The sequence below is a fragment of the Tamandua tetradactyla genome, chromosome 2, assembly GCF_023851605.1.
Source record: "Tamandua tetradactyla isolate mTamTet1 chromosome 2, mTamTet1.pri, whole genome shotgun sequence".
NCBI lineage: Eukaryota > Metazoa > Chordata > Mammalia > Pilosa > Myrmecophagidae > Tamandua > Tamandua tetradactyla.
In genome coordinates this window covers 187,606,051-187,676,915 of record NC_135328.1, presented here as the reverse complement: position 1 = coordinate 187,676,915, position 70,865 = coordinate 187,606,051, and the positions used below count along the sequence as shown (strand labels likewise).

The window sequence follows — 70,865 nt, the reverse complement described above, 5'->3', positions numbered from 1 at the left end:
ATTTGGCTCTCTCTTCTCCTTCCCACTCTGGAGGTAGTTAATTTGCTTTCATAAATTCCCTTTCTGCTTAAACTACACAGAGTAGGTTCTATTATTTTGAGTAGTTCAATTTATACAACCTCCTGCTTACACTATAGTAACTCCTCTAAATTTCTACTCAGTAATACTATTTGTTTTCTCGTACTAGTATAAATGAATTTCACCTTTAACATCTTATGCAATGCAATTAATCAGTCATCTGGTTTCACGATCACTCAGTTTAGGAGGACGTTTAAACAGTAAGTATTTATTATCCTCAGCCATTGCCAAAAGACCTTATAACTTTGGGCTTTGTGGAATATCTCCACACCTTCCACCATGTTCAAAATAGTCAATTATCTTTGGTGGAGACCAGAAGTATAAGGTCAAAATACTCACTGGATTACTCTGTTTCTGCTCATTTTCAAAGGAGCAGGGCTGTGAATATAGTATTCACTCTTATCTCTTTCAACTCACTCCTCTACAGGGCCATTTACACCTTGTAAATATTCAATAAATATTAATAGAATTGAAAAGAATCTCACTTGAACTCAGTGATCAAAGAAAGATGGCTGGCAGTGACTTGAAGACCAAGTTAGAATAATGTGTGGCAGAGTGTTGGTGCGAGGGCCAGAGGGTTTTGATTCCCAGGATTGATGGATGTACCAAGTGTCATCTCTAAACAAATAAATACAGACAAAGGAAGTTCTGTCAGCAAACATGATTTCCTCCCATTTGCAGTGTATAAGGTTGTTTGACACCTTGTGAATCAGAAACGTTAGAGACAAAGCCTGAGATCTTCCCTTTCCTCATTTGGGAAATGATTAAATACTTAGCTGCCAATTTGTTAGCAAGTTGGTGTTGGTGTGTGTGTGTGTGTGTGTGTGTGCGCACATGTCTACTGGTTGGGAGGGGTAATCGGGTAAGGGGATGTTCTAGAGAAAAGAGCTTTCCCACAGATTTTGTCAGAGCTCTTTCTAGACAGTCTTTCAAATTTCCAAATTTGCTTCTAATTTTTAAATAGTTCACTTTTAAGCCACTATAATGCTTTAACATATTTCCATTTCGTTTCCTCAGTGCATACTTTGGCCTCTTTCTAGTCTTTTCTGCTTTTATGAGTTTCCCGTTGCTTTCTCCAATATTTTAAAAAGGGAAAGGAAGTGGTGATAGGGCAGAGGACAGCATGAGCAGCAAGTCAGTGGCCCAATAACATGGAGTCCGTGGGAGCAATTTCTGGCCTTGGGGGTGCAGGAAGCATCCTGGGGGCCAACTGCAAAGGCACGTGGCTGGCATCTGCTGGTCCTTGTTCTCGGTTCTGTTGCTTCCAGTTTCTGATGCCAGCGATTTCCACTCTAAGCATCTGTGGGCCTTCACTTGGCTCCTCCAGGACACAGCTCTGGGTTCTGGCTGGCTCAGCATCTCATGGGAAGGCACACGGCGACGTCTGCTGGGCTCTGCCCGTGTCTAGGCATCTGCTCTCTCTGTCAGCACTTCAAGCATCTCCAAACATCCATGTCTGTGTCAGCTCTGAAGCAACTGTTCAGAAGCATCTGCATCTCCATTTCCAAATGTCTGTGTCTGCGTCTGTATCTCTCGACTTCTTTTTGCATTGCTACTGCAAGTCCTTTAAAGACCCTTTGTTCATATTGCCAACATGCTCTCCAGCACCCAGTCCAGTACCCAGCACAAAGTTCGTGCCCAACAAACATTGAACTGATGAATGAAAAAAGGGAGCAGATACATTTCTTGAAGATGATTGTATAAGGATATAACTTTCACAGTGTGACTGTGTGATTGTGAAAACCTTGTGTCTGATACTCCTTTTATCTGCCTTGTCAACAGACAAGTAGAATATATGGAATAAAATAAATAATAGGGGGAACAAATGTTAAAATAAATTTAGTTTGAAATGCTAGTGATCAATGAAAGGGAGGGGTAAGGGGTATGGTGTGTATAATTATTTTTTCTGTTTTCATTTCATTTTTCTGTTGTCTTTTTATCTTTTTCTGAATTGATGCAAATGTTCTAAGAAATGATCATGATGAATATGTAACTATTTGATGATATTGTGAATTACTGATTATATATGTAGAATGGAATGATCATATGTTAAGAATGTTTGTATTTCTTTCTTGTAATATTTTTTAATTTAAAAATTAATAAAAAAAGAAAAAAAACAAAAAAGGGAGCAGAGTATGAAGTTACCTTTTTCACTATGATATCACCTATGTTCATCATTCTCATTAAAACAAAAACAATCTTTACTAATCTGACAGTCAAAAATGTATCACTGCTTTGCTTTTCATTTATTTGATTATTGATAAGAGGGAATGTCAATGAATGTCTGAGCATCTGAGCTATAGTTTTTTGTTTGTTTGTTTGTTTTGTTTTTTATATATATTTTTTGTATTTTTATTTTTATTTTTTCTCTATATTATCATTTTATTTCTTTTTCTGTTGTTTTGCTATTTCTTTTTCTAAAAAAAATGTATCACTGCTTTACTTTTCATTTATTTGATTATTCATAAGAGGGAATGTCAACAAATGTCTACCAGTAAACATTCATAATTTATTTCCCTTGAATTATGTATTTATATAATTTGCCCATTTGTCTACTGGGGTCCTAATGCATATGTGCTTTATATGGTAAGAATGCTAGTTACTTGCTTGGCTTATTCATTTTGCTCATCATATTCATTGCAATGGTTTCCCCTTTACCTCGGGGTACATTCTTTTGCCCCACAGGATTCCTGAGTAGGCACCCATCTCCTGGTTAGACCACAAGGCTCAAAAAAGCAGGCAGCAAAAGGACCTCAGAATTTTCCTATGTTTCTCAGATACTTGTCAGGAGCCTGAGCACCAGGTAGGTTTGTAATAAATTTTCCTTTGTGCTCACATGACATTTAATGTGTTTTGTGGACACTCTTACATCTGCTTTATTAAAGGCCAGCTCACAGGGAAGGTACTGCCATTTCTGTTTTGCTGATGAGGAAAACTAAGCTAAGAGAGGCTAAATGATTTGCCCACAAGCACACCAGTTGTAAGTGGCCAAGCCTGGATTTGAACCCAAACTCTCTGATTCTGTATCTTGTTCCTCCTTCAACGCCAAGCTGTTGGGGAGAAAACCCAGCTCAGTAGCTGCCACCCAATGTAGGCTCCAGATCTCTCTCTCGCTCTCGGTATCTCAGCGGTAATGGTTTAATTGTGGATTCAGAAATTGTCCATCTTGCTATCTCCTAGCCACAGTTTTCAAATCTTTGAGGAAATATATTAAATAAAAGTCATTTAAAACTCACCTCTCCCTCTGAATTCTCTGGCTTCAAAGTTCATATTCAGTGAGTTCAGTTCTGGTGCCAATAGGACCCAATATACTTTTTTTATTGGAAAATTCTCTCCTGTCACCTTATTCATACCCGGCCATACCTCTTTTAGCCGATCTTATTTTGATTTAACGGAGACAACAAGTCAAACCTTATGCCTTAAAAAGAATTTTATCTAGTTACATGGAAAACTTATTTTAACTTCCAGTGGTTCTCTCCCAAGGATGATTTTGCTACTCAGGAGACTTTAAGTAACGTCTGGTGGAATTTCTGGCTTCCAGAAACGCAGAAGGGGGAATGTTACTGGCTTCTAGTGGGTAGAAGCCAAGGTGGCTGTAAAACATCCTACAATGCTCAAGAGAGCTACCCTCCCCCTAAAAAAATATCTTCCATCCTTAAATGCCAAGGCTGCCAGGTTGAGAGTCCCTGCCTTAAGCTACGCCTAAAATGTGTGCATATGAGGATTGGGGATTCCTAGAGGGTTCTTTTAACAAATATTTAGGACTTAATATCTATCCATATAGATATAGTTGCTTATCCAACTGTCCAACCCCCTTTTAACTTTCTGGGTTGGACTTACAGCCTCTGCTGAGCTGTTGTTTCATCCAGTGGTCGGTGAGTGTGTGTGTGTGTGTGTCACATGTGATGAGGGAATCATTACATGGATTCAATTAATATTTATTAAGCACTCATACACCATGTTCTTAACTAATGCAAAACAAAAATTAGAAAACAATCATAAACAAGACAGACTTGGTTCCTGGCCCTGAGGTGCAGATGGTGGAGGAGAGGGGTGAGGGGTTTGGCAATTACAATTCAGAGAAATGATGCTCCTTTGGGGTGTATTAGAGACAGGGGGAGCCCAAGCAGAGGTGGATGAGCGGTAAAGGTTCTTGGAGACCCTGCCTCTCAGCTGAAGAGTGAACAGTGCAAGTTGGCTTAGGCCAAGAGTGGAGGGAAAGGCCTCGTGTAGACGGCAAGAGCCTGTCGGAAGTCCTGAAGGTGAAAGATCCATCAGCACCTGAGACTCAAAGGAAGTAGAGAAGGCAGAGCGGGCACTGTGAGGTGGGAGCCATAGGAGGGGATGCTGGGAATGCAGGCCAGAGGGGGAGGGCTAAACTCAAAGCTGTGCTAAGGAGTTGATTCTTTATCCTGAGGGCAACTAGGCCCCCTCTTTTTTTTCAGTGGGGGTGTTGCATGGTCAGATTTCCCTGACAGGTCACCCTCACTGCAATGTGGAAGACAGACAGGAGGGGGTCAGCATGCAGACAAGCAGGCCAGGGAGAGGCAGAGGCCACGGGAAGCAGGGAGGAGGCGCTTGGTCCTGGGGTTTTCTGGAGACAGAGCTGGGTCGCTGTTCTGGTCTGGTGTAGAGCTAGCTGGTTCAGAGACCAGAGGCCTGTGTACAGCAGCTTCTCCTTCTGTCAGCCTGCCCCAGGCAGGATTACACAGAGCAGGCTGGACAGCTAACTGGCTTCAGATGCTCCGGCCCCTGGACTCTGCAGGAGAGGGGTGGGCCATGAGGAGCCCCCTCTCCCTGCCCCCTGCAGGGTTAGCCCTCTGTTCAGCTTAGTTCAGGCCTCTAACTCACTTCAGGGCTGAGTTCCTTCCCCAGCCAAGGGTTATGGAAAGGGGGCATTGGCGGAGGGTGGATGGAGGGAGGAAGAGGAGTGGGACAGGAGCTCCCATGCTGAGGCTGAATCTGGTTTTGTGACATGTGTGTCCTTGGATCTGTGTGTGTTTGTCAATTGTCACCTGCTGTCACTCCTATGAGTCTGTCCCCTGTGGAGAGAGCCTGCACGTGTGTGCCCAGGCACGTCGGTATGTATGAATCCATGTGTGTCTGTGTGTGCGAACTAATGGTCGTGGGTGTGTGCTCACATCAATGCGTGTTCACATGCCTGTGTGTATCTGAGTGTGCCTGTGATCTCACTTAACTGCTAGGGCTGATCACGGCACACACCCCCTCCTCTGGGAAGGGGAGAGGAAGATTGGGATGTGCTAACCAAGAACCCCAGCATTATTCCCACCCACACCCCAGGGATCACCAAACTTATTCCCACTCCCAGCGCCCCCCTCTGCGATGCATTCCCACCCAGCTGCACCAGGCTGAAAGCTGACTCCTTCCAGCTTCTCTGTCCAGCCTTCCCGGGACCCTGCTGTGTCTGTGAACAGTCAGGCCCTGAGGTGGGGCAGGCCTTGGTCCCTGAGGCAGAAGCAACTCAGGCTCACATGCATAAACACGCACCCCTCACACGCACATGCACAAACACGTGTGCACACACGTGCATACCCCACATGAGTGCAGATATGCAAACACACATTCAAGTCTTCTGGGCTCTGGCCCCAGAGAGACAGAAAGAGCCAATTCGGGCACAGTGCGCCCCAAACAGGCCTGGGGGCCTTGTCCCATGTCCTGCGTCCTGCAGCCCATCTTCTGACAATATGCAGTGGGTGTCTAGCGAGGCAGGTTTCTGTATGCAGAGTGTACAAGGCTTCTCTTCTGGGTGTACTGGGGCACAAGAACATATAAGAACTTTTCTGTGTGTCCATGTGACTATGCGGGCAAAGCACCCCATCATCTGACACTCCCATGCCAGGCATTTCCCCACACACCCAGAGCAGCTGTGGTCATCCAGTTCTTCTCAGGAGTGCAGTGGACAGAGCAAGTGCTTTACAGCCAGACAGGCTAAGCTCTGCCACTTACATGGCTGTACAGCCTTGAGGAAGTCACTTAACCTCTCTGAACTTCAGGTAAAGATCATGTATCACAAACATAATAATTGTACTCACCTCATGGAATTATGATGAGAACTACACATATTTATTGAGTCCTTATCATGCGCCAGGCACTGGGGATTCAACAATGAACAAAACAGAGAAAACTCTCTGCCCTCATGGAGTCGATGTTCTGCTACGTAGATACTAACATGTCTGTTGTTCTGATGCAATGTCTGGCACATGATAAACAGAAACTTCTTATACTCTCCTCCTACCTGATATTATTTCCTGGGGGAAGGGCACAGCAAGGAGCCTGTCTCCTCTCCCCATCTCCTTTCTTTGCAGGTCAGGACTTCAGCCCAAACAACTTGCAGAGAAGCCTCCGGGTCTTCCTTCAATGGTAAAAACAGGGTGGATGCCTAGCTACAAACATGTGCAATAATTAAAAGCATAGGAATATCAAGTACTGTCCTTGGCCTTGGGATGGGGAGGGGAAGAAATAGGACCTGATTGCCTACCTTGTGGTTGGGAGAAGATCCCCATCTGAGGGCACTGGGTAGCTCTTAGCATCGCCACCATCACCAACTGCACTCAGCGGCCCCTCACACTCCCCATCAAGGGCCCTGGGGTCTTTTAGGATGGAGGGGGTTTGATGGGAAAACTGCAGGAGCTGGGAAAGGCAAGAAGAGGGAGCCTGATCTGGGGGGAATGCTGCCCCTCCTCACCCAGTTAGGACCCCTTCCACTGAAGCTGAGGCCCAAAGGGAGGTCTTTTGCTAAAGGGTAATTCCCAAGGGCTATGGCCTACCCCAGAGTGGGGACAGGCCACCTGGCTCCAGGATTGAGTCAACAAAGTTTCATCTACCATGCATCAGGCTCTTTGGTGGCTACAGCTTCAGTGAGGCCTCACTACAAAGCCTATATCCTGTCTGTTTTTCACGGGAGGAAGCCAAGGTTCAGAGAGGTTAAATACTTTGTGCTGAGTCACACAGCAAATCAACGGCTGAGAGGGATCTGAACTCAGTTCTGTTTTGTCTGACTCCAACAATAAAAAAGAGAGGAAGGAGGAGACCCCAGTTGCCTAAAAGCCAAAAGGAGAATGTAGGGAAGCTGGGAAAGTGGGGAGACTCTAAAAAGTGGGGATTCTGACTTAGGCCCCCCCACATATGTACAGAGCTGGCTGGCAGGGAAGGCAGTTCCCCAGCTGCTCCAGGACTTATCTCTGGGCAGATTAAGTTCAAGGAAAAACCCTTCACCCAGCTGCTTCGGAGGGCCCAGGGCAGAGGGAGTGGGGGCTATGAAGCTAAACGGTCAGTTGTCCCTGGTGCCTAGGGGAAGCAGAGAGAGGTGAAGTACCAGAAGGTCTCTGGTTCTCAGGCATGTCTCAGCTCCTACAGCAGTCCCCCTCTATGGCCGTCCTCCTGGGGGCTCAGGGGCCTGGCAGAGAGGTCATCTGAACTTCCTGGACTGCCCCAGGCAGGAGGGGTCCCAGACTGGTCTGACAGAGCCAGGATGGAAGCCACCTGTGGTTTGCGGGAACTGGGAGAGGTGAGGAGGGCAGTGAGGGAGGTGCTCTGGTTTCCAAGCTTATGACTCAGGTCTGGGGGGCTGGAGTAGGTGGACAGGAGCTGCCACTCAGTGAATTATTTGGGCAGAGGGATCATCACCCAGACCTTTCACCCCACTGAGCCTCCGGCTCCCCAAAACCCTCTTCCACCTGGAGCTGCTGCAGGATCTTCCAGAGGTGGGGGGAAGGAGGGGTTCCTGTAGCCAGTGGGGCACTGCCAGACACTAGGAGAGGCTTTAATCACCCCCCATTATCTCAACCCCAGGCCCTAGAGTCAGGACCGGATGCCACCCCCACCCCGGCAGTAACTGTACCCCCCCGCAGCTGACTGCCTTCCTCAGTTCCCACCCAGCAAGTCCAGCCCTCGTCCTTATAACCCCGGACACTAATCCCACTTGTCCACAGCCCCTCTCTGGGAATTCCAGTATGTGAAGTTGAGTGTGAATGTGTGAGTGAGCCGAGAGAAGGAGAGTGCAAGTCAAAGTGTGCACCATGGTGGTGTGTGTATGTGCAAGTGCATAGGTTAAGTGTGTGTGTGCACTGAGGGGTGCATATGTGGGAGTTTTGTTTCTAAGTGTGTGTGCACTTGTTTGCACATGTGTGTGTTGGACCGGGTCGCTGAGCTCTCACGCACGGGCAGCTGTGTACGTATGTGTGCAGACGTCAAGAATCACAGAATCTCTGTTACCAATGACATATTCCAAGATTATGTCATTGGTAACAGAGACCATCAGGAGATAGAAATAGGGTAACATAATGGGTAATTGGAGCTGAAGGGATACAGACTATGCAACAGGACTGGATACAAAAACTCAGAAATGGACAGCACAATAATACCTAATTGTAATGTAATTATGTTAAAACACTGAATGAAGCTGCATCTGAGGTATAGTTTTTATTTTATTTTATTTTTTATTTTTTTATTTTTATTTTTTTCTCTCTATTATCATTTTATTTCTTTTTCTGTTGTCTTTCTATTTCTTTTTCTGAATCGATGCAAATGTACTAAGAAATGATGAATATGCATCTATGTGATGATATTAAGAATTACTGATTGTATATGTAGAATGAAATGATTTCTAAATGTTGTTAGTTAATTTTTTTAATTAAAAAAAAAAAAAAAAAGAATCACAGAATCTCAAGGTTGCCGGGGGCCCTAGAGGCCTTTCAATCACATCCTGAGTCCAAGTGTTTCGAGATCCTTCTATCCCTCCTGCCTGGCCTAAGAGCAAATATGTACGTGGGGGTATGTCTGCGTGTGCGTGGGAATATCAGCAGTAACAACTGCCAGCATTCCCGGGGCCCCAGCTCCCTGCCAGACAACACCAAGGTACTTTGCGCGCAAGATTCTACCCAGCCCAATTGTCTTGGGAGGTAAGGAAGGTGGTTGCCCACTTTATAAACAAGAGAACTGAGCTCACAGAAGCTGAGCAAGGACACGTGACTCAGAACGCTCAGCCTGGGAGGGAAGCCGGGACCTGCCCGAGGCCTCACCTGTGGGCCTGCCACTGCGAGGCCCTGAGGACCAAGGAGGGCATTAAAGCCCGGGAGGGGCCGGTGTCCGGGGACGCCAGGTGTGAGGGTGTGTACGTCAGGTCGTGTGCGTAGACTGGGTGTGTCGGGGGTTGAGCCCGGAGGTGGAAGCCGTGGCACCCGCGTGTGTGTGGGGGGCGAAGGTGAGAAAGGGTCTGAGTGCGGGTGAGGATGGGGGCGTGGCCTGTGCGGGTGGGCGGGGCCCGGAGACCGGAAGCGGATGTGCGGGTGGGTCGGTGTGCATCTGAGGGAGGGGGTGTGAAATGCATCGAGTTTTCCTTTTTTTTCTTCTCTTCTCTGACTTCAACCAGGAACAGATGTCTGAGCGGGCCGATGAATTGGAAACATCTGAAATGACTGTCCGAACTGAAGTATAATAAATAGACCTTTCATCACATTCCCTGGAAGGGGGTCGCTGGGGACAGGCTCCAAGGAGCGTTTAGCGGGGATGGAGGTTAAGAGTGGCCCAAGGATGGATGGGTGGAAGGACAAACAGGCTTCCCATCTCCCAGGGAGGATGGTTTGCTCTGGGAGGATGGGAAGGCAGACCTGCTCCAGCCCCTCTAGCGTCCAAGGGCCTCAGTTTTCCTATCCGTAGGGCGGGCTTGGTGTTCACTCTGGGTTCTGCGACCAGGCACCCTCAGCGAAAAGCACTTTTAACTTGACAACTGGCTGACAGTGGCTGGACAGTAGATAGAAGGGCCACGGGCCAGCCCTCAGCAAGCCAACACAGACTCTGCTGCCTTGACCCACAGCCCCTGCCTCTCCTGGGGCCTGGCCTCTGCACCTCCCCTCTACCTGCCCCCACATCCAGTAGGTACACACGAGGTCTTCTTGGCCCCCAGAGCTCGCTTGACTTAAACTTTCCAAAGAAGCTGCGTTGTCCTCCTGCCTGCACCCAGATGTGTTGGTTTGAAGAGTCTGGAAAGACACTTACAGCTGGGACTGGTGGGAGCAGGCTGGGGCCTGGAGAGGGGAACTCAGCTGGGTGTCCTGGCAGGCCTGGCCCCCACCCCTCATCACAGCCTCGCCCCAGGCCCCCATCTACTGCAGCTGCAGATGTGCATTCCTGATAACACCAGAGGCCTTGCTCTGACAGGAGCCAGATGCAGTGCCCAGGGGTTCCAGGGAGGGCAAGAGGGGCAGAGGTGGGTCCAGCGAGCCCAGGTCTTCCAGAGTGAGGCAATCAGGCAGCTGGGACACAAAGCTCAGCGAGGGCAAGGGACTGCCAGAAATTGGGCTCCAGGGATTTTTGAGCTTAGAGAACATAGGGCCTGCAGTTCAGAGTGGGGGACATCAGGGATCTGCCCCAGCCCATCAGGCTACCCCTGGCTCTTTGTTCAGGAATCCTCCACAGAGGCAGGGAAGAAGCATTCCCCTGAGCCTCCAAAGCCAGATGAAAGAGAAGGCAGAGGGTCCTGACTCCACCACTGACCCACCTACCAGGTGACCTCCGCCATCTTACATCAGCAACTGGGCCTCAGTGTCCCTCTCTGTCCAATGGGGATGCGTTTGCCCCAGTCTCACAAGGTTGCAGCAGAGATTCCATGGATTGGAATGTGAGTGTTCACTGCAGGAGGTTGTGAATGATCAACATTCCACTCAGCAGATATTGACTGAGGGTTTACCCTGGGCCAGAGCCTGGGCTAAATGCCAGTCACAGTCATGACCCAGACATCCTGCCTGCCAGGCCTTCGCACATGCTGTTCCTTCTGCCTGGAACACTGTTCCTCCTTCTTTGCACCCCAAGCCGCCCCTACACACCTTGAACATCCCTGCCTCAGGAGGCCCTAGGTCAGGAACCCCTAAAATCCTGCCTCTTCCCAACACAACAGCCAACACCTGTTACTGTGCTCACTTGGTCTAGGGGGACAACCCCACCCCCCAGACTTTGAGCTTTGATGGCGGGCACTGTGCTATGTCCCCAGTACCTCTCAGTGCCTGGAGTGTGGTTGGTAATTTGTTTTAAGGTTACACTTACAGGGCATTTACTTTGTGCAAGTGGTCGTCCACAAGTTTTGCACAAAACTCATTTAAATTGTCTCAACAATCCTCAACTGTGCTTTATCCATATTTTAGAAAGGATAATAAATTGCCCCAGGCTATGTAGCTGGTAACAAATGAATGAATGACATAAAATAAGCTCACCATCGAGCCAGGGAGGCAGGTAATGGGTTACAAAACAGAGTGACAAGTTGCAGTTCAGGAGCTGTGGGAGCCAAGGGAAGACTCTAACCAGAAATGCATGAGGGGAGTAAACGAGTGGCACCTGGCCCTCAGGCCCCAGTCGAGACAAGTCTTGTTCCAGCTTATTCTCGAGGTGCTCACTCTGCTCCCCTGAGCTGCCAACTGGGTGGGACCTCTCTTCCTTCTCATGACCCAGGCCTTCTCTGTCCTCTTCCTCGAAGCCAAGATCTCCCACCCCCAGAAGACATCCTACCCAGCATAAGGGGTCAGATCCACCATCCCGAGGCTCAGAGTCCCCACCGGCGTCTGCATTTCTCCATCTACTGAAGGTGCCAGGGGGGACAGAGCAGCTGTGTTTCTTACTCCTGCTTCTTTGTTAAGTAAACAAACTGAATGTTCTCCTTCTGGACAGGACAAGGTGTCCTCCCAAATCCAAACCAATGCTTCTCTCTGGCGAGGGTGCCCTCTGAATCTCACTTCCCTCCCAACCCTCCCCAGAGCAACTTCCCTTTGAGAGTCAGCCTTGGGCTCCAGCACCTGAGGTTTTAAATGGCCAGAAGTGGTTCACAAAGGACCAGCTCCACAAGGTCCATCTGTAGCAGGCAGGACAGAGGTCAGATGTCAGGAGAACTCCTTGATCATGTGACATCCTGCAACTTAGACCAAGAGCTGCGTCTCTTGCTGGACAGTGTCGCAGCAGCTGGGGCGCGCTGCAGGAGAACGTGCTCAGGAAGAGACAACAACTGCACTTTCAAGGTCCCTTCCAGTGCTGGAACTCCAGGGTTCTTTGCATGTGACCCTGAGCGCCTGAGGTGTCTATAACAGTGTGAAAGGCCACGAGGGCATGTGTCAGTGTGTCTGTGAGTGTGTGTGCCCACACAAGTGTGCTTGAGTGTGTAAGTGATTCCAAGTGCCTACCTAGGGAAATTTTCTCTGTGTGCTTTTGTGTTTTGGAACATGGGGGTTGTGTACATGGCTGGAAGTAGGCATCGGTGTCTATGGTTTCTGGGAGATATGAGTTATGTGTGTGTGTGTGTGCATGCCAGCACCAGAGTGAGGGTCTCACGAGGGTCTCCGTGTGCCTCTGTGGCTGCGACGGGAGAGTTTGCGCGTAGTGGGACGTGATGGGGAGCTCCGGCAGCTCTGGCACATTCACACCCTGCCTCTCTCTGGCGATCCCTGCCTTGCCTGGTTCAGGCTCTCGGAGAGGATTTCAGAACGCTTGAGAAGGCGGCATCCCAGCTCCTCGCAGTCACCCAGACAGACCTGCTGGGTGGGGAGGAAACCGCAGCCTTCAGAGGCTCCCATGGGCCTAACTCACTTACACGCTCATTACACGGCTTCTCCACCGTGAACCCAATGCTGCTGGGCCTGAGGCGGGGTGCAGCTTCCCCCGCCCCCACATCCCCAGCTCTGCAGCCCCACGCTGCCCGGCTCCTGGGTGTGGGGAAAGGGGGAGAGATGTGGTCCTGGAAGCCTGGTCTGAGGGACTCCAGCCCTCAGGGTCCCCAGGGTAGGGGAGATGGCCCTGCCCTCCAGGAGCCCCAGTCGAAGGGGAGGGAACCAGGTGAGGCTATAGAGTTGGAAGCAGATAAAGGTTCTGTGGATCTGGCGACCCTGCCCACTTGCCCCTTTCTCTATAGGATTCCTCTGAGGATGCCTGCACCTTGCCCCCTCTAGGGTGCCAGTTAGTGAGGGCTGGGGGCAAAGCTGTTTCCAGATGGGCTGGGAGTCAGCCCGGGAAGTGAAGGCGGCCTGATTGATCTCCCCCTCACACGAGTCGCCCAGTTACTCACGCCCCCAAGCCTTCACAATTACACGTGTGGTCTGCAAAACCCAGCGCCAGCCTAATGAGAAGCATACTGCTCCCCAGAAGGAGAAGAGGAAAGGGCAGCCCAGCCATTGGGCGGTTCCAGGCACCCTGCCTCGCTGGAGAGGGCCCCCAAGCTCATAGGGTAGGAGGCTGGTCGGTTCCTCTGCCCTCCCCCTCTCCCCTTGGCGTCCCACTCTCTCTTCCCCTATGGCAGGGTCCCCAGGCCTTCTCCTTCCCTCCTGGGGGGTCATTTGGGAGCCAGATGTGGAGTTCCAGTCTTTGAGAGGGAGGGGAGCAGGGGAGAGAGACGGAGACTGGCCTTTGGAGTCAAACAGATGTAGACATTGGAATCTGGGCTCCACCATTTGCACACGAGCTGTGTGATCTCGGGCAAGTTGCGGAACCTTTCTGAGCCTTTGTGCCAACAGCTCCAGGACCAAGAGTTGCCCCAGGGATTAAAGTAGATCATTGATACAATACCCGTGAAGCAGTGCCTGATGCATCGTAGGTGCTCCCACCCATGGATGTTCCCCTGAGATGGAAAGAAAAGGAAAGACAACAGGCAAATTTCTTAGCTTAGGTGGCAGAGCAAGACCGATGCAGCCGAGGCTCTGAGTGGGGAGGGGCAGCACGGCGCTGGGATCAGAAGCCGTGGGAAGTCCAGCTCAGCCAGGGAGGCTTCCCTAGGACTGTGGGCACGTCCTGGCCCCCATGGAGAACGTAGAATAAGGCCCTTCCCTCCCATTCTGCTGGTGGAGAGTGAAGGAAACTGCAGGGCTGCGGCCAGCTGCCCGGGCTCAGCTCCCAGCCCCACACTTACTGGGTGTGACCTCAGACAAGTCAGCCGTGGTTTCCTCCTTTGTAGAATGGTGAGAATATTAGTTCTGCCTACCCCTCGGTAGTGGCGTGAGATTTAAATGACCTGAGAAGTGCTTTGGATTGTGCCCGGCACAGAATTTCTTCGAAGAAATTTCTGTTACTCCTTAAGCTATTTAAGATTATCTGATATTTACTGATCTAATCACTTTATATAAAATATCTTTTTAACTCTTAAAAATCCTGTGAGCAACCCAAATTTCCAAAGACTGGTGAATGGATAAACAACATGTGGTACATCCATACAAGGCAATACTGCTCGATAAGGAAAAGGACCCAACTTGTGACACATGCCATGACATGGTTGAATTCCGCTGGGTGAGAGAAGCTGGATGCCAAAGCCTGTCTACTTTATGATTCCATTAAAAGGCAAATCGATACAGAGAGAAAATAGATTGGTGGTTGCCTGGTGCTAGGGGTGGGGATGGGGCACGGCTGCAGTGCGCATAGGGGATCTTTTTGTAGTGATGGAAATATTCTAAAACTGGATTGTGCTGATGGCCCCACAACTCTATAAATATACAGAGATCATTGGATCATACGCTGAAAAACGGGTGAATTTTATTAGTGAGCTTTAAGCATCAATAATGCTATTTTTCTCAATTAATAATGCTATTTGTAAAAGGTTCTGAGATAAACATTAGCCCTGAAGCCTAAATGAGGAAACTGAGGCACACAGAGATTAGAAAAAATTATAGTAAATTTCTAAATTCAATGCCAAGTTTGTTTTTCCCCAAAGACCATGCTCAAGTCCTTTCGCTGGAGAGGTAGGAGAAGAAAAGCGATGTGAGATGGACATATTCCGTGACTCCAGTCTGTTTTTCCACTCAATAGCCAAGAAGGAGTTGGCTCATAGAAGTGAGGGGATGGGCAGTGGGCTAGCCCTACAGACAGGAATTCCCCAGGGAAGGGCTCCTGGCATTCACAGCCCATGTACAGTGGGGGGCTTGGCCAGGCACTGAGGCCTCCCTGTCCATTGTCCTCTGTGTGTGTGTGTGTGTGTTTGTGTATATATAGATAGGTACACACACATACATACATGCACACACGCATAACATATTATATATAAAGCCATGTTTTGAGCACCTATGAAGTTCCCAACTTTGCACTCAGTATTTTACAGACATTCTTTCTACACTTCCCAGTAATACTACAGTGAGAGTTATTTCCATTTTACAAACAAGGAAACTGAGGCTCCAGTAGATCAAGCAGCTTGGCCATGTGTGACTTTAAACGCAGGTGAAAGTTCCAAAATCTCTGTTCTTCCCACCGCACCTGGTTGCCTGAATTTTCCTTCCATGTATTTCTCTTGTCCCTCTGTCTCTGTCTTCCCAGCTCCCTCTCTTCTATCTCTCTCTTTGTCTCTCTTTTGCTTGCCGCTGTCTCTCAGCCTCTCTTTCTCCCTGTCTTTCTCCCTGTGTGTGTCTCTGTCTCTGGCTCATTTATTTTTTAATAACCACAGTAATGAGAAAAGCTCCTTCCCGACCCTCCTGGGGAGGGAGACAAAAGGAGGGGAGCCTGGGGAAAAGGGGGAGGGATAACCTCCCCTCTTACTCTTGAGAAATTTAATAAAGGGCCTGAGAAAGTGCTGGGCTCCATGGCCGGCCAGTACCCTGGGAAAGGGGGCAGTTCCCGCCCCCCACCACAGACACCGGCTCTGCACAGGTCTCGGGTGGGGGGAGGGAATGTCTCCGTGCTGAGCCCCTGCTTTTCCAACTCACAGGCTTTATGTCTCCCCTCCCTGCTGGTGGGAGCAATTCCCCCAGCTAATCCGCCCCTGAATGTGGTCCAGACCAGACTCCCTCCCCTTGACCCAGACCTGCGGCTTTCCCAGTAGAGCCCCTCAGAAGGGAGAATCAATCATAGAATTGTAGCCTCTGGGCTCAGAGGAGGTCAGCTAGTCCAGCCCCCTGCCTTCTTGTCCAGTCCAGCTCCCCACGAGGCTGTGCCCAGCCTCGTGTGCCCCGCCCCCCATCTCTCCATCTAAAGTCTGCGGGAGGAGGCTAGGCCTGCTCACCCCCTTCCTGGCCTGCAGGGCAACCAATGCCAAAGTGCTCAGCTGGCCCCAAGGCTCCCTCCAAACCCACCCCCAGCTTGGGACCAGAGAGACCCCAGGATCCCAGGTGGGAGAAGTCTCAGCCCTCCAGCCTCTGCTTCCTTGAGGATCAGCATGGGCCAAGAGAGACAGAACAGGTGCTAGGCGTGTCTCAGAAGGGCCTTCAGCCTCTTCGCAGTCTCCAGGGGAGACAGTGGCTCCAGGAGAGTTCACCAGGTCAGAGCTGGAAGAAGGTTCTAACTACCCTCCAGCCAATGGGGTAAGCAGCTGGTAGACAGGTGAAGCAGGAAAAGGCACTGGGCTCACAGCTCCTATGCAGCTGAAATGGATCGACAGTGGGGCTGGTTTAAGATTGAGTCCAACTCATGAGACAGACATTGAGGCCAGGTCCAATGATGCAAGTGGGCAGCTCCAACTCCCCACCTAGGAGTGGCTCCAGGTCATGTCTGCCCAGAGAGGCTGCGTGCCCTGAGGCTGCCCAGGCACAGTCATCCTGCTACTCTCAGACGTCCGAACAGCCTTGCCCAGGTCAGGAAATCACACTCTGGCAGAGCTGACAGTATCACCCACCTGGCCAGGAACCGGAGGACTGAGCACTCATTCACTCACTTGTTTCCTACACTCTGCAGGTCAGGCCTGGTGCTGAGTGCTAGAGATACAGAGAGAGTAATAGCAGTTTATTCCTTTGAGGGCTTGCAAAGTGCCAAGTGCCTTGTTACTATGTTATCTCACTAGATCTGCACTTTAAAGGAGAGAAAATTAGAGGTACAGAGAAGTTAGGTTACTTGTGTAAGGTTGCACAGCCCATCGGTGAGGGCCACAATTTAAACTTGGGCATGCTCACTCCAAGGCCTGGGCAGCATTGGCTGAGCCAGAACTAATTCACACATGCTTCCTGTCTTAAGAAGCTCACAGACTAGAGAAGCCTGGAGGCAGAGCTGGGGTTCTGGGGAGGGGACAGGCATCAGTGGTGGGAGCCAAGGGACAGAGGGTTTCAGAGACCAGGCCTGAACTAGGACTTAACCCTACCTCACTAAGAGCAGGCGGGTAGAATGGTGACCTCTCAGGCAGCACTGGCAGATCAGCTGCTGACAGGCTCTGCTCAGACTAAATAGAGCTGCCTTTCCACCTGCCCGCTACCCACATCCCCAGTGCCCAGCGGACAGCCAGAAACAGCCGTCACTCCCACACACCGGGGCTCATGGGCTAGCCTTGCCTTGCCCTGGGCCCTGCTTGCCTCAGGCCAGGGGCAGAGGAAGCGAGAAGGAACTAAGAGATGGAATGGGAAGACAAGAACACTCCCAACTCCCAGCCTGACTCTACTCTGGGCCAAGGCTTGCACTGGGGACTCTGGGAACGTTAGATGATGCCAGCTGCATAGGTCCCTGCCCCACTCTGGAAAGCCAAAGATCTGATACCTAGAACCTTCTCAGAGACCTGTGGCAAGGGGAAGGGGAATGCAGAAGCCACCGTACGGAAGGCCACAGGCCAGCCTCAGACCTCTCTTGAGCAGAGGGCAATGGTAAGAGAAAGGTTTTACTAAGTTTGCAGGAGGGTTGATGGGAAACAAAGACCAGAAAAGTGAAGTATTCCCAAATACCCCTCTACCCCACCAGTTGGCAAAGCACTTTGTGCCTATATGAGACCCAACTTTTTTCTTCACATTTTCGTGTTCTGGTCCTTTAAGATAGGGTTTAGAAATCTCCATTTTACAATGGAGGCCCAGAGAGGTAAAGCGCTTTGCCGAAGACACACAGCCAGTAAGAAGCAATGTGCAGAAGTGTCTTTCCTAGCAATCTGCCTGGTGTGTGGGGACCCCTGGTGTTTGCTGGGTTTGTCAGAAGCCGGGGTGGGGGGGAGCTGAGTAGGTTGTAAGCCCTGCCCACCCCCATGGGCGGGTGCAGATGGCCAGATGCAGCTCCCACCTTGATTTAGCACCAGTCCCATGGTGTCGGTGGGCAAGCAGCGGCTCTTTAGGACACGTGTTTCCACTTTCACTGGAGCTGGGAAACAATGGCTGAAAAACCTGTGAAGCTGCTAATGGGATAATGGAGAAAGTATTTATTTATTTTTTGAAGGCGCCTGTGAGGATGTGGGCCAGTGTGAGGCCACAGAGGTGGGAGGTCAGCCTGCTGTTAACGGGTTGAGCCGACACCATGGAATGAGGGGTTTCCGGAGCAGAAGCTGGAGGCAGGAGGCAGAGTCTGGCCCGGTGCTCTTAAAGTCTGCTCCCCCTGGAGAGTGCAAGTCTGACCGGAGAACTCAAGTCTCTTGGCGATGTGAGGCGGGTGTCCATGCTTGGAGCTTTCCTCCACACCTGCTCCTGCCAGGGTCGCCCACAGTGCAGGCCCCTGGGAGGCCATGAAATCAGTCTCCTGCTTCCACTGCGTCCTCACCAACCTCTGGGGGCCCTTGAGGAAAGTCCGAGTAACTGTCTCCCTCAATGTGCAGCCTCAGATGGAGGGAGGTGGTTCCTACTGCTCCTTCAGCTGGAGCCAGGGCCATCCCCAGGCACTTTGAGAAGTGTCTTCTTCAGGAGCCGGCACGGTGTGTCGTGCTTCCCCTGTCCCCACTTGTGAGCTGGTTATCAAAATCTTTCCGGCCAGTTGTGCTCCCAGCCTAACCCACTTAGAAGCCACCACTGAGCTGGAGGTGAAGAAGTCCCTTAGAGGTCATGGGTCATGCCGACCCTTCCCCCCGCTGTGTGAAATAACACACAGTTATTTCAGGGCTTAGAGAGAAGGGACTTGCCCAAGGTCACAGCAGGCTGGCAGTTGACTGCGAGTCACCTGCCTCCTGGCCCAGAGCTTGTCCCACCCCCTCTGATGGACTGACCAGTGTGACTTCAGGGAAACCAGAGACTAGGAGATAGCTCTTTAGGGAGTGGGGAGGTGAGAAGGAGAGTCTGGGTTGGTGCCCCGGGCCTTCCTTGAAGGAGTTGTTTAATCTTTCTGGGCTCAGCCTAAGGCCTGTGTACATGGGTGACAGTCAACATTGGGGTGAGGGCAGCAAGGATGGCAGTCGGACCCCTGCTTTTGGGATTGGCCCAGGCTTTAGATAGGGAAGCCTCTGCAGGGTCCTGCCTCAGGTTCCAAAGTTGTCAGTCTGTCCAGGCCAGGGTGCGGTTTCTCCTCTCAACTCTGCCCAGCCCAGGAAGGCTGAGGGCCTGGAGACAGCCACACCAACTGCTATCTCTACCACAGCCTGGGAGGTATTCCAGGGTGCCTGACACCTCTGCCGAGGTTGGGGGAGGCCTGGCTGTCCGTGGTTTGAGAGTTCGCTCCTGTTTGTCGCCAAGCTCTCCACCAGGAAAGCTCTCTTCACAGACGAGCTTTAAAGGTCTGTCTGACAGGGCTGCTTCATCAGGCCTCGTTCACCACAGCTACATTCTATTTCCTCTGGAACACGTGCTTGACATTTGTCGGTTCCATTTCAGCCTGTCCCCCGGCGCCACCCCAACCCCATGCAGTTCTGGTCCCTTGTGTCGTCTTTCCGTGGGGAGAGCACTGGAAGGCATTCAGTAGGGATGCTGGTCTGCCACCGCGCGGCCTGGCAGGCAGAAACCAGACTCTGGGACAACAGGCTTAAGTTATTCCCAGAGATTTAGGCAGATACTGAGAGGACCTTCCTGACCAACAGGGTCTTGGAAAGTGGAACAGGAACCAGAAGAAAAAGTGAAATAATTTGCCTTGGAGCTATTCTATGGAGGCCAGTGTAGGGGGCTTGGAGGGGCCATCCAAGACAGAGAGGCAGGTGACCTCTTGGAAGCTCCAATCCTGAGCCTGGCCACAGGCCCAAAGTCCATGCTTAGCCCATTTTTGACAAATTCTTGTTGAGTATTTACTCTGTGCTGGCCTAATGCTCGGTTCTGGAGCAGAGTAGTGCATGAGAGACACAGGGCCTGGCCATTCCAGGTCATGAATGAGTAACCAAGCCACTTCAAGGCTGTGCTTGTTGCTGGGGCAAAGAACCAGGTGCTAAGGCAGGACACCTGACCCAGGCTAGAAGGGGATTAGGAATGCCTTGGGGAAGAGATGTCTCAGTTAAGACCAGAAAATGAGGCAAGGCAGTAAACAGAGGACAGAACCGGGCTCTTGGATCATAGAAAGATGCCACCAGATCTTGTGCCTACTGAGATGCACCCAGAAGCTCACTGGGGTAGAGCCAAGGCACCTTTCCCTCTTCATTGGTGATTTTTAAAAAAATGAATAGCCTAGTGAAGGGAAAAGAAACTCACCAGGTCATATGAATGGCTCGTGCCCTGGAAAGACATCCCTTTCAGCGGCCCAGTGCTTGGCATGTGGTGGGACCCCAAAATATATTTAAGTGAACAAAATATTTGGTCAGTCTGGTACTCAGCCCTCCCATTGGCCCTCTCCTTTCCTCCAAAGCTGTAGCCCAACCTGCCTCCACCTAGAACCCTGCCTGGAGAGAATTAGTCTCCCAAACCAGCCCAAGTAATGTATCACCAGGCCTTTCTCCCATAACCATGTCCTACAAAGGAGGAAAAACAATGGCAGCTAACATTTCCTGAGTGTTTACTAGACACCATTCTAATCATCTCACGTGTGGTACCTCACTTAATTCTCACAACCGCCGTATCAGATGGGCACTTAAAGCACAGAGAAATTATGTATCTTGCCCAAGATCATTCAGCTAGTACAGAGATGGGAAAAAGCACTTTCTGTGCATTTTTAGAAAAATTCCAGGAAGCAGGTATCATCTCCTTTTACCAGTGAAGAGACCAAAGCTCAGAGAATTAAGGGACTTGTCCAATCTGGAAGCTGCTCCTCTGGAATTCACTCTGAAAACACTGCTCTCTCTCTGCCCTGCACCCCATCACTTCTCTGGGACCTTTCCCAGACTAGGGTGCAAACAGCTGTCCCTGGAGAGCCTGTGGAAGGAAGCAGCTTCAGGAGGAAAGCTGGCCCAGTGACTTGCCAGCAAGATTTATGTCCTGTTCGGGGCGGACAGTTTGGCTGCTGTATGAAAGGCTGAGTGGAGCTCAAAGATGGAACTCATTCCCATTAAATGATTGCAAATGTCAGGCAGCACGGCCTGGGAGCTCCTTGTGCACGCACCCTGGCGGCTGGGGGCCAGGCTGCCTGTAGAGAGTATGCCCGCTGACCTCATGGTTACTCCTAATGCAATTAGATTCCATGAGGAGACAGAGGGTTCCAACCCAGATCCTGAGCAATGTGCTCTCCAGGGGACACCGGGGCCCCTCCTGCCTGGGAGATGGCGCTGGGACAGAGGGTGTTGTTCTAATTAATTTGATGAGATCTGTTCCAATGCAGATGGACAAAGAAATTACCTGCAGATGTGATTATGCACAACCATTTCAACTGTCCAGACTGTCACGCAGGCTTGGGGAACCAGAGCCTCTTGGAGCAGGGTGCATTCCATCCAGCCTTCTGCTTCCAGGCAGGGAAGACTTGTGCCAGTCCAAGCTGATGAGTGATTGCTACCTTTCTTGGGCCTTGTGCCATCCAGGCTTCTTGGGCCTGGGTTGTCCAGAGGCCCAATGGGACTCCCCAGTGGTCCTGGCTAATGTCCTTGTGGAGAACTTTCATGGAGGCACCTGGAGCTTCTGCATGGGGCACCTTTTAAAAGATAGCTACAGCAGCGGTTCCCACATTGAAGACACAGGATCCATGAGAATACTGATCGATTGATTGATTGATTCATTCATTCATTCCAGTGCCTACAAGGCTCCAAACACTGTCCATTGCTGGGGATAGATGAGAGGATCAGACCTGGCCTCTATCCTGGAGGAGCTCACAGACCAGGGAAAGGAGACGGACATGTAAAGCAGCCACTTACCACAAAGTGTGGCCAGTTGTTACAGCAGAGCACATGGAACCTCAGGTGAGAGAGGCAATTCTCAGAGGAGGTGATCCTTAAACTGAGCCCTGAAGGGTGAAGAGAAGCTCCCCAGGTAGATAAGGGAAGAAGGATACACCCAGTGGGAGAAGCCTGGGGCACAGAGCACAGAGGTAGAGAGCACTGTGGGGAGCACTGGGAGAAGAGGTAGAGAGCACTGTGGGGAGCACTTGGAGAAGAGGTAGAGAGCACTGTGGGGAGCACTGGGAGAAGAGGTAGAGAGCACTGTGGGGAGCACTGGGAGAAGAGGTAGAGAGCACTGTGGGGAGCACTGAGAGAAGAGGTAGAGAGTACTGTGGGGAGCACTGGGAGCTGAAGGCGGACAAGCTGATGAGGGGTTTTGACCATGCTGAAGAGTTGAGTCTTTTCCTGGAGACTCGGGGAATCTTTGAAAGACTTTTGGGGTAAGAGGATGGCATGGTTAGATTTATTTCTTAGAGCAATGGAGAGAGGTTGGAGGCTGAGGCCAGTAGGAAGCTGTTGGTTGAGTCTAGGCACTGGGAAGGGAGAAGAGTGGATCAATTTGTGAGATGATCAGATCGTCCCACCACCTCACGGACTGATTGACAGGGAGAGGGGAGAACAGGACGGCAAAAAAGGGGAGTCAAGGATGACCCAAAGGTCTCCAGAATTGAGCCTGGATGGATGGTGAGAGAGAGGGAACCCACAACGAGGAGGAGGGAGAGAAGGAGGAAGGGGAGGCTCGGGCTCAGCCAGCCCAGGACAGCATTCTAGGGGCCAGGAGCTCTGAGTTCTGATCCTGACTTCTTCTGGAAGTTTTGCGAGAACCTCTCCTCTCAGCATCTGTTTCCCCACATCAGGTCAGAATTTTAATCCTCACCTCTCCTCCATCCTCTTCCTTCCATTATGGAGAAGATAACTGGGAAGGATTTTGGGAAGGTGTAGGGAGCTCTTTGAGGGGAATGCCTGTCGAAAACCAGCATGTTTGGCACTTTCTGAACTCACTGAATCTATTATGGGTGAAGGGGTAGAAAAGGTCTAAGTCCAGGCTTCCTGTCGAGCCCAGAAGCATGTCAACCTGTGACAGTAGATATTTAATCATAGTAAAATGGTGGTTTTCAGTGAGATACCATTTTATACCCATTAGAATGGCTGCTATTCAAAAAACAAACGAGTGTTGAAGAAGATGCAGAGAAAGAGGAACCCCCATTCATTGCTGATGGCAATGTAAAAAGTTGCAGCTGCTGTGGAAGACAGTTTGGAGGTTCCTCGGAAAGCTAAGTATAGAACTACCATAGGACCTGGCAATTTTACTACAAGGTATATACCTCAAAGAATTGAAAGCAGGGACTGGAACAGATATTTGCACACCGATGTTCATAGCGGAATTATTCACAATTGCCCAAAGATGGAAGCATTGCACTTTATGCATGATTTCTCGGTAAACCCACAACTTCTCTAATAATAATAAAAAGATGGAAGCAACCCAAGTGTCCATCACCCGATGAATGGATAAATAAAATGTGGTGTATACATACGGTGGAATTCAGCCATAAAAAGGAATGAGGTACTGATACCTGTGCCAGCATGAATGAACCTTGAAGACATCAAGTTGAGTGAAATAAGCCAGACGCAAAAGGGCAAATATCGTATGATCTCACTAATTTGAAACAATTAGAATAAGCAAATTCATAAAAAAGAAGAAAAGATAGAATAAGCAAACTCTAAAAAATTAGAGTCAGAACCTAGGACATGGGTTACCAGGAGATGGGGTGGGGATAAGGAATGAGACGTTGAGGTTTAGGATGTACAGGGTTCTTCTTTGGAATGAGAAAAATGTTTTGGTAGTGATAGTGGTGGTGGTAGCACAATACTGTGAATGCAATTAACAGCACTGACATATAAATATGAATATGATTAAAAGGAGGAAATGTTAGAATGTATATAGGATAACAATGAATTTTTTTTTAAAATCCATGGAACTATACCAAACAAATAGAGAACACTAAGCTAAACCATGTACATTAATTAATAGCACAATTATTAAAATATGCCATCATCAGCACAATATAGTGTGATGGTAACACAATATTGTAAAGGTAGTTGGCAAAGCTGAGTGTGAGTATGGTTGAAAGAGAAAGATTAGAGTAGTATATGTCACCAGAAGGAAAGCCAGAGGACAAAAAACTGGGACTGTATAACTTCACAAAACCTAGAGTGGACGATGACAGTGATTAATTGTACAATTATAAGGGTTTTTACATGAACCGGAACAAATGTATGTCACTATTACTAGGTGTTAATAATGGGGAAAACACAATTAATGCAAACTAAGGTGTATAGTTAACAGTAACATTGTAACACTCCATTAATTTTAACAATAGGCACTATACCAAAACTAAATTTCAATAGTAGGGGGATATAAGGGAGGGATATGGGATTTTTTCTTTTTCAGAAGAAATGGGAATGTTCTCATATAGTTTGTGGTGGTGAATGAATCGGGGCCACTGATTGTACACTTAGGATGGATTGTTTGGCTTGTGAATAAAACTGTTTTTTAAAAAGTGCTCTCACCAATTGTAAGGAATGCTCCACACCAATGCCAGGTTTAGGTGGTGAGGTGGTGTATGGGAATCCTGTATTTTACACACAGATTGCTCTGTAAACCCACAGCTTCTGGAATAAAGAAAAAAACAATAAAAAAATAGAAACAAATGTAATGGTGGTTTTGGCATTTGCAGATTCAAACCATCAGGAGACATGTATGAACAGTGTTTTCCATCCCTCCCCACCCAGTGCCCCACCTCATGGGCCCTGAGTTAGTTCATCTCCAGTGCTGGGGCCACGGACAGGGACCCAAGGCCACCATCCTTCCCAGCCAGAGTAACCACAGTTCCGCTCTAGGCGCAACTGAAAAGCTTATCAAGCCTAGAGTGGAAATCAACTCTGTGTATCTCTGAACCCATATTGTGCTTTTTTGTAGAATAAAAAGACAACTCCTGGTGCGACGGTGGCTCAGTGGCAGAGTTCTTGCCTGCCATGCCGGACACCTGGGTTTGATTCCCGGTGCCTGTCCGTGTGAAAAAAAAAAACTCCTCTGGTAAACTCGGCCCTGCAGCCGATACCACACACCCCTGCTTCTCACTTACCTGCCCTCACCCTGGTTCCTGACATGCAACTTTCCTAACTTTTAGGTTGATTTCCTCTGTGCCTGATGCCCAGCCACTACCCCACTTTCTTAAAAGACTGTCCCACCCCCATCATCCCAGTGTTGCCTCTGGGGTCACCCAGGCCTGTCTAGGACAGAATGAAATGGCCCAGGTCAGTTTTCTCACCCAGCATCCTTAGTGACCATTCCAAACCTTCCCTTCTCTCTTCAAGCCATCCACCCTACTTGATCCCCCTCTGCAAACGACCTGGCCTCCTACCTGCCATTTAGTGACATGCCCTCCACTTCCTACCCTCTTTACACTCACTGTACCAGTTTCTCTCCCTCCTCCCTGAGTCCTGAGCCGGGGACTGGACACTATTAAACATCCCCTTTCATATCCATCTACTTTTCCTCCACCTATAAAACAGGCTCATGTTTCCTTCATCTTAAAAGACTCTTCCTGCATCTCCTTCAAGATACTTCCTTCTTCCTTTTACTCCTGAAAGATTTTCTACTGAATCATTTCCACATCCTCATCTCTTTTCACTCCTCAACCTACTGCAAGCTAGCTGCTGCCCCTCCACCTCCAGGAAACTATTCTTATTGAGGTTATAGCCTATACAGTTTCTTCCTCATCTTAAGTGACCTTTATGTCACTCCAGACCCTTCCTTTCTTCTTCAAACTCACCCCTTCCTTGGCTCCTGGCCTCCAGTACCTTCTGTTCTCTTTGACCTCTCTAATATCTCCTTGGGCCTTATTATAAAAAGGTTGGGATTCCCCAGCAAAACTCCTCAAATATTGTCATTTCTCTTTGCACGCTGTTTCACTTTGAATCCGTGGTGTACCCCAGAAAAGCTAACTTCTTTAATCCTTATTCAATATTACTGGGTGGGATCTTTTTTTTTTTTTTTTTTAACATGGGCGGGCACTGGGAATCGAACCCGGGTGCTCTGGCATGGCAGGCAAGCATTCTTGTCTGCTGAGCCACCGTGGCCTGCCCTGGGTGGGATTTTTTTTATTGTTTCCATGGAGATATCACTCTCACAGTTGTGGGTGATAACTTTTGAGAAAATAGTTTCCATGGAGATGTGTCTCCACCCATTCCAGGTGGGATTACTTACTGGAGCCCTTTAAGAGGAAACCATTTCGGAAAGTGCCAACAGAGCCCACACAACCAGAAATTTTTGGAGATGGAGAAGGAAAATGTCCCTGGGGAAGCCATTGAAGAAGCCTGGAGAGAAAGCCAGCAGACTTCACCATGTGCCTTTCCAGCTGAGAGAGAAACCCTGAACATGATCGGCCTTCTTGAGCCAAGGTATCTTTTACTGGATGCCTTAGTTTGGACATTCTTATAGGCTTGCCTTAATTTGGACATTTTCATGGACTTAGAACTGTGAACTAGCAACTTAATAAATACCATTTTTAAAAAGTCGTTCCATTTCTGGTATGTTGCATTCTGGCAACTTACAAACTAAAACACACACATTCCCCAAAGCTTCAACACTTTAACCTTGACTTCACGAGTAGTCTCCAAACCCTTCTATCCAGAAACTGGCTGGATGTCCCCCATCCAAAATGTGTCCCATGCGCACCTCAAATTCAACAGGTTCAGAACACTTCCCATGTTCTCTTTCCTACCATCTACCCTAAAATGCATTCCAGCGTCTGTGTTCCCTAGCTTGGTGAATGGCCAGCAACCAGAAGTCATCCTTCCTTACTCCCTACATCCAATGGCTCACCAGGTCCTGATGTCTTCACCTTCCAGATCTCTGGAGTTTACTTCTCTTCATCCCCACCACCCTTGTCTTGGTTCAGTCTTATCTCACCCCTGGACAGCCTCCCAGCCTTCTTCTATTGGAAGTAGTCCTCCATTTCTGCATGTCTGTCTGCCTCCCCTCCAAGAGCTCTCCCCTTGCCCACTGTACTCTAGACACCCTGATTTGCTGCTGTTTCCTGAACACACCAACTTTCTTCCCACCTCAGAACCCTATAAAAGGCTCTTCTACCAGATCATCAGTTCTCGAACTTTTTAGTCTCAGGACTCCAATACACACTTATAAGCTGAGGACCCAAGGAGCTTCCGTTTGTGTTCATGTTAGTTGTATCTATTGATGTTTACCAAATAGAAGTTCAATTTGAGAAAATTTTGAAATATTAGAATATACAAGCACATATTTCATTAGCTGTCACAGAGAGGATCTCACCACACATAATGGAGTATCTGGAAAACTCCATTATACACTCATGAGAGAACAGGTTTTAACCTTGCAGATCCCCTGAAAGAACCTTGGGGTCCCAAGATAAGACCTTGTGAACTGTTGCACCAGAGAGTCAGAAATGTTACTCTTTCCCTTCATTAAAGTCTCAGCACAAATGTCACCTCAGAAAGCCTTCTCTGTTCCTCTTACCTCATCCCCTAGCCATTCTATCCCATTACTACTTCCATTTTCTTTATAGCACTTATGACTATATGAAATTATTTCTTCTATTTTCTTGCTTTTTTTTTTCTCCCCACTAGAATGCAAGTTCTATGAGGGCAGGAATCTTAACTCTTATTCAACTTGAAGCCCAACAAGGGCATTACACACAGACACTCAAAAAAATATTTTAAAATGGATCAATGGTATAAAAGCCTTGGCTGCATGTTAAAATCACTGGTAGGCTTTTAAAATTCCTGCATCCCAGCCAATTAAATCAAAATCTCAGGGGGCAGGACCCAGTCATTGGTATTTTATAAAATTTTCCAAGTGATTCTAATGTGCAGCCAAGAATAAGAACCACAGATCTAAATTCCTAAAACCTCACTGATGGTTAGACATTTTATTCCTTGCTTGTAAGAGCTAGACAGGGTATGAATGATGGCAGCCCCATGACTTGCCTATATCCCACTGGACCAGGCAGCCGGGCCCAAGGGTGAACAGATGGAGCCCTCTGAGAGGGAGAGCAGCTCACCGCAGTACCGGCTTTAGATGAGAGAGATGGATCTGCAGCTTGCACAGGTGTCTCTGGTCATTCCCACAAACACCTCTGCGGGCCTTGCTGCACTGATTGCACATCCCCCATGCAGCAGTGCAGAATTCTATGCTTTAGTAACTTGTGGGGAATGATGATTTCAGCGGACAGAGATAGAAATGAGACGGTCCCTAGATTGCCAGCCTCACCGTGTCTCACCTTACCTCTGAAGTGTCACCAGAGCTGGCCAGGAAATGTCACATCTCATGCTCCTACCTGGGCAATGCTTCCCTCACTGAGCATCTCTAGAACCCCTGCCTACTTCAGGGAATCTCAGGCCTGTACTGGGAGCTGCTGTTCTTCCAAAGAGGCTGGAACCAGCCACTACCCAAACCAAGGCAACTCTATTGCACCTAGCAAGAGCTCCTGGCACCAGAAAGAGGAGGAAATGTGCCCAGCACTGGGCCAGGTGTTCCCACAGAAGGCCTCATTCATTACTGCAATTCTCAGGGTGGAAATCACCAGTCTCCTTGGGTCAGGGAAAAGAACTGAAGCACAGAGAAGTTAGATGGCTTGCCTAAGGACACCTGTCTGTCTTAGATTATTGAACCATAAATTGGGTTAAAGTCCCAGATCAGCTATGAGGGCTTAGAGAAGTCACTTGACCCTCCTTATCTGTGAAAGTTTCCTTATCTGCGAAATGGGGGAATTAGTACTCACCTCCCAGAGTTGCTGTAATGGATATAAAAGCATTCAGCATGAACACAAAACAGAGAAACTGCTCAATAAACATGAAGCAGAGAAACTGCTCAATAAATAGTAATTATAGCATTATTTTTATTGATTGGCCCCCCAACTCATTCCTCTTTCTCTTACACCCTCCTGCTTCTCTAAGGAAAATTATTTATATTTGCTCAAAATGATTTAAAGTTCTCTTATCTATTAGCCCTTTTAACTTTTGCAGAAACTCTACTAGACAGAAATTATTGTCTACCCACCGTCTTTGTTTTGTTTTGCTTTGGGTGCATGGTCTGGGAATTGAACCTGGGTCTTCTGCACAGAAGGTGGGTATTCTAACTACTGAACCACCCGTGCACCCCGTTTCTTTGTTTTTTAAGATGAAGACATGGAGGTCCAGAGAGGTGAAGTCACATGCTCAGGTCGCACAGGGATGAATGGCAGAATGGGTCAGGAGCTCAGATATCCTCACTCCCTGCCCAGGCCCTGGTGCAGCCAAAGAAGGCTGTAGCCTACCCTGGTCTCTCGGAGAGGTTACACCCTGGATTCTCTGGGAAGGAGAGAGGTGGGAAAGCCCGAGGTTGGAGGGGGTGCTGACAGGAGGGTGGAGCTGGGTCCTTGATGTGGTGGCTGGGCGCAGCCTGGGCTGTTGCCACAATCCTAGGGTTTGGCTGGGACAGCAACCTCCATTTCCGCTGGTGTGGCAATGCCGGGTGGATGTGGTCCGCCAGCCTGGCCACAGACCCAAGCCAGGCGGAGTCAGGGAAGGAAGGATGCTCTACCTAGCCTGGCCTGTGGCTTTTTGCCATTGGGGTAAGTGTCTGTTCCTGCCCTCCGCTTCACTTCCATCACCAGCTCAGCTTGTTGGTACAGATAGGCTGGGTCTGCGCCCTGAGCCCAGCAGATATCTGACAGAGGAGGAAACAGGACCTCAGCCAGAAGTCCTCCTCCAGAGGGTGTGGGAGGGAAAGGATAAAATCTATAATGCTTTAAGAACCTACTGTGTGCTGGATCTTTTCCTCTGGGCTTTGAATGAATTAGTTCATTTAATTTTTATAATAGCCCAATGATTAAGCATGATTATCCTTATTCTAGAGGTAAAAGGAGTAAAGTCCAAGGTCCCATAGTCCTAGGCAGGAGAGCCAGGATTATGCCAGAGCTTGTGATCTTTCCAGAACACTATGGCTTTACAGGAGGCCACGGTAGCCAGCCAGCTCTGCCAAGGATCACACCCCAAACCCTGAACTATCATCACCAGATAAGGCAGGATCGTCTTTTCCAAACCAGGCATTTGCAAAGGCCTCTGGACCATGTCTGCCATTTGGTTTGATTCCCAGATGGGCTGAGCCCTCGCACTGAGACTGCAAGGATATAAGGATGGATAAGAAAAAAAAATAAGTGCTAAAGAGAAGTACAAGTCACTTGCTATAAAAGGATTATTCTGATTAGGGGAATAAGAATAGACATCATTGAGTAGATGATGCCTGAGCTGGGCTTGGAAAAATAAGAAAGTGGGCCTCCTTTCCTATGGCAGGGAACACTGTCTTGCCTTTAGGGTAAAGGTGGGGTTTAAGTGCTGTTTTCTGTAGCAGAGACTCCAGTTCTCCTTAGGAGCAAGCAGCTTCCTCAGAGTAGTAGGTATTAACTGGAAGTCTTTTCTGGAAGTGATAAGAAGGGGCCAGGAGCAGCTAACAAGGATTTAATGAGTTGGAATTGGCAGGTATCTCTTCAGGGCTTTTGAGATACTGTTGTATAATAAGGATGGGCTGCAACCAGGAGATTGGGTAACAGGGAGCCTTTGGGAGTAGAGAAAAGCCAGATTTCTCATTGACAGGCAAGAAACCTACTCTGTGTAGGCTCAGACTTGGACTTAGGAGGAAAGAGGGTCAGAGTCTGTTCACAGCTCTTGGGCAGCTACATGCACCAGGACTAGAGAAAAGCAGGGCAGGACTGGATACATAATTTGTGGTGTCCAGTGCAAAATGAAAATGTGGAGGCCCTTCAAAAACTGTTCAGAATTTCAAGAGGGTGACAGCAGATTATTAAACCAAGCATGGGGGTCCATGAAGTAGAGTCTAGAGAACGTGAACAAGGGATGAAGCTACACGAAGGCCAGCCACAGGAGTCTTCTCCTGGCCGAGTGGCCTCCTGCTCAGAACAAAGAGAACCTATAAACATATAGTGAATAATTCTGAGGGCACAGCTGGGGTCACACTCAACATTTGCTAGAGAGACAACATGCTCCACTCGTTTGAAGCATTTGCAAGTCATCAGCCCACCTCAGCCAACCAGTATCCTCAAAGAGTTAAGGTCTTACCTTATTTGGAGGAGAAAGGGCATTTAAATCCCATCCCTCTGTTAGGAGAGCTCTAAAATGCTGGGAAAAGATGTCATGCTTGGAGATCATGTGGGGAAAAGGCCTTTGGAGTTGTTTCTTTAATTTACGGAGCTGACAACCCAGGCTAGGGGCCTTTGGCAAGTACAAAGGTGATGGCCCAGAAAAGACTCAAAGTATTAATAACGTGCTCAGTTGGCACTATCCTCCAGTTCTCTACCCCGGGCTTCATGTGGCTGGGAAGCCTGATGTCTCTGTTACAGCAGTGGGATCAAAACCAGCTTTCAGAGCAACATAAGCCGGTGGTAATTTTAGCACAGACGTAACTTTCTAGTTCCATTTTCCTACCCTTCATTTTTCAGTTGCCTTTAAAGAAGCCGCAGAGAGCTGAAAAACAAATCCAAGTTTAAAGAGACAAGTGCAAAAATGCAAACTGGGCAAGGGGACAGAGCTGCCAGATGGACAAAATGTGCCTGGAAAACAGCATCCTTTGCTTGGCAGGTGCCGGGGATTTATGGTTGAGTTTTGCAGACGTTTCATCACGTTATGAGCCAGCTCAGGAGACCCTCATAAAACTCTGCTTATATGAAAGAACAAACTAGCTGATAAAAGTCAGCTGCTGCCTATAAATGCACTGTGGGGATTACAATTGAGAAGTGGATTTATTAGTCTGGGATCTCTGTGCAAATTTAGAATGACTCTGCACGTTTGATTCGGGAAGGAGAGCCAGAGCACAGAGGGTTGTCTCCTCACTTACAAGATGGCCAATGGGCTAAGCTGACCACCCTCCATTACTTTCTCTACTAGAGACCAGACAGTAGATGTGTCCTGCAATTAAGTTGCTGGGAAATACTCTTGTATTCCTCCTTCTTGCCCTCCACAAAAAGAACTAGTCACTTTATCCATCCACTGCATTCCCTGCCCATCCTCTATGTTAGCACCTCTCACAGTGCATTTACTTCCCTGCCAAGCCTACTAAACTGTGTGCTTCTTTTATTTATCTTTGTATAGCTAGTAACTAGTTCTGTGCTGGGCACACAGGGAGGCCTCTGAATGCATATAGGTGTGGCAGACTATAAGGCCCCATATACATTTGTTATTATCAACCCACTCCAAATAGCATGGAAGAGGTTAGGGTGTGCAAAGCAGAGGTGCCTGTAAGGAACTGAGGAAGAGCTGAGCACTAGAAAGCAAGAAAGAGGGAAGGAGAGGAGCACTGAGGATATTAAGGCCAGTTTCCTCCCCAGAGAACAGCAATCTTTGTGGCTGCTCTACCCAGCCATTCTTCTCTGTGCTAACTGCTTCTATCTTTTTCTCAGGATTCAGGCTGTTCCTTGAAGACTGACCTTGCAACAGAAACAGGAGTACTTGCTAAGAATGCATATACCTAGGCTCCTCCCCACACAACTGGATTGGAATCTCTGAGGCTGCGGCCCCAATATGCTGTACCAGGTACCAGTCTTAAAAAAATAACTTTCCCTTTGCACTACCTAGAAACCAAGAAGGAGCCTTCCAGGAATGATGGGGAGGAGAGAGTGCCTGGAAAGGGTTCCCACACCCCTTGTCATTCCTTAAAAAGTACTGGCTTTCTTCTTCCAGCCCCTGGCATAAAGGGCAAAAGTATAAGACTCTGGCAGACAGCCCCAGGATTCACTCCAACCTCTTGGCTATGGGATCAGAAGGGAGAGTAACTGGCAAAGTTGCAGCTGCCCTGCAAAAGCCTTAGATATCTCATGTGCCACTGCCAAGCCCCAGATGGGGGTAGTTTTGTACTCATCTCTGTGTTTGGAGGAATGGTGTCCCATGCAGGGTAGAATATTCAAAAACCCAAACCCCTTTTACAACTGTGTTGGTGTGAGGGATGTGTTTGCCTCCTGCGGTAGGGGCAGTAGTAGTATAAAGAAAACACTATTTTGACCAGAACCAAGAAAACCCTGATGCAAATTCTGGCAATGTCAATGACAAGCTCTGGGCCCTTGGAAAAATCACTCTCTCTCTAAGCCTGAATTCTTCATCTACCTAATGGTGATAAGCTTACTTCTTTCATGGGGTATTGTTAAGGGTTAAAAAAGATATGTTGAGGAAAGTACCTGAAACTGTTGAACTGTATTCCAGTAGCCTTGATTCTTGAAGACAAGTACGTAACTATATAGCTGTGACATGTGATCGTGAAAACCTTGTGGCTGATGCTACCCTTTCTCCAGGATATGGACACTAATTAAAAAAAAAAAAGGACAAAAAATAAATAATGGAGGAGGGGAATAAGGGATAAAAAGTTGGATATATTGCAATACTAGTGGTCAATGAGAGGGAAGGATAAGGGGTATGGAATGTTTGGTTTTTTTCTTTTTTCTTTCTATTTCTTTTTTCTGGATTGATGCAAATGTTCTAAAAATGATCATGGTGATGAAACACAACTATGTGATGATATTGTGAGCCACTGATTATATACTTTGAATGGACTGTGGGTATGTGAAGATAACTCCATAAATATATATACATATATATATGGTAAAGACTATGGCACAGTGCTACACATTATGTAGGTGCCTAATAAATATTAAGTGAATTTCAATCCTTAAATTTTATAAATTTACCAAAAGCCTTTATACATCTCCCCTTGTGTGAACCTTATAACCCTGTAAAGGACTTATCAACATCCGCATTATACAGATGAGGAAACTGAGACTTAGGGAGGAAAAATGCCATGCTCAAGATCACAAAGCTACTTAAGAGGCTGAGCTGAGACTTTAACTCAGGTCTGGGTGACTTGCAATTCTGTAAGCTTTCCCGAGTGAACTGTGTTTTCAGTTTTTCTCATCAACACACTAGCCCTTTCCTCTCATTCCTGAACTGGCTCCTCCAAATGTGCACTCTCCCTACCTTCTCATAGGGAGAAGGAATTATAAACAATCCAGTGCTTGAGCAGGATAGCTGGCCTCTCTCATCCTGATTAAATCAGAGATAATAGTCACCACAAAGGCTGGACTTGCCCTGGGCAGGGAGGAGTCCTCTTTAGAGCCCTAGGCATGCAGCCCTGGTTTGGGGCAACCCTTACTTTGCCCAAGAGAACTTTAAGGTCAATTTTTAAATTTGATAGGGTTGTTACAGGAAAGAGAGAAACTTAAATTCTTCATTCTTCCAATAGACAGGAAAGGGAGCTCTGATCACCAAGAGACTATTTCCCCAACTAAGCAGAAAAGAGAAAATAACTCACATTTGCTTTCTCTCTCAACCCATAAACCAGTGACATGCTTAAACAAAGAAGGCTAGAATGATTTCCATTATGGCGATTCTCCCTGAATTAATCTATACATTTAAAAAGATTCCAGTAAAAATACCAATAGAATTTCTTTTTATTTGGAGCGATTAGCTAAATGGTGGGGGGGGGGGGGGGTAGGAGCACAATGAGCAGGGGTGGGAGCAAAGGGAGGGTTGTTAAAACCTAAAAGATATTAAAATTTTGGAAACAATTTAACTGCCCATCAGTAGGGGATTAAATTATACAACAGAAAACTATGCAACTGTTTCAAAATATATTAAAGAGGTTCTTAATGTGTTTATAAAGAATTATCTCCAAGATACAAGAGACTGTAAGGGGCAAAACTAGGTATATAATATTCTACTACTTGTATAGAAAATGAGGGAGAAATACATAAACATATTTTATTTACTAGTTGTATTAGTTATCTATCGCTGCAGAGCAAATTACCCCAAAACCTAGTGACTTAAAACAACAGACCTTTATTATCTCAGTTCCTGTGGGTCAGGAATTCAGACACAGCTTGGCTGGCTGCCTTTGACTTAAATCTCTTGTGAAGTTAGTCAAGCTGTCAGCTGAGGCTGTGGTCTCATCTGAAGGCTTAACTGGGGGCGGGGATGGGGAGAGGATCTGCTCCCAAGCTCACTCATGTGATTGCTGGTAGGCATCAGTCTCTCACCACGTGTCTCTTACAGGGTTGCCTTACAGTATGACTTCCCCCAGGGCAACTGACTCAAGAGACACCAAGAGGTAGTAGCATCTAAGATACAGGCTGCAATCTTTTACTTACCATCTATTTTTGGAAGTGACATCCTGTCACTCTTGCTGTAGTCTCTTCATTAGAACCATCTCATAAGTCCAGCACACATTGAAGGGGAGTGAATGAATAATAGAGGCAGAATCACTGGGGGCCATTTTACTCAAAGGTGCCTATCCCAGGAATACTTCTGCAAGGGTACACTAGGAACATTTATCAGTGGTGGCCTCCAGTGAAGGGAACTGGGTAACTGTGGGAGAAGATTTTTTCACTGAATACGTTTTCGTTTCCTTTGAATTTTGTACAGTATGAATGTATTACTTGTTCAGAAAATAAATCACACAATTTAAATTTTAAAAGAGCAATTAAGAGGATTTCATTTTAACAGCAGAAGCTGAGAGGAAACAAAATAAAAATAATTATACTTAAATGATACATAGGTACTATTAACATCTCTGTGAAGCTACTTCAGCGTCTCTGTGAAGTGTTCCTCTATTCTTCCACAGCAGTCTGTTTTTACCTCAAGTACTACAACACTCTTAACAGTGTATTCCTGAGTAAACATCTGCAACTCAAAGTCTGGCTTTGGATCATAAGCTTCATTACCGGGGAGCTTTTAGAAAACACAGAATCTAGGCCCCATCTCAGACCTACAGAATAAGAATCTAAATTTTAACAAGATACCAAGTGATTTAAATGCACACAAAGTTTGAGAGATATTGCTTTAAATCTTTCCCTGGTCAAACTGTAAACCTTTCTGGGGCACTCTTTCATCTCTGTGCCCAGAGCTCATCATAAGATCCGATACTCTGATGTCTTTTGAGTTAAATTTCATTTACAATAATTATGTTTTTGATAGATTAAAAAAAAATACTGAAAGAATGTACACCATATGTTAATAATGATTATTTGCAGGTGAACAATGGTACATTTTCACTTTCAGTGATATTCCATTTTTCACAATCAGAATGTATTACCTTTGTAGGAAGAAAAACATGAGGATTTGGAAAAAATACATTTAAAATGTAAGATAGAGTGCATTCACAAAATGGTATATGGTATATATATAATAGTATATAATTATGTTGTGCTATATTTACTGATATGAAGAGATAGCCACATATTAAGTAAAAAAAATTTATTTAAATAACAGTATTAATCAATGATACCATATTTGTTTAAAAAAGAAAGCTTGGAACTGATACTAAAAGGATACATATCAAAATATCTCTGCTTTGAGTTTGCTTTATACATTTCTACATTTTGGATTTTTCTACAATTTTCCTACAATTTTCAAAAAAGCATTATCATTTTTTGTTATAAGAAAAAAAAAACAAAGCCACTCTCATTTTGAAAAACAGATTCTTTATTAAGCCCCCTTACATCCAATGACCCAGGTTTTTACAACAATCCTGGGAAGTTGATAGGTCATCCATTTCACAGATGAAAGCACTGGCCTCAGAAATATAATCTCGAGTGCCCGACTGTGCTGGTATTCTCCCATCCACTTAGCTATTCCAAGCTCAAAAGAACATGGCAAGTCAGTTGCCAGCTCTGGGCAGAAAAAAAGTATTAGTTTAGGAGTTCTACTATCCTAGCTGAAAACCACAGGCTGAAAGGAAAGACATCTTTCTCAGTAATGTGACCCTGGTTACTTATTCTCAGTAACTGCAAAAGGCGAACACTTTTCAGACAAAGCATACAGGATAATTCATGTTGTGCCACCTCCCCCTGGTGGTAGGCTCTGGAAACTTAAATTTACCTATTGAGAAGGAGCTACAGCAACCGGTAAAAAAAATATTTGTTTTCCTTCGAACTTACCCTTATTTCTTAAATCATCAAATCCTCTTTGTCTGTCTTTAAGGAGTCACATGTTGCCACAAACAGACGAATGAAACCAGGACCTGATGCCATCCAGGCTCTGAGCTCTGGATGATGCTAAGGTTGATCCCAACTCTGCAGTCCCACTCTTTATCTGCTGGCCTTCCCTTCTCTACCACTACTTCTGCTGTTGCTTCTTCCCTGAGTCTCAGAAAAGGGCAAGGGGTGGTCCAGGTACTGACAGCCATTATTTGGCATGGAAAAGCCCCAACATTAGAAACATACAATATCAATCTTCCCAAGAGCCAGTTTTTCAATTTTAGGCATTGATATTTCAAATATATCAGGTTGCCATACTGACATTCCTTCAGGAATATCAGAGTGCAGCAATGTCAGTCTTCAACCGTGTTCTCCAAATAATACTCAGCTTTCTCACTCTTCCAGGAAGAAGGAAACATTCAGTAGTATATCTGTATTAGGAAGAGATAAAAATCCTGACTGTGGCATACCTCCTCAAAGGACATAAACCATTAGGATTATAAAAGATACTGACGTGCTGTGCAGGCATCTCCATAATACTTCAGAAGTGAGACACTGGGAAAAATGGAGAGGAGATCAAGGAATTAAAAAAAAAAAAAGCCCATACCTTGTACAAGGTCTTGTTGTTCATCTTCTGAAATTTGGTCCCAGGCCTTGGGCAAAGCTTGGATGTTTGCCAAGTCTCCCCAGTGGATTGAGGTGAAGAGGTATTTTCTCTTCAGATAACTTCCTAGAAGTTAAGGACTGCTCAAAAAGAGAATAAAATATGCTAAAGAAAAAAATTACCCTTCTGAGTATTCAGGGAGCTATAAAAGTGAAGATGCTACATTTTACTAGTTGGGCAAGTTTCACCTATGCTACAAATATTTTTTGACACTTCTTTGCTCACATGGTTCTGTGCTGCAGGGAAAGGGGAATGAAATATGTCCCTGAAATCCAGGTTCTCATTATAGTAAGGGAAAAAGGAAACTGAAAAGAAGAATCTAAGTAACATGAAAGATAAAGCCTAATGGAAGTTCAGAACATGAATACATCTAGTTTACGGGGTAGCAGAGAGTCCAGCTAGAAAAGCACAATCAAAGGAGTAGAAGCAGGGAGGCATGGATTCAAGAAAAGGTAAATTTTCCAGTTCGGCTGGCATGGAAGCTATGTGTAGAAAGAAATAGGAGGGATAGGTTGAGCCAGAACACAAAGAGCACTGAAGTGCTAGGGATCTAGCTAGGGAGTCTAAACTGTATCCTATTAGTAACAGAAGCTCCTGAGAATTTCTATACAAGTGATACAATCAGAACTATAATTTCTGAAGATATATGGATTGAAACCATTAATCAGGGAAAGGAAGATGGCTTAAAGGAAAAGAAGCCAGAGACAGAAATACCTGTCAAAAGGCTAGCTAGGATTACAAGTCCAAGTAAGTGGTAAGAAATTATGAAAGTGGCTGAGGAGATAGAGAAAGGAAAATACAAGCAGCACCAGGGAAAGAGAATCAAAGGATTTGATAGGTGTCTGTGTAAACATTCTTAAGACAGTGCTTGGCACAGAGTAAATGCCCAATAATGTTCGCTGCAGTCACTGCTCCTTCTGCCCATGCTGCTGCTGCCACTATTACTACTACTGCTGCTGCAATTAAAAAAGGAAAGAGAGAGAGAAAGGGGAAGATGATCCTTAAGTTTCTAGACTGGATGATTCTACAACTAAAGGAAAAAGGAGTTGAATCTGAGGGCTAGATTGAAGAATTCAAGTTTAAACTTGAGCTTACAGTTCCATGAGCAATGCAGTTGGAGGTATCTACAGGAAATTAAAAATCAAGACTACAAACAAGAATAAAGGTTGGGGTTTCTAAGTCATTCACATAAAAGTACGAACTGAAGCATGAAGGCATCAGGTAAGAATCAAGAGAGCAAAACCAGAACTCCAAGTGGTTCTTTCATAAAATTTAACTCTTCTCATTGAGATAGTATACCCACTATTCAGACAGCAATAACCTCCTAACTGATCCTCCTGCTTCCATCCTTGCCCACTACCACCTAAAAACTGTCCTCAAAATATAGCCAGGGTGGTACTGTTAAAAATATAGGTCTGCTTACCTATAAGCCTAAGGCTTCCCTAATACTGTGTCAAGCCTTAGGGATACTCAAATCAATAGGCCATGCCCTCGATCATGAGGCTTACTCTTGTGAAGCTTACGTAGGTAGCGGAGAAGCTTAGACTACCTATAGGCATGCCTAAGAGTTACTTCCGGAGGACATCTGTTGCTGCTCAGATGTAGTCTCAGTCTCTCTACGCCCAACTCTGCAAGTGAAATCATTGCCCTCCCCCCTACGTGGGACATGACATCCAGCGGTGAAAGTCTCCTTCGTGGGAGAGGACTCCCTGGCACCATGGGATCAACAATTCCATCCCCACCAAAGGGGGAAAAGAAGTATAATTAATAAAGTATCAGTGTCAGAGAGAGTTCAGATAGAGTCGAGAGGCTAATCTGGAGGTTGCTGTTACACAAGCTTCAGGTAGACCTTACTACCTGCCTACCCCCAACTAGGACCATTCCAGCCAATCCTAAAGAACACCCAGGGCAATATATATATAAGATTCCACAAGGGTTCCAGGCACTAGAGTAACTTTCTATTAGCCTACAACCTCTAGATGGGTCCCTGGTCCAGATAAGTCCTGAAACCTAGCCCAGCCTCTCCAGAACATCAGATAGTTCTATCTCCCTACCCATATTAGTGACAGACCCTTTCAACAGCAAAAATTTAGAACTGCCATAGCCCAAACAACCCCAAAGAAAGGTATGGAAAGATCAAAGGTGATGGTGGAATTATAAATAGAAGACAGGACTTAACAAATGAATAAGAATGGTGGATCATTAAATTGATATCTCTTTATTGTGAAATGTAACCCATGTCAAAGTCTGAAATATGTTCTACAACTAATTGTGGTGCTGTGCTTGGAAATTTATCGCTCTTTTTGTATATATGTTATTGTTCACAAAAAAAGAGTTGATTGTGATGATTAAAAAAAAGTACTTAAGCCCTCTAGCCTCCGATATTCTGGAGAAGCTAGAAGAAAAAATATGAGGATTGTATGGTAGCCTATGACAAACTCTGGGATCTATCCTGTAACCACTTTTTGAAGAGTGCTTTGAAAACTATTGCTTTTTTATTCTTTGTTTTGTATATATGTTATACTATACAGTAAAAAAGGTTAAAATATATATATATATATATATATATATATATATATATATAGGTCTGAGCATGTTTCTTCTCTACTCAAAACTTTAATGACTCTCCATCTCATTGAGTAAAAGCCAAAATCCTTTCAATGGCCTCTGAGGCCCTACATGGTCTAGCTCCTTGTCTCTCTGACCTGATCTCCTGTTGGGCTTCCCCTCATCACTCTTCTCTGGCCACACTGGACTCCTTGCTTTTTCTAAAAATACCAAGCATGTTCTCATCTCAAGGCCTTTGAACTTAATGTCCTCTTGACCAAGAACTCTTCCCCCAAATATCCACATGGTTCCCTCTCTCACCCATTCTAGGTCTTTGCTTAAAAACCACTTTCTCAGTGAAGCCTGCCCTGACTACCCTATTTAAAAACTACAACCCCACTCTCACCCCCCAGTTTCCCCTTTCTCTGTTCTATTTTTCTCCACTTTATCACCATCTATCACTTATCACCATCTGGCATATTACGTGCTTTACTTTTTTGTTCAGTGCCTATCTCCCAGCACCTAGAACAGTTCCTAGGAGGTAGAAGGCAAGAAATTATGTGAGGAATGACTATACAAAGGAATTCAAAGAGAATTGGAACCAAAGAGAATTGTTCTAAACTATAGAGTTTTCTAAACTTCTGAAAACTGAAATGAAAAAGACTTCTTAGAATAGCTTCGGATATATCTGAAATATATGCAAAGGATACGAATTTCGATAATGTCTCTCGATATCATGCAACCATTCCAACATGTCAGCCAGAGACGGGCTCACAACTGATGGCTGCAGGACAGCATCAATGCCAACCGTGTCCGCATATTGCTCATAGACCTGAAATACTCGCTCCACATGGCTGCTGACCACGTCACGCACCTTGAGGAGGGTAGCTCTGTGGGGCAAGAGTCCGATATTAGGTAGTATCATGAGAAAGGTTCAAAGCAAGCGTTCTCAACCACGGTACTATTGACATTTTGGACCATAACTGTGTTACAGTGGGTTATCCTGTGCAATATAAGCTATTTAGCAGCATCCCTGACTTCTGTCCACTAGATGTCAGAAGTAAACCACCCCCTTCCCCAATTGTGACAATAAAATTGTTTCCAGACATTGTCAAATGTCCTGATGGGAAAAATCATCCCCAATTGAGGCCAACTGATCAAAGGAGATTAATGACAGTGTCTTGGAAGTAGGGTTGGTTCAAGAATCAAGAAGTGACTAAGAGATGGTATTACATGGCTCTCAAAATTGTATGATAAGCCCAGGTACAAAGAAAAGAAAAAGGGACCTTTCTGGAGATGCCATCAAACTGTGTCACAAAGAAAACAAATGCTCACTCATGGTGTCAGGCCAGGCATATGAAAAAGGAATAAAGAAAACGATATGGAAGCAACAAAGCAGGTCTATTCACAGGGTGCCTAGCCTTATCCCTCATACCTGCTATGTGTGAGGGGATATATTCTGGCTTCCTGTTTTGAGAAAGACAGCATATTTTAGTGGTTAAGGCATTTAGTCCCTGGATGCCCACAAGCTACTATGGATTTTAGGAAAATTACTCATTCTCCCTCAAGTATAAGGGTCTGCTTGCTCACTGTAAACTCTAAACACCTAGAACAGAGACTGGCACATAAAACAATAAGCATTTATTCAATGAATGAATAAATGCAAAAAGTGCTTGTGATGATTAAATCCAATAATGCATATAAAGTGCTTATGGTGGTACTTAGCTTATGGTAAATTGTTATTCCACTGATGATGACTCCAAGGGATCCAGTCATTAAAACAAGGCTACAACTTTCCAATGGACAAGGCATTCCCTAGCCTAGAAGAGTGGCTTTCAAAAATATTTGGCTATGATTCACTAAGAAAAATACATTGAAAATAACAACCCAATAGTCATAGACAAATACATATATGTGTGTATGGATTTTGATATAAAATGTACTTATTTATGTAAGTCAAGGTCAAAAGTTGGAAGGCCACTGGTCTAGAGGAAACCTGATGCTTCTTGGGAGACAGGCTTTTACAGGGGGTTCTTTCCTAACTGTGATAAAATTCAGTCTTTCAAAGAGTACCACTCAGTAGTTCTTCATGTGGTCACAAAGTTGTGAAAACATCACCACCAATTCCAAAACATTTTCAATTATTTTCTATTCCCTTTTCCTTCCTGCCCTCTGGCAACCACTGATCTACTTCTATCCCTGTGTCTGCCTATACTGGCCATTTCATAGGGATGGAATCAAAACTATGCATGGCCTTTTATGTCTGGTATCTTTCACTCAGCACAATCCTTCAAAGTTCAACCAAGTTGTAGCATATTCAGTACTTGATTTCTCATTATGGCTGACTAATATTCCATTGTATGGGTATACCACATCTTATTTATCCATTCACCAGCTGAAAGGACATATGTTTCCACTTCTTGGCTATTATGGATAATGCTGATTCCCAGGAAGTTATTAAACAACTACTCCGATTAAGGGGCTGACCCACACAGAAACTGTGTCTATGACCTAGCAGGGGGTGCTTGGAGTGCTCTGCCCTCAATATCTCATTAAAGTCCCCTTGATACAGAAGCAAAGGAAATAAATTATCTAGAGACACATGCTCCTTGACATAGCTTACGTGTCCCTTCATGAACTGGCTTACCTGTCCAACCATCTCCTGCCACCTCCTTCTGTAAAGCCACACTATTTTCTATGTAACAACCCATGCCCACCTCTCACCCCTGTGAACACCTGCTCATCCTTCAATTCTTGGACATCACTTCCTCTCAGAAGCTTTCCTTCTCCTCTATGTTTCTACAATTGCCTGCACTTACCACTCTCTTAGAAGTACCATGATGTAATTTAATTACCTGATTGTCTATTTTTACTACTCAACTGTGAACTCCTAGAGAGCAGGAACTAAGTCTGGTTCACTGTTGTATTCCTAGTACCTTGTGCTTAGCAGCCTGTAGGTGCTCAAAAACGTATTTTGAAATATACCCACACATCTATAGACATTTGATTTTTGACAAGGGTGCCAAGTTCACTCTTGGGGAATAGGTAAAGAATTGTCTTTTCAACAAATTTTGCTGGGAAAACTGGATAACTACATGCAAAAGAATAAAACTGGACCCCTATATCACTCTATATACAAAATTAACTCCAAATAGATAAAAAACATCAATAGAAGATCTAAAACCCTTAGAAGAAAACATGGGGAAATGTCTATAGGACCTCATGTTAGGCAGTGGTTTCTTAGACTTTATACAAAAAGCACAAGCAACAACAAACATAAATAAATGGGTCCTCATCAAAATTAAAAACTTTTGTACATCAAAGGACTTTATGAAGAAAGTAAAAAGTCAACCTATAAAATGGAAGAAAATATTTAGAAACCATATATATGATAATGGTTTAATATCTAGAATATACAAAGAACTACAACTCAACAACAAAGAGACAAACAACATAATTTTAAAATGGGCAAAAGACTTAAACAGACATTTCTTCAAAGATATACAAATGGCCAAAAAGCATATAAGATGTTCAACATCATTAGCCACCAGGGAAATGCAAATCAAAACCACAATGAGATACCGCATCCCACCCACTAGAATGGCTAATATTTTAAAAGTCACTAGAATGGCTACTATTTAAAAAGTGGAAGATTACAAGTGTTGGAGGGGATGTGGAGACTCAGGCACTGTTGGTGGAAAAGTAAAATGATGCAGCCATGTGGAAGAGAGCCTGGCGGGTTCCTTAGAAAGTTAAGTATAGAACTACCAAATGACCAAGTGGCAATCCCACTTCTATTTAAGACTGAAAACAAGGACTCGAACGGGTATTTGCACACTAATGTTAACAGTGGTATTATTCACAAATGCCAAAAGATGGAAGTAACAAGATGAATGAATAACAAAATGTGGTATATATACAATATTGTGAAAAAGAAATGAAAATCTGATGTATGGCACAACATGGATGAACATTTAAGACATCATGTTAAGTGAAATAAGTCAGACACAAAAGAACAAATATTGTATGATCTCACAGATGTGAAATAATTAGAATAAGCAAATTCAAAGTCAAAAGCTAGATTATAAGTGACCAGGGGACAGGATGGGGGTAGGGAAGGGAATCAGCGCTTAATGTGCAGTTTCTGTCTGGGATAATGGAAAAGTTTTGGTCATGGATGGTAGTGACGGTAGCACAATACTGTGAACTCATTTAATAGTACTAAATTATGTACGTGAATGTGCTTAAAATGGGAAATTGTAGGTTGTATATATGTTACAAGAACAAAAATTTAAAACAACAATAATATGGGACCATATGATTCAAACAGTGAGCCTAATGTAAATCATGGACAATTTAACAACAGTACAATTGTAAAAATGTTCTTCCATCAATTGTAACAAATGTATCTCACTAATGCAAGGTGTAGAGTGGTACATGGAAACTGTATTTTATGTGTGATTCTTCTGTAGACCTACAACTTCTCTAATAAAAAAGACAGCATAAAACAAACAAAATAAGCCTTAGCTGTGACACCTACTAGGTTTACAGTATAGCTCCTCGTTGCTTTTCATCAAAAAAACTATCAATTAGTGCTGATAAGCTTCCTCCACTCCTTTGATACCAGCTTTTCTGTTCCGCTTTTGTGACCTCAACTAATTTCACCACTACCATATTAGCCTCTGACAAGGAAAATGTCTGAAAATGGCTTTTTGACAAAGGTCCAGCTAAGCAGGCAGAAAAAGAAGGATGAGAATTCTCTAATGTCATACTCTCATGTAAGGAGATAAACACTCTCTGACAGGTGCTGGCTACTGATCAAACACCCAGATTCAAAATATTTCTGTGAAAAATTCTGAGCCTCTTACATCCTCTCCCCGAGCTTGTCCAGGACAGTGTCACCAGCCTCCAGCTGCTTGCGTCTCAGCCGCTCCTTCAAGTCCGGGAAGGCCCGGAGCGACGGCACCTCGTTAAACCGCAGATTCTGAGCGGCTTGTAGTTGCTCTGCCAAGTTGCTGAGGGAAGCCAGGAGGGGCTGGCAGTCCCTCAGAGTACTTTGCCACAAGCTGTGCTGCGCCTCCACCACGGGAAAGCACTTCTTCAGGGCCTCCTGCACAGCAAGAGATGCCCGGTCCTGAGTCATCTTCTGCTGAATACAAAAGCAAAAAACAGAAACAAACAACAACAAGTGTTAAGGTCCCAAGTCAGAATGGGGAGAACGGGGTCAAGGGTGGGAATTATTTCGTCCTCCTGTGAGGTCAAGCTCTTGGCTTCCACCCTCCAACCAGGGGGTTCCTCACGCAGGTCTGTCTATCCCTTCAGACCTGAGCTCCCGGCGCGAAGCGTTGTCTTTCCTTCACAAAGGGCTCTGGGAAGAGTCCCTTTTGTTTGTCACCTCGAGCAGGGTTTCCCGACTATCTCTCAGAGGTAGGTCAATCTCCTGGCTCAGAATGCGGGTTCCCGGGGCAGAAACTCTGTATTCCCCTCAGACCGATGCTCCCGGATCCGGAATCTTATCTCCCCTCCTTGAAGCTGCCTACCCCTTTCCCTAAACCAGGGGGAAAAAACCTAAAATTAAGACAACCAAAGATACGGCAGCCGATGGGACAGCCACCGCGCGCTCGCGTCCTTCTGCACCCGCCCCAAAGCGACCTCCCCGAGAGCGCCTCACTAGACCACCTGGTCTTGCGAGCCGCGGACGAGCGTCGTCGGCCCGCAATGACTTCTGGGTGTTGTAGTCCCGGGCGCGGACTGGCCGCCGGATACTGGAGCTTCCTGGTGATTGGATGTTGTGGGACCTTTCTAAGACGGCGACTCCTCATTCGTTAACCTGGGGAAGTTGGATTTGAATTTGGTGGCGGCGATTGTAGGTCCGGTTCGCTTCAGAGCCAGTCCGTCTCAGCCGGAGCGAGCAGGTTTACCTCTGCCCTTGTTTGGGGACCCGCAGGTTCGTGCTTTGCTTCTTCTTTAAGCCCGGGCCCGGAAGGGAGGGAATCCCCTTTACTGACTCCCTTGGGACGCTATCCGGCCTCCCCCCCCCCCACCCCTCCGCCCCGTCGCGGCCCCCTTATTTCCCCTCTCTCTACTGCCCCACTAACCTCTTGTGACTCGGTCCCCCCTCCCCGTAGCCTCCACCCACCGAAACGTCATGGCTCCTGCGAGGAAGGGCAGCAGACGAACCACCAAGACCAACTCTTTGAGGAGCCGGAAGCTCGCCTCCTTTCTCAAGGATTTCGACCGCGAAGGTAAGGGGCACAGCCGGGTGGTCGCGGCTTCCCGGGCGATGGCTGGGCCCTGGTGGGTTGGGGAGCAGGGAGCAAGATTCCAGGCCCCTTTCACCCGCCGGGTGACCCGTATCCTGTTGATTCTGTCCTCTCGCAGTGCAAATGCGATCCAAGCAGATTCAGTCAGACAGGCAGAACCTCCTCAAAGAGATGGATAACTTGTACAACATCGAGATCTTGCGGCTCCCTAAGGCCCTGCGCGAGATGAATTGGCTGGACTACTTCGGTAAGAGCTGCTGGAATGGCCCTAGGCTTTGGCCTGGATCCCCTTGTGGTTACCGTGACAGGCTTTATAAAGGACTAGCTCGAACGTCATCCTCGTAGTGAAGTCTTCCCTGACAGCAGTTGAAAACTGCAGCCCTCCTGCCCAGCGCCTCTTTATTTTTCTCCATAGCACTTATTACCATCTAATCCATGAGTAGGCAGACTTTTTCCATTAAGAGCCAGATAGTAAATATTTTAGACTTTGTAGGCCAGAAGGTTCTCTGGCGACTACTCAATTTTGGTATTTTACCTCCAAAGCAGCTATAAGGAATGCACGTGACTGTGTTCCACAAAAAAATTTATGGATACTGAAATTTGAATGTCACATAACTTTCAAGTGTCATGAAATATTATTCTTCTTTTGACATTTTTTTCCAACCATTTTAAAATGTAGAAAGCATTCGCAGCTTGCAGTCCATACCAAAATAGACAGGAGCAGTTTGCTGACCCCTGATTTAGTCTAATATATATTTTCTGTATTTATTTTTGTTGGTTACATATCCTTTCACCCTACAACCAGGATTGTAAATCCATAAGGGCAGAGTAAGAATTTTGTCTGTTTCATCTGTAGCCAGAAGAGGAGCTGACAAGTACTAGGTGCTCAATACATATTTGTTAAATGATTAAATGAAAAACTTGGTTTGTTATTAGAGCCCAGGTAGAGGGATAACCCCTAGGCAGTGCTTCCTGCAGATTATGAAAACCGCCAGTTTAAAAATGGCCAAGTCAAATTGTGTAGTACAAGAACCTGAGACTTTTCCTGGCCAGAGGAAAATCTGTCTTTTCCCCACTGCCTTGTTAAAAGTCTAAGGAAATGCAGGAGGCTGCCCTTTGTGCTAAGTTATCCTTAATTTTTCCTCTATTCTTAATTACCCAGTAGGTAGCCTCCTTGGATAGAAATGCAGGTTCTGTGTATGCAGTAGACATGTAATGATCCTTTTAGCTTACTCTTTTAGTCATTTGCTCATTTCTACAAATACTCATTGAGCAGGTATCTGTCAAAATGCTAGGTGCTGAAAAGTGCATTGAGGAATAAAACACACTTGTCCCTGCCCTCAGGAACTGATGTTAGTGGAGTAGGGTCATTTAAAAGTTCACACACTTATTATATAATTAAAATTGAGTGGCAGTCAGTAAGCACATTTGTCATGTTTACTATGTCACACAGGCATTATACCATATGTTTTACGTATGTTTACTAGATTTATCCTCATAACAAACTTATTGATTATAAGCCTATTAATTATTAATATTATCTCTTTTAAGGCACAGAGAGATTAGTTACTTTGCTTAAGGGCTCATAAGCTAGTTAGTGGCAGAATATTTGAACCCAGACATTCTGATTCCGAAGTCTGAGTTCTTAACTGTTATATAGGAAGAATGCTATGAGAGTTTCTAGCAGGAGGGCCCATCCTAACTTATATTCTCTTTCTAAATCTTTGAAAGATCTCTTTGTTAAGCAAATATTTGCTGCACACTTAACATATTCCAGATTTTTGCCAGATACTATGAAAATATTATTTTTGTCCTCAAGGAATTCACAGCCCAAAGCAAAGTTAGATACTGAACAACTTCGAGTAGTTGTTGTGGAGGAAAAGGGTGAGCAACTAACTTAGCTCTTTGTAGCACCCTGCTTTATAGAAACATAAGCTAAAATTTAGGGAAAAGGTAGACCTGAGTTCAAATTTCAGTTCTTTCATATACCAGCTCTGTGATCCTGGTCAAGTTGCTTAGTCTCTTTAGCCTCAGTTTCCGTATCTGTAGAGTAGGGATTTGAGATTGAGTGAAGCATGGTAGGTGGATTGTTTGATACATAGGACAACTTTCTGAAGTGATGACATTTGACCTGAGTTTTAAGGATGAATTAGGAGTTTGCTGGGTTCAGAGAAGTACTGCAGGCAGAGGAAATAATAAGTATCAAGGCACTAAGTCATGAGCGACAGTGGCACATTTGGGAAATGAGAAGCTTAATGTGGTGGAACACAGAGTAGGTCATAATGAATAGGAGGAGAAGTCAAGGTTGGAGAAAGATTAGATTGTAAAGGTTCTTGAATTCTGGCCCAAGGGTTTAATCATGTCCAGTTTTAGAAATAACTGATAGTGTTAGGGAAGGTGAGTTATTGTTAAAATCTGATAGTAACTAAATAAAATGTTCTGTTTAAAGCCCTTGGAGGAAACAAGCAGGCCTTAGAAGAGGCAGCAACGGTAAGTAACCGCTCCTATTTTTTAATTGTTGGTTAGTTTTATCCTTAGTCTAGTCATAAAATCCAACCAATGGTTGCTTGTTGTGGAAGAGATCCATAGGGAACATTATCTGTTCATGTCAACTGAAAAATTGTAGTATCAGATGCTGAGTACATGAAGTCCGAATAGTTCTGAGTTCTGAGTTATAGAACAGATTTTATCATTCCTGCCGTAACTACTACTCTGATATTTGTATGTGCTCTGTGAGGAAAGGACTTGGAATCATGCCTGCTCTTGGCTATACCCATACATACAGGTAGTTACCACTGTGAGCAAATTTAATTAGAATGGCCACTGGAAGCCTTTTTGAAGAAGGCTTCTCATGATAATTGAGAGTCTCAAGACTTGCCAAGAGTGAGAAGTATGACACAGGACCAGGTATTGTAGAGGATCGTTAGGAACTTGTATTGAATATTGAAGCAATGTAAACAAGGATAACCACTTTGAAAAGCAATTTGGCATAATATCAAGGCTGAACCCTTGAATAATCTACAACCCTGTACTGCCCTATCCTTAAGTATATAGCCAAGAGAAAACGTGGATGTGTGCTCCAGAGACATATATAAGACAGTTCAAGGTAGCAGTATTTATAGTAGCAAAAAACTATCGATGGGAGAATGAATAAATCCCTTGTGATATAGTCACACAAACTGTTATATTGCACTGAAAAGAGATTAGCTACAACCACAAATGCAGTCAAAAACAAGCAAAGCAAACAAAATACTTTTTAAGCATGCAAACATTTGGAAAAAATATTAAGTGCATATATAATGTTTGTTGCATATACATACATACATACTCATATGCACATAACACACGTATTTATTTATTTTTATCTTTTAAAGAAAAGGTATTCTATTATTTACTCTCTGAAATAGTCCTGTAAGAACAATATGCACCAAGTTTATTTGAAAGGATTAGCTTCCTTTCAAATACAAGAACTATTTAAAGCAATACTGTAAACAAACTGGTCACATCACATATCTATAGTGCAGGTTTAAGAGCTGCAAATATATAGTTTTTAATCTTAAAGCTAGATATTTTCATTGAAACACAGTGTTTTTACATAGACAAGGTATTGCTAGAAAAGAATTTTTGTTCAGGCTTTATAGGAATGAATCAGTGATATGTTCCACTGAATTAGTGTCTTTATCTGCTTTGATGACAATGGCTGTAGGTAGAAGTGCTTCTGTTTAGCCACCAAAAAGAGACACTCTTGTTCCTTAGCTTTATTCTTCAGTCTTAAGGTTTATTTCTCATACTATATCTGAATCATAGCTAATATTTTCCAGTTTAATTCGAAGAATACTGTAACACATACAGACCAAATTGAGACAGCTTAGAATTCAGAGATCTTAATAATAGAGTACAGAAGAGAAATTATGTGTATGACAAAGGGATAAAAAAATTATTGGCAATCTTAAGCATACCAAACTAATTTTCCTACTCAAAAACTTCTTTTTTTTCTTTTGGCTTTGAAAGGAAAACACTAGTTTCGAGATGGGTTTGGTCTTAGACTTAGTGAGACAAAATAAAAGATATGTTGTTTCATAAGTCACAAAATGACAGTATACATTCCTCTTTTTTTTTTGGAAAAAAGCTCAGTAATCAATACTGGAGAAAATAATTTTCAGTAGTAACAGTATATATAAATAGAGAGGGGAAATGGACTTATTTTAGCATATTGTTATGACTTTCAAGAAACATAAACTTAAATTTACAGAAAATTGGAAGACCAAGTATAAGCAGTGTGGCATTTGCTTCAGTGTCTGGCACTATCATAATGAGTTCTAGCATAAAAGCAACAAGTTCATGGACCTCAAGTATGAGTTTTATAGTTTACAACTACTGTCCTTGTTTCTTTGAAAAATACCTTTACCAGTATTTGTGGTTTAGCTCCAAGAAGTCGTTTAATTTTGCTCTTTCCTTGAAGTACTGAGTTAATTTTAAAAGTTCTGTCTTTATCTCGATTTAGGTGAGCTTTCATAAAAGGTCTTATCTTTAGCTCATTCTATGGGATTCATTAGAACGTTTCTTCCTATGTCATCAAACGTAATGGTGTTTTTTTTTACTGTAAAATCCAAAAACTTAACACCAAGAGGTTTTATGTCGATTAATCCTCTCCTTGAGTATGTACTGTTGACATAGCAGCACTGTCCAACTTGAAGATAATCTTACAGTTTGCATTTTGCTTACTCCCAGTTCTTTCATTTTAGTTTCAATCCACTTCATATTTGTGGCAGGCCAAATAACAATGTCATAACCCTCATATTCAGGTGTTAGGAATTCTTGAAGATAGGGCCGCATTAATTCTAACCTAGTCTCTACACAAGACCTGTGGCCAAATAATGTATAATCAACAGCTAATACCAAAAGCTTTTTCCCTTCCCTGGAGAGGATTCAGAACTTCCACTTTGTATTCTTTAACTCTGCAAGAAATTTTCAGCAGGATTTCTTTCTTATTTTCTACTTCAACTACTTCATCTTCAATATCCAAGTCAATGACATGATCATCCTTGTCAGGTGGTGGACCTCAGACATCTTCCAAGCTCTCCTCACGAGTTCCCATCATCATGATTTCAGTATTTCGTTTCCGTTTGAGAGCTCCAAACGTAGTATCATTTTCTGCAGGTTTGCCTGTAACTTTGAGTCCAAGTAACTTTTGGTATTCTGGCAATACTCCTGTAAGGCTCCTGAGAAACTTTAAGATCTAGCACAGCATCTTCTTCTGAAAACATAGTCACTGACAATTCCTGTCCACCCCATTTTTTTAAAACTTTTCTTTTATTGTGAAATATAAAATATATACAAAACAGCTATAAATTCCCAAATGTGTTTTAACAAGTAGTTATAGAACAGATTTTAAAGATTGGTATGGGTTATATGATTTTTCGTTTTTTCTTCTAGCTGTTCCAAAACACTGGAGGCCAACAGAAATATAACTTGAATGACTCAGCAGTCATACTCATTTGTTAAATCCTGTCTTCTCTGTTATACTACTTGTATTAGTTAGGGTTCTCTAGAGAATCAACAGGGAACACTCGCAAATATAAAATTTGTAAAAGTTTCTCACGTGATCGCGGGAACACAGAGTCCAAAATCCACAGGGCAGGCTGTGAAGGTGACGATTCCAGTGGTGGGTCTGGACAAACTCCACAGGAGAGGCTCACCAGGCGAAGCAGGAAGAGAGCCTGTCTCTTCTGAATCCTCCTTAAAAGGCTTCCAGTGATTAGATTAAGCATCACTCATTGCAGAAAACACTCCCCTTTGGCTGATTAGAAATGGAATCAGCTGTGGATGCAGCTGACATGATCATGATTTAATTCTATGAAATGTCCTCATCGCAACAGACAGGCCAGCACTTGCCCAACCAGACAAACAGGTACCACCACTTGGCCAAGTTGACACATGAACCTGACCATGACACTACTCCTTCTCTTTATTTTATTTATTTTTTCATCACATAGTAGTATATTCATCACCATGATCATTTTTAGAACATTTGCATCATTCCAGAAAAAGAAATAAGAAGGAAAAAGAAAAAACTCAAACATACCATACCCCTAACCCCTGCCTCTCATTGACCACTAGTATTTCCATCTACTCAATAGATTTTAACTGTTGTTCCCCTATTTTTTTCTATACCCCTTATACTCCCTTTCATTGTTCACAAGTATTTCAATCTACTCAATTTATTTTAACATTTGTTCCCCCTGTTATTTGTTTATTTTTAATCCATATTTTTTATTCATCTGTCAATATCATAGATAAAAGGAACATCAGACAACAAGGTTTTCACAATCACATAGTCACATTGCGAAAGCTATGTCATTATACATTCAACTTCGAGAAACATGGCTACTGGAGCACAGCTCTACAGTTTCAGGCACTTCCCTGTAGCCTGTCTAATACACCTTAAACTAAAAAGGGGATATCTATAAAATGCGTAAGAATGACCTCCAGAATAACTTCTCAACTATGAAATCTCTCAGCCACTAACACTTTATTTTGTCTCATTTCTCTCTTCCCCCTTTCGGTTGAGAAGGTTTTCTCAATCCCTTGATGCTGAGTCCCAGCTCATTTCTATCCCATGTTGCCAGGGAGGTTTACACTCTTGGGAATCATGTCCCGTGTAGAGAAGGAGTGGGTGGTGAATTTGCTTGCCGTATTGGCTGAGAGAGAGAGAGAGATAGCAATACATCTTAGCAATAAAAGAGGTTCTCTGGGGGTGATTCTTGGGCTTAATTTTAAGTAGGCTTAATCTATCCTTTATGAGTATAAGTTTCATATGAACAAACCCCAAGATTGAGGGCTCAGCCTATTGATTTGGCTGTCTCCAATGCTTGTGAAAATATCAGGAATTCTCTAAATGGGAAAGTTGAATTTTCTGCCTCTCTTGCCATTCCCCCAAGAGGACTTTGCAAATACTTTTTTATGCAGTTTAAATCACGCTGGGATTTATTGGGGCATCGTTCTGGACAAACCTACAAAATCTCATGCCCTATTCAGTGTTCCATGTACTTATGGTGTTCAATTAAACTGTCCATATAAGTTATATTAGGAAATGCACTAGTCAAAATATAAATTTTGTACCAAGTAAACATTTTTTGTGTTAGTCTCACACATAAGTTAAAGTTTTAAAATGTGAATTACCATCTATTTTCAACACCCTGGAATATTGACATTCCTTTGTTCTTCCTCATTCAAAAACATTTTTTAATTTGTACATTTAGTCACTATCATTGTATACTCTAAGTATTCCTAGATTAAACCATCTTAGTCTTTATCATCTGTCTTTCCTTCTGCTTTCATTTGTGCCCCCAGTCCTGCTCCCTCTATCATTCTCACATTCAATTTCATTCACTGTACTAACATTATGTGCTACAATTAGGAATTATTATGCTATCCATTTCTGAATTTTTACAATCAGTTCTGTTGCACAATCTGTATCTCTTCAGCTCCAATTACCCAGTATCTACCATATTTGTATCTCCTGATGGCCTCTGTTCTTAACAAGTTCATTCATTAATGTTAGTTCAAATCAGTGAGACCATACAGTATTTGTCCTTTTGTTTCTGGCTAATCTTACTTAGCATAGTGTCCTCTAGGTCCATCCATGTTGTTACATGCTTCATGACTTTATTCTGTCTTACAACTGTGTAATATTCCATTGTGTGTATATACCACAGCTTATTTAGCCACTCTTTTGTTGATGGACATTTGGGCTGATTCCATCTCTTGGCAACTGTAAATAATGCTGGTGTAAACATTGGTGTGCAAATGTCCATTTGTGTCCTTGCCCTTATGTCCTCTAGATAACTAGCAATGGTATTGCCGGGTCATATGGCAATTCTATTCTTAGCTTCCTGCCAAACTGCTTTCCGCAGCAGTTGTACCGTTCTCACCATCAGTGGGTAAGTGTGCCTCTTTCTTCACATTCTCTCCAGCGCTTGTCATTTTCTGTTTTACTGATAATGGCCATTTTGGTGTGTTCTAGTCTGCTAGCTGCCAGAATGCAATATACCAGAAATGGACTGGCTTTTAAAAACAGGAATTTAATAAGTTGCGAGTTTACAGTTCTAAGGCCGAGAAAATGTCCCCATTAAAACAAGTCTATAGAAATGTCCAATCAAAGGTATCCATCCAGGGAAAGATACCTTGGTTCAAGAAGGCCGATGAAGTTCAGAGTTTCTCTCTAGTGAGAAGGCACATGGCAAACACAGTCACAGTTTCTCTCTTGACTGGAAGGGCACATGGTGAATGCAGTCAAGGTTCCTCTCTCATCTGGAAGGGCACATGGCAAACACGGCGTCATCTGCTAGCTTCTTCTGGCTTCCTGTTTCATGTAGCTCTCCGGGAGATGTTTTCCTTCTTCATTTCCAAAGCACTGCCTGATGGACTGTCTGCTTCGTGGTGCTGCAGCATTCTCTGCTCTCTCCGAATCTCCCATTCTCCAAAATGTTTCCTCTTTTATAGGACTCTAGAAACTTATCAAGACCCACCCAAATGGGTGGAGACATGTCATCACCTAATCCAGTTTAACAACCACTCTTGATTTAATCACATCTCCAGGGGGATGATTTGATTACAATTTCAAACATACAGTATTGAATAGGAATTATTCTGCCTTTACGAAATGGGATTTAGGTTAAAACATGGCTTATGTAATATGCCTTAAAGTCAGGTAGTGTGAGACCTCCGACTTCATTTTTCTTTCTCAGGATATTTTTAGCTATTCGGGACACCCAGCCTTTCCATATGAATTTGGTTATTGGTTTTTCTATTTCTGCAAAGAGAGTTTTGGGGATTTTAATTGGTATTGCATTGAATCTATAAGTCAATTTAGGTAGAATTGACATCTTAACTACATTTAGTCTCCCAATCCATGAATATGGTATGCCCTTCCATTTATTTAGGTCTTCTGTGATTTCTTTTAGCAATTCTTGTAGTTTTCTTTGTATAGGTCTTCTGTATCCTTAGTTAAATTTATTCCTAAATATTTTATTCTTTTGGTTGCAATTGTAAGTGGATTTTTTTTCTTGATTTCCCCCTCAGATTGCTCATTACTAGTGTATAGAAACTACAGATTTTTGAGTGTTGATCTTGTAACCTGCCACTTTGTTGTACTCATTTATTAGCTCTAGTAGTTTTGCTGTGGATTTTCTGGGGTTTTTTGACATGTAGTATCATATCATCTGCAAACAGTGAGAGATTTACTTGTTTCTTTTCAATTTTGATACCTTGTATTTCTTTTTCTTGTCTAATTGCTCTGGTTAGAACTTCCAACACAGTGTTGAATAACAATGGTGATAGTGGAAATCCTTGTCTTGTTCCTGATCTTAGGGGGAGTTTTCAGTTTTTCCCCAGTGAGGATGATGCTAGTTGTGGGTTTTTGTATGTTCCCTTTATTATGTTGGGGAAATTCCCTTCTATTATAATCCTTTGAAGTGTTTTCAACAAGAAAGGATGTTGAATTTTGTCAGATGCCTTTTCTGCATCAGTCGAGATTATCCTGTGGTTTTTCTACTTTGATTTGTTGATATGGTGTATTACATTAATTGATTTTCTTATGTTGAACCATCCTTGCATACCTGGGATGAATCCTAACTGATCATGGTGTATAATTCTTTTAATGTGCTGCTGGATTCTATTTGCAAGGATTTTGTTGAGGATTTTTGCATCTATATTCATTGGAGAGATTGGTCTGTAATTTTCCGTTCTTGTAGTATCTTTGTCTGGCTTTGGTATGAGGGTAATGTTGGCTTCATAGAATGATTTAGGTAGCCTTCCCTCCTCTTCAATTTTTTGAAGAGTTTGAGCAGGATTTGTACTAATTCTTTCTTGAATGTTTGGTAAAATTCACATGTGAAGCCATCTGCTCCTGGACTTTTCTTTTTTGGGAGCTTCTTAATGACTACTTCAATTTCTTTACTTGTGATTGGTTTGTTGATGTCATCTATTTTTTTTTTTTTGCAAGTCAGTGTTGGTTGTTCATGCCTTTCTAGGAAGTTCCATTTCATCTATATTTTCTAGTTTATTAGCATAAAGGTTTTCATAGTATCCTCTCATTAACTCCTTTATTTCTCCGGGGTCAGTGGTTATGTCTCCTCTTCCATTTCTGATTTTGTTTATTTGCATCCTCTAAGGGTCCATCGAGCTTACTGATTTTCTCATGGAACCAACGTCTGTTTTTTTTTTTATTTTCTCAGTTGTTTTCATGTTCTCAATTTCATTTATTTCTGCTCTAATCTTCGTTATTTTTTTCCTTTTGCTTGCTTTGGGGTTAATTTGCTGTTCTTTCTCTAGTTCTTCCAAGCGAACAGTTAATTCCTCAATTTTTGCTCTTTCTTCTTTTTTGATATAGGTATTTAGGGCAATAAAGTTCCCTCTTAACACTGCCTTTGCTGCATCCCATACATTTTGATATATTATGTTTTCATTTTCATTTGCTTTGAGATACTTCCTGATTTCTCTTGTAATTTCTTCGCTGGCCCACTGGTTGTTTAAGAGTGTGTTGTTACAGAGCCTTCATATACTTGTGGATTTTCTGGCCCTCTACCTATTATTGATTTCCAACTTCATTCCTTTATGATCTTAGAAAGTGTTTTGTATGATTCAATCTTTTTAAATTTATTGAAACTTGCTTTGTGGCCCAGCATATGGTCTATCCTTGAGAATGATCCATGAGCACTTGAGAAAAAGGTGTATCCTGCTGTTGTGGGGTGTTATGTTCTATAAATGTCTGTTAAGTCTAGTTTATTTATTGTATTATTCAAATTCTGTTTCTTTGTTAATCCTCTGTCTAGATGTTCTGTCCATTGATGAGAGTGGGGAACTGAAGTCTCCAACTATTATGGTAGATGTTTCTATTTCTCTTTTTAGTGTTTTCAGTGTCTGCCTCATGCATTTTGGAGCACTCTGGTTTGGTGCATAAGTATTTATGATTGTTATGTCTTCTTGTTGAATTGTTCCTTTTATTAATGCATAGTGTCCTTCTTTGTCTGTTTTAATTATTTTACATTTTAAGTCTAATTTTTTGGATATTAGTATAGCTACTCCTGCTCTTTCCTGATTGTTGTTTGCATGAAATATCTTTTCCCAACCTTTCACTTTCAACCTATGTTTATCCTTTGGTCTAAAATGCATCTCCTGTAGACGGTGTATAGGTGGGTCCTGTTTTCTAAACCATTCTGCCAGTCTATGCCTTTTGATTGGGGAGTTTAATCCATTAGCATTTAGTGTTATTACTGTAAGGGCAGTACTTTCTTCTACCATTTTGTTTTCTGGATTTTACATGTCATATCTAATTTTTCTTCTTTTTACCTTTACTGATCGTCTTCATTTCTACACTCTTCTCCACATCTCTCTCTCCTGTCTTTTCCTGTCTGTCTTTAGTGCTTCCTATAGTATCTCTTACAGAGCCAGTCACTTGGTCACAAATACTCTCATTGATTTTTTTGTCTGAAAATATTTCAATTTCTCCCTCATTTTTGAAGGACAGTATTGCTGGATATAGAATTCTTGGTTGGCAGTTTTTCTCTTTTAGTGTCTTAAATATGTTATACCACTGTTCTCGCCTCGCCTCCATGGTTTCTCTCGAGAAATCTATGCATAGTCTTATTGGGCTTCCCTTGTATGTGATAGATTGCTTTTCTCTTGCTACTTTCAAAATTCTCTTTCTTTTTGACATCTGACATTCTGATTAGTAAGTGTCTTGTAGTACATCTATTTGGATCTATTCTGTTTGGGGTACACTGCCCTTCTTGGATCTGTAATTTTAAGTCTTACATAAGAGTTGGGAAATTTTCAGTGATAATTTCCCCATTAGTTTTTCTCCTCCTTTTCCCTTCTCTTCTCCTTCTGGGAGACCCACAACATGTATATTTGTGCACTTCATGTTGTCATTCAGTTCCCTGAGTCCCTGCTCATATTTTTCCATTCTTTTCCCTATATTTTCTTTTGCTTGTCAGATTTCAGATGTCCCATCCTGCAGTTCACTAATCCTCTCTTCTGCCTCTTGAAATCTACCATTGTAGGTTTCCATTGTTTTTTCCATCTCTTCTACTATGCCTTTCATTCCCATAAGTTCTGTGGTTTGTTTTTTCAGACTTTCAATTTCTTCTTTTTATTCATCCCTTGCCTTCTTTATATCCTCCCTCAATTCTTGATTTGATTTTTGATGAGATTCTCCATATCTGTTTGAACATCCTGAATTAATTATTTCAACTCTTATATCTCATTTGAATTGTTGGTTTGTTCCTTTGACTGGGCCATATCTTCAATTTTCCTAGTATAATTTGTTATTTTTTGCTAGCAGTCTAGACGTTTAATTTCCTTAATTAGTTTGTTCTGTAGATTGTTTTCATTTTTTTACCTGGGATTTTCTTGCTTGATGACTTGGTTGTCTGTCTGTTCTTTGACATTCTGTTCAGCTTATTCTAGACTTCTAGCATATGTTTAGTTTAACAGATCAGAATTTTACAGTTCTTGTTTTCTTGTTTTTTGCCCTGCCTGTATGGGGCCTTTTTTTTTTCCTTAGGAGGGCCTACTTAGGTATTATAGACCCCAGTCAGATTTTCCCAGACCAGACTTGCCTCCTCTCAGGAGGAAAGAGTCACCTGCATCGGTTTTCCCTGAAAGTGAGACCCAGCAAGTTGAAAGACTTTCTTATGAAGCCTCTAGACAACCCCGTCCCGTACCTCGGGTTTGCCAATCAAGAGCTTGAGTTGGTATGTTGCTCTGTGTATCTTCAGGTCCTATGTGTCCCCTCCTTTCCTTCAGGGACCAAACCCTGTCAAGTATTTTTTGCTGTCTGATCCAAGAAAACCTATTTGTTGTTTTTTGTTTTGTTTTGTTTTCTTTTCTTTTTTTTCCATCAGCTCTGCCTGCTCTGTGCTGGGGCAAAAACTAGCAACCTCAGCTTTTACTTGAGGTTCAGCTAAGCTTGGGATCTATCTTTAGAAGTTAGAATTTATTAATTAATTCCACAATTGGAGCTAGGTTGAGCTCATCCCCTTGCTGCTAATAAAGTCTCTTTCCTTTCCTCTCTGGGAACCAGCCTGTAGGGGAGGGGTGCCAGCCTCCTTGGCTTGGGGGACTCACGGTTCTGGGTGGGATCACAGCTGGTCCAGCTTGTCCAGACTGGTGTATGCTGTGTGTCCGGTCACTGATGTGTCCCCAGCAGTTATTCTGTACTGTTCCTGGCTATTTACTAGCTGCTCTGGAGAACAAACTAAATTCCATACCTCACTAATCCGCCATCTTGGACCTCTACTACTCCTTCTCTTTGAATAACATATATACATAAAAGCCATAAATTTCCAAGTACATCACAAAAGTTAGTTGTAGAACAGATTTCAGAGTTTGGTTTGGGTTATGATTCCACAATTTTAGGTTTTTATCACTAGCCACTGTAAGGTACTGGAGACTAAAAGAAATATCAGCATAATGATTCAGCACTCATACTCGTTTGTTAAACCCATCCTTCTCTGTTTAATTCCACTATTACGTTTGATCTTTCTCCCACTCTTTAGGGGTATTTGGGCTATGGTCATTCTAACTTTTTCATGTTGGAAGGGGCTGTCGATAATATGGTATAGGGGGATGGAACTAGTTGATGTTATGGAAAGGCTGACCCCTCTGTATTTCAGGACTTACCTGGTCTAGGGACCCATCTAGAGGTTGTAGGTTTTGGAAAGTTACCCTAGTGTATGGAACCTTTGTAGAATCTTATATAATGCCCTAGGTATTTACAATTGACAGGAATGGTTTTGGTTGGGGTTTGGCAAGTTATGATAGGTAGCAGTGTCTAACTGAAATATGCCAAAGAGTCACCTCCAGTGTAGCCTCTCAACTCTATTTAAATTCTCTGAGTCTCTGATACCTTATTTGTCCACCCCATTTTATGATGAGAGGAAGAGCCATCCTTTAACATATAATGCGAGAGCTTTTAATCAGGAAAAAAAAAACTCATTTCTTCAATAGTCAGTTTATTCACATCCATGGAGCAGCACAATACAAATGTATGTCATTTTATATTCTCTTCACATTTAACCTTCTTCCTCACTATTTTAGTATTTTGTGTTATTTTGAACTCTGGAGCACAGCAGAACTGGCTGCAGAGCTATTTATTATTTTTTAAGCAAATGGAATGATAGTGGTTACCTCTAAGGAATGATAGGCTTGGGATAGTGGCCACCTTTACTGGAGAGAAAGAAATAGAACAGGGTAGAAAGCTAGAAGCAAGTTGTTGGCAATGTTCTAGTCTTGGATTGGATGGTGGGTTTGTGGAAATCTGATATTGTGTGATACCATGTGACAATCTTTTGTATGTATAAAATAATGTTTTTTTAATTCTTTTTAATCTTAAAATATTGCATCTCTCATTTGATGAACCTGGTGTTTTCTGTCTTTGTTACAGGCTGACCTAGATATCACAGAAATAAACAAACTAACTGCAGAAGCTATTCAGACACCCCTGAAATCTGCCAAAAGTGAGTACTTTGCAAAATCCCTTGGAGAACTGAGAGAGCTGAGTTCAAGCGTTGGCTAGTTGGCTGCTCAGGCAAGTCCTCATTAGTGGAACCTGTTAACTTCTAATGCCTGATTGTCCTGTAAATCCAGAAATTTGATTTGGGCAATTGCATTAGGTTTATTGTTTGCAGGACTGATACTAGTCAGATTCTCAAGAGATTGATGTATGAGCTAAAGTGAAAGCAGAAGGGGGAAAAAAAGCTGTGCTGAAAATCAAGCATTGTGGCCTGCTTGTTTACCCTGAGTTAAAAAGAGAGTAGCAATTTAGGGAGGTGTTAAAAACATGGTTATGTCAAATAGAGATTCTTTCTGATGTAATCAGAAGAGTTGAAAGAAAATTGTTAAAGAAATACCTTTCTCAGTATATAATTCAATGTTCAAGTCAGTGATCTGTCTGTGTAAAATTATCTCACCTAAATGCCCCTCACTGAGAAACACTGTCTTATAGGAAAAGTTATATAGCAAACCATGTTTGTAATCAGAAGTTTCTCATTAAGCATGGAAGCAGGCCAGGATGAGCTGTGACGTGGCCTTAAGGTGGCCATTATTAAGCTATGATAGGCTTGTGAGGACAAACCTGACCCAAGACCTGGGTTTCATGGATGCCTATCCGGGCATATCCACGAGGCAGGGCCAGTAACAGTGTCCAGTTCTTGTTCTGACTTGCCTTCTATCTTCTGCCTTGTCAAGTAAAGGAAGCAAGACGAGGTTTCCCATTCCTAATGTCATTTCCATCCTGCCTCCCTGAGATTATGACATAATTGGACTTGGGTGTTCCTAGAGTTTCTTGGCCACATATATATCTCTCAGATTACTTTGAGTCATTTCTACACTTAGGTTATCTCATCAGTCTCTCTTCTGAGTTCCATTCATTTTACTTTTTTGGGGCACTGTGATGAGGGGCAGATTCTGATTTCATGCCAGGGAACTGATCATACCAGGACCAGTGTCAACCAACAGTTAAAATAGTTTTTGTGCCCTATTGACTACTGGATTTTAACTACATTGAAAGTTAATAATAATAAAATACTTTCATACTTAATACATTAGAGTTGCAGCCAAAAAAAAAAAAAAAAACTTAAAGTCATTTAGTCTGATCGTTCCTCCCATGAGTAAATGCATGAATTTTCTCTATGGAATCCCTGCTCAGGATTGTCTAGATTCTGGCTGTATGTATTTAGCAATAGATATTCACTACATTTTATCACTAAGCAATTCTGACTATTAGAAAATTCTTCCCAAATTTGAGCCTAGGTATCTTTGTGATATCTACATGTTGATACTGGTTCTCCCTTTGGTAGCCCTCAGAACCATTTTAACCCATGTGACAATCTCTTAAATATTAAAAATGGGTCTTACTTCTTCTGGAATCATCCATTTTAAACATCCCTCATACTCTACCTCCTAATATGATATTTGTAATACTAATTTACCATTATCATAACATATTGAGAATGCTTCCTTTACATACATTCATTCCAGAAACATTTAATGGCAGCTTATTATGTGTGAGGCACAGTTCTGGGGTTTGTGTATACAGGAGTAAAAATAACAAAGACCGTGTTTTTGTTTCATTCATATTCCAAACCTCACAATTTCTCTATGAAATTCCCTTTTATAGATGAGGAAACTAAAGCCATATGACCTAATATGGTAGTTTTAAGACTCAGGCTTGAATCTATTAGACTCTAGAATCTGTGCTTTTAATCAGAATGCTGGACTGCTCTATCAGGCATCATATGAGGTTTCTTAATCTCTCTGATTAGTTTCCTTTGTCTAAAGGAAAGTCATCTTTCATTTGGGGTGTGTTTCTTAATTACAGCCTAGGTTATATAAGCTTTATTCCTTATAGGAAACATGAATGCATGAAAGTTTATTTCCATCAGAAATATCATGCTGTTAAAACTATTTCTTATAGCACGAAAAGCAATACAAGTGGATGAAATGATAGCGGAAGAAGAAGAAGAAAATAAAAATAAGAATACTCAAACTTCAAGAGTAAGTAGGCACTCAGGTTGGGGGCTAGGCACTGGCAGTGGGTCAGGAAATACAAAGACACATAAAATACAGCTGTTGCTCTCCCACAGTTTAGTAGAGAAGATCACACTTTAAATGGATAAGTAATAAAAGTAATATCCCAGCCCATGCACTTCCCAAACAAACAAATAAAAATTCAGCAAATGGTACTGCAATAAGGGGATACTCACATGGAGAAAGAATGAAAATATGACCCCCACCACACAGCATACCAAAAAAAAGTGCCAATAGATGTATGTGCAAAGAATATAAAACATAGAGGATGAAGCTGTCAGTTCTTACCTACCTCATTATGATACAACTAGGGCTTAAATTGTGAGTGAGAGTTCAGTAGCTAAAGAAGAAGGGGAAGTGAATTTCAGGAGGAGAGTTGAAAGTATATTGTCCACTTATGAAATAGGAAGCAGTTTGGTATTGCTGGGGATAAGGTGTGAGAGTAATCTGAGTAGAGTAGGAACCAGGTAATGAATACCTTATAGGCCGAGCTTGGAAGTTTGAATTTCGTCAGGTAGGTAATCATAAGTGAAATGGTCAGTTGGTATTTCAGAAACAGTTTTCAGGCTAGGTGGGAGAGGGGAAAAACTGGAGATGAGGAAATCATTGTTTCCTATTATACTTCCTGAACTGAGGCACTGACACTGTAGAAAGAGAAGAAATTATTTTAAGAAAGGAGAATAGGCAGAACTGATGGAACAGAGGAGGAACCAGAGGTGGCTAAAGGGTTTCTAGCTTAGGCAATGGCCATCTAATGAAATATGGGACCCAGAGGAAGAGTGGTGTGGGGTTGGGGAGAGGGAAGGAGTGAATGTAGAAGGAGGACCCAGTGAGGGACAGCCAGAGAAGTAGGAAAGATAGATCTAAGAATACAAGGGAGGAGAGAATTGCTAGGAGGTAAGAAGTCGGGAAGGGTGAGGCAGGACTACAGAAGGTCTTTTGGATTGGGCACCCAGGATCCATTAGGGACTTCACAGCAGCACTTTATAGAAGTGGGGGTGGGGGTGGGGGAGAAGCCAACCTTCAATAAGTTCGAAAGTCTTACCTTCAATCTTGGTCCAAACCCTGTATTTTGAAGACCTAGCCAGTATAAATCTTCAGTTGACCAGTTATGTTCTGAATTATTTAAATCCCTGAATTCTGTAAGATAGACTTCCTTATGTTCACTATTAATTTTCCTTTTCAGAGTTAGAGCTTGCTGTCCTTCATCTCTGGCCCCTGCCCTTTTTTAACCCTTCCTTACCATTCCCCTTTGCTGGGCTTTATGTAACCTTAGTTTCATTTGATTGTGACGTCAGGTCAAAAGATGTCCTCCATCCAAGAAGAGAACCCAGTCCATACAAGGAAAAGGCAAAAACAAAAGGTAATCAGTTTTCCAAATTTGGAAATATGTTTTTGTTTTTATTGAAGAGCCACATACATCAAGGCAGAAATAGGGGTGAAAAGCGCTTTTGTGCTGTAGTTCAAATAGAGCTTAAAATCATTGACTTTTTAAGTGAGCTGGAGGGTCCTCTAGAAATGTTCTAACCCAACATTTTTTCAATTCTTCTACCCACATTCACCATCCTACCCTGCTTTTTATTTTTTAAATGCACAGGGAGAGTAAGGCCCTGAAAAATATAGTAAGCGTTGCATACTGTGTTTACTTGCCTGGCAGTCCATGTGCAGAGCTATCCCATCATCAGTCACAAAATGGCTCTGATATCCCTTATAGTTAGCTTCTTGTCGTGTCCTGCTTTAGTAAGAAATCCCTGTGGACTGGAATTGATTATGCTGGACTCTGCTAAACCATTTAAGGGAAGTAGATACTGCGTCTCAAATAAGTGCAGGAAAGTCGTCACTGGGATGTTTGTGTGTGGAGAAGTAGTGATAGTAAGACATTAACTAGGGGGAGCCTTGATATTGTTAAGAGGCTGTCTCTGTCCTCTTGTTTTTAGCTTGATTGAAAAGTTGGATTCCTGAGGGTTCAACGTTCTGGCTCTACCCTGATTAGTCATGTGATCTTGGACAAGTTATTTAAAACATACATGTCTGAGTTTCCTCATCTGTAAAATGAGGACAATAATGGTGCCTACCTCATAGATTGTTATGAGGTTTCTACAAATTTATTTATGTAAGGTGCTCGGAACAGTGTTTGACACACAATCAGTGCCCTCCAAATGTTAGCTGCCTCTGCTGCTACTATTATTGGACCTGAGAGTTGGCATACCTAATGGCTGTTTCTACCTGTAGGTCAAGCCGCTGGAACACTATTACCCCAGCTGTGGGCCGACTGGAGTTGTCTATGGTGAAACCAACTCCAGGCCTGACACCCAGGTTTGATTCAAGGTGAGTATTGAGAGCAGCCCTTGGATTTGGATGGGAGCCCAGCATTTAACATTAGACAGAGAAGAACGTGTGTTTAAGAAAATACTTCTGATTCCTTGTCCTGGGAAGCCTTCTCAGAGGAGGTTAGCCATCTGGGCTTCCCAGTATTCACCTCTCCCTGCAGGTTCATTAACGTTCTCACCTGTTTTCAGAAGCAAACTGATTCCTTATTGAATCAAAGGGAGAACATTTTGATTCTGATGACTGGGAGGCTTCTATGTAACTTTTTTTGCCTTTTCTAATTCTAATCAGAAGTTTCACAGAAAGTGAATCAGCACTTTCCTCTTCCCTTAGTAGGAGTGAAAATTGAAACCACCTGTTTGGAGGGCCACACGAACAAAGATGTTTTTGCGAATAGGTTAATGCCTTTCCCAGAGACAGGTTGAATAAGCAAAGAATGCTATAGGGCCATAAAAAGAAGTGGATCTGTATGTGCTGGTGGGGAAAGACCTTCATCATCTTTGAGTATCTCCTGGCCAGTTGCAGAACAGTGTACAATATGTTCCCATATGCTTTCTTTTGTAAAGGAAGTTTCTGGAAGGATACATAAGGAATTAAGAATGAATACCTCTGGGAAGTGAGAAAAGACATGGTCTTCTCTGGGGTGGGAAGATGTGAGGAAGATTTACTTTCTGCTTTTCCCACTCTTCTTTACTGTCTAATTTTTACCTTGGCATGGAATAAGGACATTTAGGGAAAAATAGGTAGCAGCCATTTAACTGTTTTGAGAAAGTTAGTTTGGACATTAATATAATAATGTAATCTGTGAATTATCCTCCTTTGACTGTGGAAAATTCCTCTTTATGGAAGCACTTAGCCACTCTTGGAAACACATTAACCAGAGTTTATTTCTGGCTTTATGGATGGCTGGTTGCTGGCTGGCATCCATATGGAACTTATGGACCTAAAGTTTACATGGGTAAGAACTGACTTTTGCTAGATATATGTTTAATAATTACAGCTTCCTTTTTCCAGCTGTGTTTAGTCATTACTGCTTAAAAATTATTCTCCCAAATTTAGAATTTGCCTTCTTAGAAATATGTGATTCGAAAACTGCAGCTTGATGCCAGATGGGTGTTAGAAGGGTTCATAGTGCCTGGCATGATTCAGTGTGCCAAATCATCATCACAGAGATTTTCCCACTTTGTAGGGTCTTCAAGACCCCAGGCCTGCGCACTCCAGGAGCCAGAGAGCGGATTTACAATATCTCAATGAATGGCAGCCCCCTCGCCGACAGCAAAGAGATTTTTCTTACTGTGCCAGTGGGAGGTGGAGAGGTAAAGTATTTTAGTGGGAGGCAAGCCACAGTGCTGCTCAGTCAAGCATTTCTTTTCCCTGGTCTATAACCTGCTTGTCTCTCTCTACATCCTTTCGTTGCATGGGTCAGTGGAACTCAGAAACCAGTTTTCTTTTCCAGGTTAGAGGCTTAGACTGGGAAGATCCTTACCCCAGCTGTGAAATTAATTTGTTTATCAGCTAACATTTGCTCATCTGCCTTGTAGCAGGTCCAAGATGAAGAAGACATGGCTCCTGCTCTTTAGAAGCAGTCAGCAGTGAAGATGGATAGCTTCACTGAACTAGAACATCATGTGATATGATAGATGGGGTAATAGGTATATTAAGAAGAGTACAGAGGCCATCACCTTCAGTATGTACACTTAGTCTAGAAAGAGGAGCTTGAGCTATGTCTTCAACTTCATATCATTTCAAGGGGTTCTACAGCAGGCTGAGCCCAGTTCCTCTAAGTTGAGTAAAACAAGTTGCAACTCAACTCCTGTAAGAAAAAGATGGCTTATCACAGATATGGTCTACAGGGAATTGCTAAGCTACTCTGCATGCCTTTGTATCCACTTGGTCCAGTCACTGACCCAGTGATAAGCATTGATGTTTTAGAGCTAACACCCCTCCTTCCTGTCTTGCCACTTTCCCATCCCGGCCATTCCCTGCCAACCAAGGGAACCCCTTGGGGCACTTGGGCTGCTGGATGGAGGTTTCAGCTATAAAGGATATGCCAATTTAACTCATCCTCCTCTCCACACAGAGTGTGCGATTATTGGCCAGTGACTTGCAGAGAATTGATATCGCACAACTGGATCCAGAGGCCTTGGGAAATATTAAGAAGCTCTCTGTAAGTGTTATTTATTTATCCCTACACATAGGATGCTTCTGGCAGCTTTCTTGGGTTAGTCCACTTAGGATTTAAGAATTTAATAACTGTGTTTCCATATTTCCTCAAGAGATTTTGACCATTATTTCACTTCTATAGCAGCAATTATATTGAATTTGGGTCCATCCCAGAGTGTCCTACCATATAAGTTCCATAATAAAATTAAAATTCTGCTTCGTCCAGGCAGTTAGTGCCCGGGTATCATAGTGCAGTCTTTGGGGCCCACACACTCATTTCTTTTACACATCTCTTGGCAAGTAACCTTCATAAGGCTTTGGTTCCGCTCTCCCTTACCATTGTTTTGTGCATGACTTTAGGTAGCCACACCCCCAACTCTAACTTTATTGCTCCAGGGTCTAACACTGGCTGTACAGTTTCTTGTCTTAGTTTCAGTTCTCAAGAGGAAGAATTTAATTGGCCCAGCTTTAGTCAGATGAACATCTCTGGTCCATGCAGCCATGTTCATAGGTGGTAGGTGGAGCACTTAGGGCAAACATGGCTGCCTGGGCTCACCCTTCTATGGGGTCTGTGAGTAACACTTGCAGGGCAAGGGACAAGGGCAGAGCTGTCTTCCCAAATACATCCTACTGAACATAAGCCCAGTGTTAAGATCTGGCATGCACCCAGCCACCCAAAGCTTGTAACAGTCATCATCTAGCTGGACTTAATGCCATTACTGTTCCCAAATTATACCTTCACTGTCTCAGTTGAGATGTTATTTTATTCCTTTGTTTAGATGAGAAGCTAAGGTTCAGAAAGGTTACTTTAGTTTGTGATATAAATAGAGAATGGAGGGACTGAGATTCACTCTCAGACTTGCCTGACCCCCAATCCAGTGCTACCCAAGTAGCCTGTAAGTGGCTAATGGGGCAAACATGTCAAGTGTGGTAGTGGACTGCAGGTGAAATGGGATGCCTCTTATATTTAAAGAGAGCCTTGATCTCAGAGCAGTTTCTGTTTTAACTACCCAAAAAGTAGTTGTGCAGACGAGTAGAACATATGGAATAAAAATAAATAATAGGGGGAACAAATGTTAAAATAAATTTAGTTTGAAATGCTAGTGATCAATGAAAGCGAGGGGTAAGGGGTATGGTAGGTATAATCTTTTTTTTTTTCTTTCCTGTGTTCTTTTTATTTCTTTTTCTATTGTCTTTTTATTTCTTTTTCTAAATCGATGCAAATGTTCTAAGAAATGATGAATATGCAACTATGTGATGATAATAAGAATTACTGGTTATATATGTAGAATGGAATGATATGTTAATGCTTTTGTTTGTTGTTAATTTTTTTAATTAATAAATAAAAATTAAAAAATTAAAAAAATAGTTGTGTTTCTACAAAGGACTTATTCTACCAAACCACCTCCATCCCAAACTAGGTGTTTTCTTCAACCTCTTACAGTCTTTCCATCATCTCCTTTTCTTTTTAGAGCCGTCTTGCCCAGATCTGCAGCAGCATACGGACCCATAAATAAGACTGCTATTCCAAGAAGCCAAACCTGATAGGGTGGACTTTCAACGAGTACTTCTTGGACCCTAAAGAGACTTCGTCCCTTCAGGCTTATTGTTTGTTTGAGTATGAAGTTCAGCAGCAGGAAACAGCGTTCTCAGAATTCCTCTTGGAGAATTTGGGAAGGGGGAAAAGGGAAGTACATTGTTCCCCCATCAGTTAAAGCTTTGCTGCTGCTTCTAGCCTCACATCTCCCAACCCAGGTGACCCTAGACACTGCCTGCTACAACTTCTATCGTTCTCCCAGCCGAATTCTCCCTCCTACCCTGAGAACTGCCTTCTGCCTCCTGTAACTCATCCTCTTTGCTCTGCCCTACTGCCAGTCGAGGTGGTATGGAAGAACCTCATGTTCTTGGGACGACTGCCTATTCACCCTCTTCAGAGAACCTTCTGCACCTGGCACTTCTGTGCATACTTGAGGCTGGGAGGTTTAGGCTCGGAGAAATAACAGCTCTGGGTCATCAGAGGGCAGCTAGGAGGAGCTGCACAAATCAGGCGAGGACAGAACAGAACAAATGGCACCAAGACCACAGTAGGACACCTCTCCCCTTCCACACCTATCACCTCTTTTTCTTTGTGTGTTGGATACTAAATGATGCTATGGAATCTTTTACCTGCCATGTCCATAGTAGTTCTTTTAAAGTTGACCTGTAGGACAGTATTTTGTTTTTATCCCTGTTTACCAAAGTCCAAAAATTAGTTTGGAGGCAGCTTCCATGTTTTGCTCCTCTACCTCTGTAGTTAGTGGGAATTTGCATCAGGGAATTTCAGGGCTTAATTGGTCTAGAGTTTTTATGTAACTACCTGCAGAGTAACGTTTTTCTAAACTATCCATGGTACAGTGGCCCTTGCCATTGGAGAGAACACCTCTCTTATGGTGCTTATTGCAGGAGGAAGTGTAACTTGTCTGGTGCCCTCAGTCCTCATTTAGCCTGAATCTGAGCATGGTCTAGTTATACAGCAGTCAGCAGTAAGGGCTCATGCTCCAGCCAACCTCTCCTTCCCAAAGTATCATGGAATGTGTTCCAAGAATATGGGAACTGAGAGCCCCCTACCCCCAGGCTTGAGGGTATACAGTTTTCTTATGTATGGGTCTTAGTTGTGTTTTGTATTGTTTTGCTAAGTGACCATTCTAGTAATCCAATCCTGTTCAGGTTGTTTCAAATTGTTTTATTCTCCCTTTCCTGAGACGTTTGTACATATTGCTTTCCTGAGTAATGGTATCTCTAAGCTAGTTTTAATCAGAGGTATCTGATTAAAAGGTATCTGTTTTCAATAAATTGTGAGGTTTTATCAGTATTCAGCCTGTGTCATTTCCAAGCTGTGCTTTAGACTAGGGAGAGTTTTGGAGCTGAAGTTATTGGAGTGGGGTCTTTGAACAGCTACTTTCCTCAGAAGACGTGAAAATCTTTAGGCAGAATCTCTCTGATTAGTGAAGGGAAAAACCCTCACTGCAAAACCCAGGGCTTAGGTAGCCTCAGCCCCCAAGTCATTTCCCCCCAACACCTTCGTTCCATGAGCTCAAAATTTACACCTAGGAGGACAAAATGTTGAATATCTATAGTTTGCCTATATAGACAAGTCTCATTGGTCAAGAACAAAGCAGGGGCAAGGGTAATTCAACAATCACATAGCTTACTTTCCCTAGTTCTTGGGGTTCTGGCAGATCTGCTTTCCTAGGATCATTTCTGCACTGAAAACAAGAAGGTTCTGCCAGAGGGACTTAGCTAGGTCATCTGGCACTGACAGATGAAGAAGGAGCCCC

The 70,865-nt window shown here is 43.8% G+C and overlaps 2 protein-coding genes and 1 pseudogene across 10 annotated transcripts; 1 reads left to right on the top strand and 2 right to left on the bottom strand.

Moving 5' to 3' along the window:
- Nucleotides 1-36,472: 36,472 nt before the first annotated feature.
- AIRIM (AFG2 interacting ribosome maturation factor) lies at nt 36,473-46,738 on the bottom strand. 7 transcript variants are annotated; one of them, XM_077150246.1, is made up of 7 exons: nt 46,123-46,248; nt 45,881-46,031; nt 45,526-45,749; nt 45,070-45,347; nt 40,912-41,091; nt 37,598-37,716; nt 36,473-37,421 (listed from the first exon to the last, which is right to left on the bottom strand). In XM_077150246.1, exons 4-7 carry the CDS (start codon nt 45,342-45,344, stop codon nt 37,384-37,386), a joined length of 612 nt encoding a protein of 203 aa, XP_077006361.1. In that variant the 5' UTR covers nt 45,345-45,347; nt 45,526-45,749; nt 45,881-46,031; nt 46,123-46,248; the 3' UTR covers nt 36,473-37,383. The 7 variants fall into 7 exon arrangements, with proteins under 7 accessions (XP_077006361.1, XP_077006358.1, XP_077006363.1 ...); XM_077150243.1 differs by lacking the exon at nt 46,123-46,248 and adding an exon at nt 46,341-46,738 and having other exon boundaries at nt 45,526-46,031; XM_077150248.1 differs by having other exon boundaries at nt 37,598-37,720; nt 45,526-46,031; nt 46,123-46,250.
- Nucleotides 45,847-70,399, top strand: CDCA8 (cell division cycle associated 8). Of its 3 annotated transcripts, XM_077150238.1 has the most exons (11): nt 45,862-46,148; nt 46,330-46,446; nt 46,583-46,711; nt 48,914-48,954; nt 60,914-60,986; nt 62,945-63,024; nt 64,356-64,420; nt 65,290-65,385; nt 66,575-66,701; nt 67,466-67,552; nt 69,021-70,399. In XM_077150238.1, exons 2-11 carry the CDS (start codon nt 46,350-46,352, stop codon nt 69,063-69,065), a joined length of 840 nt encoding a protein of 279 aa, XP_077006353.1. In that variant the 5' UTR covers nt 45,862-46,148; nt 46,330-46,349; the 3' UTR covers nt 69,066-70,399. The 3 variants fall into 3 exon arrangements, with proteins under 3 accessions (XP_077006356.1, XP_077006353.1, XP_077006355.1); XM_077150241.1 differs by lacking the exon at nt 66,575-66,701 and having other exon boundaries at nt 45,847-46,148; XM_077150240.1 differs by lacking the exons at nt 45,862-46,148; nt 46,330-46,446; nt 46,583-46,711 and adding an exon at nt 48,038-48,348.
- Nucleotides 50,869-54,111, bottom strand: LOC143654864 (ubiquitin-like domain-containing CTD phosphatase 1 pseudogene; annotated as a pseudogene).
- Nucleotides 70,400-70,865: the final 466 nt, after the last annotated feature.

Excerpts from the sequence above, each read along its gene's own strand:
- AIRIM (XM_077150243.1), bottom strand. The coding sequence starts at position 45,344 with ATGACTCAGGACCGGGCATCTCTTGCTGTGCAGGAGGCCCTGAAGAAG. Across the intron at positions 41,092-45,069 it reads GACAAGCTCGGGGAGAGGAT|AGCTACCCTCCTCAAGGTGC; the intron begins GTAAGAGGCTCA and ends CTTGCCCCACAG. Across the intron at positions 37,422-37,597 it reads ACAACAAGACCTTGTACAAG|ATATACTACTGAATGTTTCC; the intron begins GTATGGGCTTTT and ends TTCCTAATACAG.
- CDCA8 (XM_077150238.1), top strand. The coding sequence starts at position 46,350 with ATGGCTCCTGCGAGGAAGGGCAGCAGACGAACCACCAAGACCAACTCT. Across the intron at positions 46,447-46,582 it reads CAAGGATTTCGACCGCGAAG|TGCAAATGCGATCCAAGCAG; the intron begins GTAAGGGGCACA and ends GTCCTCTCGCAG. Across the intron at positions 64,421-65,289 it reads GGAAAAGGCAAAAACAAAAG|GTCAAGCCGCTGGAACACTA; the intron begins GTAATCAGTTTT and ends TTCTACCTGTAG.